At 44.7% G+C, this 72,089-nt stretch overlaps 1 protein-coding gene across 3 annotated transcripts; it reads left to right on the plus strand.

Moving 5' to 3' along the window:
• Positions 1-17,545: 17,545 nt before the first annotated feature.
• Positions 17,546-31,317, plus strand: LOC127306134 (uncharacterized). Of its 3 annotated transcripts, XM_051336741.2 has the most exons (24): positions 17,546-18,229; positions 18,329-18,453; positions 18,523-18,617; positions 18,689-18,922; positions 19,348-19,435; positions 20,141-20,192; positions 21,141-21,206; positions 21,582-21,733; positions 21,811-21,881; positions 22,056-22,253; positions 22,333-22,374; positions 23,338-23,445; positions 23,650-23,739; positions 23,828-23,903; positions 26,251-26,347; positions 26,437-26,506; positions 26,619-26,795; positions 27,555-27,677; positions 29,869-29,952; positions 30,044-30,228; positions 30,316-30,454; positions 30,548-30,607; positions 30,719-30,790; positions 30,868-31,317. In XM_051336741.2, the coding sequence occupies exons 1-24, from the start codon at positions 17,784-17,786 to the stop codon at positions 30,979-30,981; spliced, it is 2,964 nt and encodes a 987-aa protein (XP_051192701.1). In that variant the 5' UTR covers positions 17,546-17,783; the 3' UTR covers positions 30,982-31,317. The 3 variants fall into 3 exon arrangements, with proteins under 3 accessions (XP_051192701.1, XP_051192702.1, XP_051192703.1); XM_051336742.2 differs by lacking the exon at positions 22,333-22,374; XM_051336743.2 differs by lacking the exon at positions 21,141-21,206.
• Positions 31,318-72,089: the final 40,772 nt, after the last annotated feature.

Below are 72,089 nucleotides of genomic sequence, written 5' to 3' on the forward strand. Positions count from 1 at the left end.
AGTCGTGTCGCTCGCTTCTGTTGCAGGGAGGTCGCGGTGGTGCCCCTTCGATAGATTCTGAGCCAATTCAGAGCTCGGACCCTCCGAATTGGCAAGTGAGAAAAACGCCCGCCCCTGGGTGGGCACGTGCTGGAATTGGCCACCATTTCAGGACTCAAATTCTAAGTGTAACCAAACAATGGAATTGAAGGCTTGAATTCTAACTCTCCAATTTCATGCCCGATTTGCTGCCATCTAAACACATTATAAGTGGTCTCATCCCTAGTGGTGTGCTCGCGAGGCGGGGGCATTGCTCGGAGGTGCAGTCTTGGTGGCGGTAAAGGACTCGATCGCGGTTCCTTGTTTCTTTCAAGATTATTTTTAGATAATGTAAGAGCATCTCCAGTCGCGTCCCCCAAAGGGATTTGGGGCGCGCCGGACAAAAAAAGCGTTCCAGCCGCGTCCCCCAAAGCCCATTTTTGTCCGGCGCGGCCCGATACGGTGTCCGGCGCCCCGAGCCCGTCCCCGTCCCACAGGGGACGCTCCGGGGACGCCGGACACAACGAAAAGCGAGGCCAACCGACGCGGGGCCGACCCGTCAGCGGCACAGTTAATTTAAACCTAACCGTCGCCTACCTCGCGACGGAAGTTATTCGCGCGCAGCGGCATCTTTGCCTTAATGGCGACGGAGGGGCAGGCGAGACGTCTCGTCGGTGCTGCGCAGCCTCCACGTGTCGCCGGCGTTCGCACGCCACCGCCCGTTCCCGCGCGATCTTCCCGCCTCTTCTCGTCTGTTCCCGCGCTTTCTTCCCGACGCCGGCGTCTATAAAAGGTCTCCCGGCTCATCAATGGTAGCCACCACACCCCGCCGGCAACAAACACAGCCCTCGTCGCTCCACAGCCGTCTCCTCCATCACCAGTGGCAATGGCGAACCGCCCCGGCGATGGCCACTTCCCTCCACCGCCGTCTCCTCCATTGACGAGCCGGCAGCGGCGTGCGGCACTCGAGGAGGCACTCGAGGAGGAGGCCCGCCAGCGGCGTGAGGCGCGACGAGCGGCGGATGTAGCGGCGTTCTCCGCCCCGCCTCCGCAGCTCGAGGAGGCCGCGGCGGCAGCGTGGCGAGGGGCGACGGTGCGACACCGTTGCGGCGTTCGACGCCTCGACGGGACAAGAGGCGCGACGGCGCCGGTGCACGGAGGAGATGGAGCAGCGATGGGCTGACGAGCGCCGGCGCCGGCCGCGATGAGCGGCAGCGCCGTTCGTGAACGGCGTGACTCGATCGAGCGCCGGCGGCGTGAGTCGATCGAGCTCCAGCAGCGGCGACGGCGGAGGAGCGTCGACGGCGGGAGGCGGCGCTTACGGCGCTATGGGGGAGGCGGGCGGAAGCGATTGGCGGCGGCCGACGCGTTTGCGGCGGCGATGATGGAGGCGCCAACAGATGTGGAGGAGGAGGCGCCAATGGAGGAGGAGGAGGCCGAGGCGGAGGAGACCGAGGTGGAGGACGACGACGACGACGACGACGACGAGTTCGGCGGGTCCGACGACGACGCCCCGCACCCGGACGAGACGGCCGATCAGCAACGCGCCCTCGTCGAGTCCTTCGAGTCGGAGAAGAAGCTCCGGGACGACGCCCGTGCCCTCGAAGAGGCGCATATTCGTCGCGCCATCGAGCTCTCCCTCCGGGCGGCGCAGCGAGGGGACGGCGGAGGACGCGCGGCGGGAGCGGCACCGTCGGCCACCGCCGAACGCAAGGAGAGGAGGCGCGCGCAGGAGGAGCTGCGGCGTAGGGGAGGCGACGACGGGGCGGGGCCGTCGAACGCGCCGCCGGGCGGTCAGTAGTCTAGGTTTAGATGAAATCTAGCCGTTTTCATTCAAACTTTGTAATATATAATCAAAATTGAATGAAAACCTTTATTTTCGTGCACAAATATTCATTTGGGGGCGGCGTTTGGGGGACGCGGCTGGGGAGCGACGTCCCCCAAACGCGGCACGAACAAAACATGTCCCCCAAACGCTCGATCCGGCGCGGTTTGGGGGACGGTTTGGGGGACGCGACTGGAGATGCTCTAAGTACATACTTGTAACTTTTTTTTGAACATGACTTTTTCTTCTTTTTGGTTCTCCATATAACGTGTACCCACCTCTTGGAATGAAGCTTCTGGGTCCTATTGTACCAAGCGCATGTTAAAAGATACAAGAAAACAGTAGTGGTACTTGCAGCCGTCAGCAAGAATCAAGATCGTGGCGGTACTACCAGTCTAGTACGCCGTCAACCTCAGCAAGCTGCCGGGGCGCCTCGGCTGATGCGATTTTCATGGTCCGGCCATTGTATCAAGATGATGTTGACCTCCGAGGCAATGTGGATGAGTAGGTGGCGATGTTAAGATGGCGTGGTACAAAAGCTTGCTGAAAAGAAGCTACGTTCTGAACTTGAATTCGGCATGGCGGGCAAGTTTGTGAAAGAATTGATGACAACCGGCAGGCCACCCTTTTCTTTCTCTCTTTCCCGGCAAAGCGAACTCCGCGATCGTTCCTCACGCATCCCAAAACGAGATGGCGTCGGGGTCATCGGAAGGAAAACGTAGGCGCGTCGCAGTCCAAACCAACCGGCGTCCACCGCCACCGGCGACCGGAAAGCTCAGCCGGGGAACTGGCCAAAACTTTTACAGTCCAACAACCGGGACGTCCTTCTCAGCTACTGCTAGGCTACTTCCTCACTCCCACGAGGCGACAACAATTTTACCGATATAAAATTATAGTCTTTTTTTAAAACACAAATGGGGTTAGAAGACGTCGGTGGAGCTTTTATAGATCACCAAGTGGCAGGTACAAATTACAGAAAGACCCCTTGTCATTTCTTGCCCTAAGAAACCTAACATTTAAAGAAGATGCCCTCCACTTTACAAAAAGCACCCTGTAAGAAAAGGATAAAAAAGCAATCGAGGACAGTAGTGCCTCTGCCACACAATGCCGGCGAATTCCAGGTGTTTCCGCCGAGTTCTGAGCGCAGAGAGCTCGAACACTCAACTCCGGCGACCAGATCCAACCCTTGGCTACCGCTGAAAGGTCGAGGACGAACCACTTGATCTTCCAGCAGCGTCGAGCTCCAGCAGTCGATCAGCAGGGCCTCCGCCATGGAGGTAGAAGATGGGCCACCATCTTGGCCAAAGATCATGGTGACAAGCTTGGTCACCGCATGATTCGCTCGAAGAAGAACCGCTCCAGGTTGCTGCTCAGAAGACTGGACAAGAGTAGCTCCATCTAGAGTCCTGTCCGCACCACCGCCACCATGGCGGCATGGGAGAGGAGCAACCAGATCGAAACCGCCCAAATCTCGTGAGCAGCCGACGAGCTTTATTGAAGAGGTTCTCGGAGTACTGACGCCGCCCGCCTCCGGCTCCGACCACCGGAGCACCACGAGCAGCATCAGCGCCGCCGCCAGCTGCAGGGAGTAGCTCGACCTCCACCGCCGCCACCTCACTACGGGAATTACACCAAGATCCACTAGGGTAAACAGAAAACTAGACAAGGAGGAGACCTAGACTAACCCTAATCTACTCCGGCGCGTCACCTCAACCAACTCCGGCCGGCTATTCTGGCGGAGTGGCCTTGGATCGGCCCGGTCAAGGGAGGGGGCGACCAGGAACTGTAGCGGCTTGAGAGCCGGGGAGGGGGGAAATGAGAGCGTATAAAATTATAGTCTAGAGTAGATTGTACAATGCTCACTTCTATTGCAAAAATCTCCGGAATCTCACTCCCACAATGCTCACTTCTATTGCAAAAATTACTTTTCTATCATTTGAGGAAAACACAAACTATAAGTGCAATCCGTTGCATAGAGGTTAAATCTCGGATTAATCTACTCAATCTTCAATTTTATCTTGTACCTAATTTACTTGCCTAAAATATACCAAACTTTTCCAAATTACTTATACCATATTGTTTCGATTACTAGATTTTTTTCCTGATTTTATGAAAATTTACAAAATATCATCAAATTTTCCCGAATCTCGAAAAGATTAACAACTTTTAAACGGAAGGTCAATTCTTTCAAAGTTTCCCCAGATTTAGTTACTTCATGCTAATGGTTTCATTTTTTGAAAGGCTTGAAAATGTCAGAGATCTTCTGTTAAATCTCACAAAAAGTGATAAATATTTTGAACAGATGGTCTAGATTGTTTCAAACTTTCCCATATTTGTTAGTTTACACTATTTCAATTATTAGGTTATTATCATATTTTGAAATGTTTCAAAAAGGTCTAGTTGCCGGTATGTGGACGACACATCATCACTGATGTATGGGCCCTAATTGTGACATTTATTGTTAAGCAATTTATTCCCAGATTTTAACAAGTTACACATGTGTAGTTAGTGGTTTATGTAAACAAATTTGTGCAACAAAGCAACGGAAAGTGGCTTGCACAATTTTCTCTTGAAGTCTGAACACATTTCGAGAAATGAGTCTCGGCTACTTTGGACTCGGTGTTTGGACTTGGTTGGTGCTGAACCGCTGACTGCTAGTAGCCGGTAGAGTATTGTTTACCTGATCGGATTGATTGTGTTGGTTCCTTCCGGGAGAGGAGGGTTTTTGGCGCGTGGGTGGCATGTCACTCACCTGCTGCCACTCGTCTCGTCGCAAGGGTCGGTGGTTTGTCGCCATTTCTGCCTTTTGTTTCTCGCATAGTGCACGGCACTTCCTAATTCATTTTGCTTATTCCCGTGCTCGTGCTTGAGATGAGACGGGCGGCCATATTTTTACTCCCCAGGTCAGGAGCAGGTTTGCATTGGAATGACCTGCCGAATCTACCGGATTGGAGCTGAGATTGGGACGGGTGATGGGGACTGTTCTTCTCGTCGTACGTGCGAGTGGACGTCGAGACACGGCAAGGTGGATTTGAGACAGGATCGTCGTGGTAGCTCACCGAGTGCTGACGGAGTGCAGTCTGCATAGAAGCCGAAAGCTGTGGTGTGCTGATTGATTAACTAGCCGCACTTAATTTTCTTCTCAATCGGTTCTAAATATCTCTTCAAGCAACTCGATTGTGGATTAAAAACAAGTGAACATGGAAGCAGTGCCGCCAATTAAGGCTGACTTCTTTTGGGCTTATAGAGCAGCTTCTAGGTGGCAAACCGCTGAAGCCCAAAAGATCAGCCCAATTTCTACACAGCTTCCTCCCACCGTGAAGCCCATTTTATGTGTGTAACCAGAAACTGGTCCAGAGGAGTTTCCCGAGCTTCTCGAGCCCGAAACCCCGCATCGCTCCACCCCCTCGTCGCATCGTCCAACATCTCGCATCGCTGCAACCCCGCATCGCTCCACCCCCGAGTCCCCGACCTCCATGGCGATTCGTTTGACCCCGACCTAGGGTTCCGCCCCCGCCGCCGCTCCCCGACCGCTGACCCCGCCGTCGTCACCGCAGCTCCGGCAGGGCAGCAGCGCCGCCGCCCCCCACCGCATCCCCCCTTTTCTCGGCCTGCAGTGGCCGCTTCTCCATCTGAAGCAAGGACGGTGCCCGCCTGCATCCACGCCGGCGATCTCTCTGCTCCGCTCCCGCCGGCCGACGGTCGACGCGTTCCTCCTCCAACGGTGATCTTCCCCACCGACGCCGACCTCCAGCTCGAGCTCGCCCCAACGACCTCGATCTCTCTGCTCCGCCATCGATGTCGTCCTCACAGCCACCGGTAATAGCTCCTTCCAACCGTTTGTTCTTGTTAATTTGACATTGTGCTAGTCATTGATCTTCTGGTAGTATGATTCTACTAGTAATGTCTACTGAAACAACCAAGATTTTGGCCCCATTTTAAAGATGCCATTGGAGCGATAGATGGAACACATATTCCTGTCCAAGTTGCGGAGAAGGACAAAATCAAATACACTAACAGAAAAGGTTTTACAAGTCAGAATGTCCTTGCAATATGCGATTTTGACTTGAGGTTCACATTTGCTGTTCCCGGATGGCCCGGGTCTGTTCATGATACCCGTGTATGGACTGATGCTCGGCCTAGGTTCCACAATTATCCGCACCCTCCTCATGGTAATCCTTTTGCATATGTAGTAACTACTCACAAATATCATAGTTTAGTTCTTATATATTTTTTACTTGTAGGGAAATACTATCTTGTTGACTCTGGATACCCAAATAGAACTGGTTATCTTGCTCCTTTCAAAGAGCAGCGGTACCATGTTCCAGATTTTCAAGGTGCGCCTCCGCAGAACATGGAAGAGAAATTCAACCATCTTCATTCGTCTCTACGAAATGCCATTGAAAGAGCATTTGGTGTTCTAAAGTTGAAGTGGCGCATTCTACTTTCTATACCACATTACCACGACCCTCTGACACAAACAAAGATCATCACTGCATGCATGTGTTTGCATAACTTCATCCGAGATAACAAGTTGTACGATGACCATTTTGACAGGATGGAGAGAAGCTCATATATCTATGAGGATAGCGCGTCTTTTCCTGGTGGACATGCTTCTTCTTCATCTGATGGCGTAATGGGTGCTCTACGACAAATTATTGCTGAAAGTTTGGTTGCTTGAGTTGTTATTGTTGTTGTTTCGGATCCATTAAGACATTTGTTTTATTTTGGCATGTACCAAATTATACTATGATACCATATTTTTATTGGCGTCTGACTTCTCATAATTTTCTTGATTCAATTACACTTCATTATGCACTAAAAAGTAAGGTATATATGATATCATCACTTATTTAAAGCACACAACAAATCTTGGGGCTTTATATACATTTTACAACTCACTCATACAAATGAGCTATAATTTCAGAAGCCCAAAAGAATAGAAGAGCTTCTAGGAGCTTCTAGCCACCACAGCTTCTTCCCACCGAAACAGAGAAGCTGGCTTATGCATAAGCAGAAGCCCAAAAGAAGTCACCCTAAGCCGATCGAGCAGCACGGGCACATGTTCTCAATGCTGAAAACGGCCTTGCCAGCTTGCTTATCATTAGCTTAGGTGCGGCCCCGCCTCTTGTTTCTGCTAAAATCAAAACCGTCAAGCTCATCCTATGCTCATTGCGAAGACTACCATTATGGCACTACCTTTCCAGTTAGCTGCTTCCATCCAGAATCCCGAAAGGAAATGATGGTGCCGAAAAGGCGAACCACTGGAGTAGTACCGGGCCGTGTATAGGCGACCACTCGCCGCTGCAAACAACTCACTCGATCGATGCTTCGTTCCTTTCCAGCTCTGCCGGCTGAACTACGCCTCCCACGTACAGTTCCTGATGAATGCAACACTCATGGTATCGATTCCGGGGACATCTTTGCCGGTTCGTCGGTCGTCGCTGGATCGGCGCGTGGAGCCGACCATTTTTTCTTCTAAAAGCTGGGGCGCCCCCGCAACCCGATCCATAGGGGCAAGGGGCGTCCGCCATGGGTCACTGACGGACTATCTCATGTACTCCCTCTATTTTACTAATGTTGTTTTAGATTGGTTAAAATTTGGACGTAGCTAAGTTTTAATAAATGTAAGATAGTTTTGCTGGGACGGAAGGAGTACTGATTATACTTTGACAGGGCCATATTTCTCATATTTGGGTCTAATTAAAGTGTGTAAATCTAGAAAAATGATCAAAAGTCTAAAGTCTCAATCAAAATATTCTCATCATCATCAAACTAGTATTATTTTATTATCTTTAACAAACTATGAGATATCAATAAAAAGACTATGTTCGTCGGTAGAAGCAAATCCGCACCACAAACATAGTATCATATTGGACCAAAACAAATTGATCGGTGAAAGGGAATTTGGCAATATGTTAGTCTCTGTCTGATGAAAGTTCCCCTCGTTGTAGTAAAAGCAATGGTAACTAATTTTTTTAGTTTTAATATTAAGATTTTTTTTAAAAAAATAACATGACAATTTGTGTATAACAAAGGCATCTTGACGACTCTAGCAATTTTTTTAAAAGAATTTGTTGTATTTTTATGAAATTTGGTGATTATTAATTTTTGGTACCTAGTATACAGTGCATGCATTGTCAAATATTGTTGAACACGTGGTAACTAGTAAGACATATGTGGCCTTGAAAACACGATAGACAGGCAAACAATCCAATTTATACTCTAAAAGTTCTATAAATTTTCTTACATAATGGTACACTAGAAATATCCCTATTAAGATATTTTATTAGAGCATAACCAAGTGATACATCTAACAAACTATTAAAGATATTTGAACATAAATGTTGATGCAAATAACAATGATAGGTACAATTTTGTCAATGTGTATGGAGTGCAAAAAAACACGAGTTTTTGTACAAAATACATTTTTATCAATATATAGGTATAATAATTAATGTACAATGATGTTTCATATTTGATTAACTATGTGAACTGTGTAATGGAAAAGGTACTATTATTAAGACTATATTATAATAAAATAAGTTATATAGTTAGTGTAAATTATATTTATTGAACTCTCCCTAGACCCAAAATTTATTTGGACCGGCCCTGGGCGTCCATAAGCCATGAGCGGAGCAAATATTTGTTGTTGAATGAAGACGATGCTCTCTGGTTTCCGACGAACTGTTGAGAATTGATGGCGTGTATTTCACACGTTCGTTGGGCAACCCCAAGAGGAAGGTATGATGCGCACAGCAGCAAGTTTTCCCTCAGAAAGAAACCAAGGTTTATCGAACCAGGAGGAGCCAAGAAGCACGTTGAAGGTTGATGGCGGCGGGATGTAGTGCGGCGCAACACCAGGGATTCCGGCGCCAACGTGGAACCTGCACAACACAACCAAAGTACTTTGCCCCAACGAAACAGTGAGGTTGTCAATCTCACCGGCTTGCTGTAACAAAGAGTTAACCGTATTGTGTGGAAGATGATTGTTTGCAGAAAACGAGAGAAACAGTATTGCAGTAGATTGTATTTCAGTAAAGAGAATTGGACCGGGGTCCACAGTTCACTAGAGGTGTCTCTCCCATAAGACGAACAGCATGTTGGGTGAACAAATTACAGTTGGGCAATTGACAAATAAAGAGGGCATGACCATGCACATACATATTATGATGAGTATAGTGAGATTTAATTGGGCATTACGACAAAGTACATAGACCGTCATCCAACTGCATCTATGCCTAAAAAGTCCACCTTCAGGTTATCATCCGAACCCCCTCCAGTATTAAGTTGCAAACAACAGACAATTGCATTAAGTATGGTGCGTAATGTAACTAGTGACTACATCCTTGAACATAGCACTAATGTTTTATCCCTAGTGGCAACAGCACAACACAACCTTAGAACTTTCTGTCACTGTCCCAGGTGTCAATGCAGGCATGAACCCACTATCGAGCATAAGTACTCCCTCTTGGAGTTACAAGCATTTACTTGGCCAGAGCATCTACTAGTAACGGAGAGCATGCAAGATCATAAACAACACATAGCATAACTTTGATAATCAACATAACAAGTATTCTCTATTCATCGGATCCCAACAAACGCAACATATAGAATTACAGATAGATGATCTTGATCATGTTAGGCAGCTCACAAGATCCGACAATGATAGCACAATGGGGAGAAGACAACCATCTAGCTACTGCTATGGACCCATAGTCCAGGGGTAGACTACTCACACATCACACCGGAGGCGACCATGACGGCGTAGAGTCCTCCGGGAGATGATTCCCCTCTCCGGCAGGGTGCCGGAGGCGATCTCCTGGATCCCCCGAGATGGGATCGGCGGCGGCGGCGTCTCTGGAAGGTTTTCCGTATCGTGGCTCTCGGTACTGGGGGTTTCGTCACGGAGACTTTTTATAGGCGGAAGGGCAGGTCAAGAGGCGGCACGGGGGCCCCACACCACAGGGCCGCGCGGCCAAGGGGGGGGGGGGCGCGCCGCCCTAGGGTGTGGCCCCCTCGTCGCCCCTCTTCGTCTCTCCTTCGGACTTCTGGAAGCTTCGTGGAAAAATAGGCCCCTGGGCTTTGATTTCGTCCAATTCCGAGAATATTTCCTTACTAGGATTTCTGAAACCAAAAACAGCAGAAAACAGAACTTGGCACTTCGGCATCTTGTTAATAGGTTAGTTCCAGAAAATGCACGAATATGACATAAAGTGTGCATAAAACATGTAGATAACATCAATAATGTGGCATGGAACATAAGAAATTATCGATACGTCGGAGACGTATCAGCATCCCCAAGCTTAGTTCTGCTCGTCCGAGCAGGTAAAACGATAACACGTATAATTTCTCGAGTGACATGCCATCATAATCTTGATCATACTATTTGTAAAGCATATGTAGTGAATGCAGCGATCAAAACAATGTATATGACATGAGTAAACAAGTGAATCATATAGCAAAGACTTTTCATGAATGGCACTTCAAGACAAGCATCAATAAGTCTTGCATAAGAGTTAACTCATAAAGCAATAATTCAAAGTAAAGATATTGAAGCAACACAAAAGAAGATTAAGTTTCAGCGGTTGCTTTCAACTTGTAACATGTATATCTCATGGATATTGTCAACATAGAGTAATATAATAAGTGCAATAAGCAAGTATGTAGGAATCAATGCACAGTTCACACAAGTGTTTGCTTCTTGAGGTGGAGAGAGATAGGTGAACTGACTCAACATTGAAAGTAAAAGAATGGTCCTCCATAGAGGAAAAGCATCGATTGCTATATTTGTGCTAGAGCTTTGATTTTGAAAACATGAAACAATTTTGTCAACGGTAGTAATAAAGCATATGCATCATGTAAATTATATCTTATAAGTTGCAAGCCTCATGCATAGCGTACTAATAGTGCCCGCACCTTGTCCTAATTAGCTTGGACTACCGGGTCATCACAATGCACTGTTTTTACCAAGTGTCACAAAGGGGTACCTCTATGCCGCCTGTACAAAGGTCTAAGGAGAAAGCTCGCATTGGATTTCTCGCTATTGATTATTCTTCAACTTAGACATCCATACCGGGACAACATAGAAAACAGATAATGGACTCCTCTTTTATGCATAAGCATATACCAACAATTAATAATTTTCTCATTTGAGATTTGAGGATTGTTGTCCAAAACTGAAACTTCCACCATGGATCATGGCTTTAGTTAGCGGCCCAATGTTCTTCTCTAACATATGCATGCTTAACCATATGGTGGTAGATCTCTCTTACTTCAGACAAGACGGACATGCATAGCAACTCACATGAAATTCAACAACGAAAAGTTGATGGCGTCCCCAGTGAACATGGTTATTGCACAATAAGCAACTTAATAAGAGATAAAGTGCATAATTACATATTCAATACCACAATAGTTTTTAAGCTATTTGTCCCATGAGCTATATATTGCAAAGGTGAATGATGGAATTTTAAAGGTAGCACTCAAGCAATTTACTTTGGAATGGCGGAAAATACCATGTAGTAGGTAGGTATGGTGGACACAAATGGCATAGTGGTTGGCTCAAGTATTTTGGATGCATGAGAAGTATTCCCTCTCGATACAAGGTTTAGGCTAGCAAGGCTTATTTGAAACAAACACAAGGATGAACCGGTGCAGCAAAACTCACATAAAAGACATATTGAAAACATTATAAGACTCTACACCGTCTTCCTTGTTGTTCAAACTCAATACTAAAAATTATCTAGACCTTAGAGAGACCAAATATGCAAACCAAATTTTAGCATGCTCTATGTATTTTATTCATTAATGGGTGCAAAGCATATGATGCAAGAGCTTAAACATGAGCACAACAATTGCCAAGTATCACATTACCCAAGACATTTATAGCAATTACTACATGTATCATTTTCCAATTCCAACCATATAACAATTTAACGAAGGAGAAACTTCGCCATGAATACTGTGAGTAGAAACCAAGGACATACTTATCCATATGCTACAGCGGAGCGTGTCTCTCTCCCATAAAGTGAATGCTAGGATCCATTTTATTCAAACAAAAACAAAAACAAAAACAAACCGACGCTCCAAGAAAAAGCACATAAGATGTGATGGAATAAAAATATAGTTTCAGGGGAGGAACCTGATAATGTTGTCGATGAAGAAGGGGATGCCTTGGGCATCCCCAAGCTTAGACGCTTGAGTCTTCTTGATATATGCAGGGGTGAACCACCGGGTGCATCCCCAAGCTTAGAGCTTTCACTCTCCTTGATCATGTTGCATCATACTCCTCTCTTGATCCTTGAAAACTTCCTCCACACCAAACTCGAAACAACTCATTAGAGGGTTAGTGCACAATATAAATTGACATATTCAGAGGTGACACAATCATTCTTAACACTTCTGGACATTGCATAATGCTACTGGACATTAGTGGATCAAAGAAATTCATCCAACATAGCGAAAGAGGCAATGCGAAATAAAAGGCAGAATCTGTCAAAACAGAATAGTTCGTATTGACGAATTTTAAAATGGCACCAGACTTGCTCAAATGAAAATGCTCAAATTGAATGAAAGTTGCGTACATATCTGAGGATCATGCACGTAAATTGGCTTAATTTTCTGAGCTACCTACAGGGAGGTGGACTCAGATTCGTGACAGCAAAAAAATCTGGAACTGTGCAGTAATCCAAATCTAGTACTTACTTTTCTATCAACGGCTTAACTTGGCACAACAAAACACAAAACTAAGATAAGGAGAGGTTGCTACATTAGTAAACAACTTCCAAGACACAAAATAAAAACAAAGTACTGTAGGTAAAAACATGGGTTGTCTCCCATAAGCGCTTTTCTTTAACGCCTTTCAGCTAGGCGCAGAAAGTGTGTATCAAGTATTATCGAGAGACGAAGTGTCAACATCATAATTTGTTCTCATAATAGAGTCAAAAGGTACCTTCATTTTCTTTCTAGGGAAGTGTTCCATACCTTTCTTGAGAGGAAATTGATATTTTATATTACCTTCCTTCATATCAATAATAGCACCAACAGTTCGAAGAAAAGGTCTTCCCAATATAATGGGACAAGATGCATTGCATTCAATATCCAAGACAACAAAATCAACGGGAACAAGGTTATTGTTAACGGTAATGCGAACATTATCAACTTTCCCCAAAGGTTTCTTTGTAGAATGATCAGCAAGATTAACATCCAAATAACAATTTTTCAGCGGTGGCAAGTCAAGCATATTATAAATTTTCTTAGGCATAACAGAAATACTTGCACCAAGATCACATAAAGCATTACAATCAAAATCTTTAACCTTCATCTTAATGATGGGCTCCCAACCATCCTCTAGCTTTTTAGGAATAGAGGCTTCACGCTCTAGTTTCTCTTCTCTAGCTTTTATAAGAGCATTTGTAATATGATGTGTAAAAGCCAAATTTATAGCACTAGCATTAGGACTTTTAGCAAGTTTTTGCAAGAACTTTATAACTTCAGAGATGTGGCAATCATCAAAATTCAAACCATTATAATCTAAAGCAATGGGATCATCATCCCCAATGTTGGAAAAAATTTCAGCAGCTTTATCACGAGTTTCAGTGATTTAGCAGTTTAGTGCAGTTTTTCGCGCTTTGCATTAGAAGGGGAAACATTGCTAACACCAATTCTTTTATTAGTATGAGTAGGAGGTGCAGCAACATGTGTAGCATTAGCATTACTAGTGGTGGTAATAGTCCAAACTTTAGCTATATTCTTTTCTTTAGCTAGTTTTTCATTTTCTTCTCTATCCCACCTAGCACGCAGTTCAGCCATTAATCTTATATTCTCATTAATTCAAACTTGAATGGCATTTGCTATAGTAACAATTTTATTATGATGATTCTCATTAGGCAAAACTTTCGATTTCAAAAGATCAACATCGGCAGCAAGACTATCGACTTTAGAAGCAAGTATATCAATTTTCCCAAGCTTTTCTTCAACAGATTTGTTAAAAGCAGTTTGTGTACTAATAAATTCTTTAAGCATGGCTTCAAGTCCAGGGGTGAACTCCTATTATTGTTGTAAGAATTCCCATAAGAATTACCATAGCCGTTGCCATTATTATAAGGATATGGCCTATAGTTGTTACTAGAATTGTTCCGGTAAGCATTGTTGTTGAAATTATTATTTTTAATGAAGTTTACATCAACATGTTCTTCTTGTGCAACCAATGAAGCTAACGGAACATTATTAGGATCAATATTAGTCCTATCATTCACAAGCATAGACATAATAGCATCAATCTTATCACTCAAGGAAGAGGTTTCTTCGACAGAATTTACCTTCTTACCTTGTGGAGCTCTTTCCGTGTGCCATTCAGAGTAGTTGATCATCATATTATCAAGAAGCTTTGTTGCTTCACCAAGAGTGATGGACATAAAGGTACCTCCAGCAGCTGAATCCAATAAATTCCGTGAAGAAAAATTTAGTCCTGCATAGAAGGTTTGGATGATCATCCAAGTAGTCAGTCCATGGGTTGGGCAATTTTTAACCAGAGATTTTATTCTTTCCCAAGCTTGAGCAACATGTTCAGTATCTAATTGTTTAAAATTCATTATGCTACTCCTCAAAGATATAATTTTAGCAGGGGGATAATATCTACCAATAAAAGCATCCTTGCATTTAGTCCATGAATCAATACTATTCTTAGGCAGAGATAGCAACCAATCTTTAGCTCTTCCTCTTAATGAGAAAGGGAACAATTTTAGTTTAATAATATCACCATCTACATCTTTATATTTTTGCATTTCACATAATTCAACAAAATTATTAAGATGGGCAGCACATCATCGTAACTAACACGAGAAAATTGCTCTCGCATAACAAGATTCGATAAAGCAGGTTTAATTTCAAAGAATTCTGCGTAGTAGCAGGTGGAGCAATAGGTGTGCATAAGAAATCATTATTATTTGTGGTTGTGAAGTCACACAACTTAGTATTTTCAGCGTTGGCCATTTTAGCAACAGTAAATAAAGCAAACTAGATAAAGTAAATGCAAGTAAACTAATTTTTTTGTGTTTTTGATATAGCAAACAAGATAGCAAATAAAGTAAAACTAGCAACTAATTTTTTTGTATTTTGATTTAGTGCAGCAAACAAAGTAGTAAATAAAACTAAGCAAGACAAAAAACAAAGTAAAGAGATTGAGAAGTGGAGACTCCCCTTGCAGCGTGTCTTGATTTCCCCGGCAACGGCGCCAGAAATCTATGCTTGATGGCGTGTATTTCACACGTTCGTTGGGCAACCCCAAGAGGAAGGTATGATGCGCACAGCAGCAAGTTTTCCCTCAGAAAGAAACCAAGGTTTATCGAACCAGGAGGAGCCAAGAAGCACGTTGAAGGTTGATGGCGGCGGGATGTAGTGCGGCGCAACACCAGGGATTCCGGCGCCAACGTGGAACCTGCACAACACTACCAAAGTACTTTGCCCCAACGAAACAGTGAGGTTGTCAATCTCACCGGCTTGCTGTAACAAAGAGTTAACCGTATTGTGTGGAAGATGATTGTTTGCAGAAAACAGTAGAAACGATGTGCGATTGTATTTCAGTAAAGAGAATTGGACCGGGGTCCACAGTTCACTAGAGGTGTCTCTCCCATAAGACGAACAGCATGTTGGGTGAACAAATTACAGTTGGGCAATTGACAAATAAAGAGGGCATGACCATGCACATACATATTATGATGAGTATAGTGAGATTTAATTGGGCATTACGACAAAGTACATAGACCGTCATCCAACTGCATCTATGCCTAAAAAGTCCACCTTCAGGTTATCATCCGAACCCCCTCGGTATTAAGTTGCAAACAACGAGACAATTGCATTAAGTATGGTGCGTAATGTAACTAGTGACTACATCCTTGAACATAGCACTAATGTTTTATCCCTAGTGGCAACAGCACAACACAACCTTAGAACTTTCTCACATCGTCCTGTGTCAATGCAGGCATGAACCCACTATCGAGCATAAGTACTCCCTCTTGGAGTTACAAGCATTTACTTGGCCAGAGCATCTACTAGTAACGGAGAGCATGCAAGATCATAAACAACACATAGCATAACTTTGATAATCAACATAACAAGTATTCTCTATTCATCGGATCCCAACAAACGCAACATATAGAATTACAGATAGATGATCTTGATCATGTTAGGCAGCTCACAAGATCCGACAATGATAGCACAATGGGGAGAAGACAACCATCTAGCTACTGCTATGGACCCATAGTCCAGGGGTAGACTACTCACACATCACACCGGAGGCGACCATGGCGGCGTAGAGTCCTCCGGGAGATGATTCCCCTCTCCGGCAGGTGCGGAGGCGATCTCCTGGATCCCCCGAGATGGGATCGGCGGCGGCGGCGTCTCTGGAAGGTTTTCCGTATCGTGGCTCTCGGTACTGGGGGTTTCGTCACGGAGACTTTTTATAGGCGGAAGGGCAGGTCAAGAGGCGGCACGGGGGCCCCACACCACAGGGCCGCGCGGCCAAGGGGGGGGGGGCGCCGCCCTAGGGTGTGGCCCCCTCGTCGCCCCTCTTCGTCTCTCCTTCGGACTTCTGGAAGCTTCGTGGAAAAATAGGCCCCTGGGCTTTGATTTCGTCCAATTCCGAGAATATTTCCTTACTAGGATTTCTGAAACCAAAAACAGCAGAAACAAAGAATCGGCACTTCGGCATCTTGTTAATAGGTTAGTTCCAGAAAATGCACGAATATGACATAAAGTGTGCATAAAACATGTAGATAACATCAATAATGTGGCATGGAACATAAGAAATTATCGATACGTCGGAGACGTATCAGCATCCCCAAGCTTAGTTCTGCTCGTCCCGAGCAGGTAAAACGATAACACAGATAATTTCTGGAGTGACATGCCATCATAATCTTGATCATACTATTTGTAAAGCATATGTAGTGAATGCAGCGATCAAAACAATGTATATGACATGAGTAAACAAGTGAATCATATAGCAAAGACTTTTCATGAATGGCACTTCAAGACAAGCATCAATAAGTCTTGCATAAGAGTTAACTCATAAAGCAATAATTCAAAGTAAAGATATTGAGGATAATTAAGGGATGAATTTACCTTGTTGTCCTTAGAGCCCATTACCCCCCTCGGTTGTTGAGGATAATTCAGGCGGTACATGTTGTGGTCGAACATGTACCACTAGTACCGAGCCGTTGGATGCACTTGCAAGTTGCAATGAACATATGGCAAAGTTTTTAAGTAACACGAGAGTTACCCCTTCATAAAGTTCAGGTTATCCAACACAAATTTCAACTTTTCAAACAACTTTTTCCCTACTTGTTGAGCATAAATCACGACAATGGAACAAAAAAAAACAAAATGGCCTATACATCTAGGAGCATTTTACGGTGTATTTGATCTTTTCAGATCTTGAAGCACCTTTGATGGTGATATTAAAGTTAGAAATACCGGTCCCGAGCGCAACTGTTACTGGAGCATTTCCACGAAAACAACAGGAGGAGAGAAGTCAAGTCAAAAGCTACTCAAAAAAAAGAAGAAAAAAGAAATCAATCAATCAAGTAAAAAAAACAAGTGGAGGGAAATCAGGGTTCAGCTGTGTTATCCATAGGCCCATTACGAATGCAGCCCAGCCCAAAGGCCCACAACACCAGAAGTTCCCAACTTCACAGGCAAGAGCGGTAAGGCGTGAGAAGCGGATTGGCCGAGCCGCTTGCCGTGGCATCTCCGTCTCCCTCCCCTCCGTCGCGGCCGGCCGTGCGCCACCGTCTCCGCCACCACCCACAGGCCCGATTCCGGGTTGCCCGTCCTCCCATAACACCACCATCCCCTCCTCCTCGACACACGCCCAACGCCGCGGCCTATCGTCCCGGGGACCGCCAATTCCTCCCCCCATTTGCTCCGGAAGCTACCCGAGATGCACCATGCGATGCGGCTGCGTTGCCTCCTCCAGCATCCGCCGCTCTGGTGCAAGTGCAGCTCCCTAGGAATCTCCACGAGCGGAGGCGGCTGCTTCGTCCGGAGGTTCAGCGCGGTCGGCGCGCCGAGGCCGTGCGATGCGGGGCGGCGGCTGTGCCGGTTCTACGGCTCCAAGGGCGGCGTAGGCAGCGCCGAGGCCAGGGGCGGCGGGGCAGCGGAGGCTGCGGCGGGCAGCAGCGGCCGGTGCATCGAGCAGGAGCACGCGCGCCTCGGGGAGAGGGACCAGCAGGAGTGGCTGAGCGGCGAGAGATTCCTCAGCGACTGCAAGCGGCGGGAGTCGCCCTTCCTCACCCGGCGGGAGAGGTTCCGCATCGAGTTCCTGCGCCGCGTCGTGCCGTGGGAGAAGGGGAACCTCACGTGGCAGAATTTCCCCTACTATGTCAAGTGAGACGCCGCGCACACCATCTGTTCGATGTTTTGTTTGAACCAAGCTAATATGAGTGTGCTAAGATTAATGTGTTTTTTGGTGCTTTGGATTGCAAGTGAGAATGCTAGACAGCTGCTGAGGGAGTGCACCGCGTCCCACCTGCAGCACAAGGGCATCACATCTGAATATGGCTCTCGGCTACCATCCTCTGGAGGAAGGATACTGCTCCAGAGCTTGCCAGGTATTATTCGATGAAGTGAAAGATGCGCCGAGATGTAAACGCTCCGATTCTGATATTTGTTCAATGTAGGAACTGAGCTCTACAGAGAGAGATTGGTAAGAGCTCTTGCACATGAGTTGCGGGTGCCACTACTGGTCCTGGACAGCAGTGTTCTAGCCCCATATGTAAGATGCTGAACCCTTACATACAGAATGTAAATCGGTAGCTGCAAACCTAATAAATCCTAACTTGTTAGGATTTTGGGGAAGATTATTCAGAAAGCGAGGAAGAAGATGAGCATGGCGAGTCAGAGGACGAAGGGTCAGAGTCTGAGATGGAAGATGAAGGCGATGAAGATTGGACAAGCAGCAATGAAGCTAAATCGGGGGAAAGTGATGACGAGGATGCTCTGAAATCCGTGGAAGAACTCAAAAAATCTGTGGATGACCTCAAGAAGTTGGTCCCATGTACTCTTGAGGAGTTTGCCAAGGTGATATATTATATTGAGATGTTTGACTGTACCAAGCAATAAATGCTTGCTTCCATGTAGGTTTCATGATTAGTTGTTCAAAGAAAATTATCTTGTACACTTTGTATCTTGTTCCTTTTAATGTCTGCAAACAAGACAACATCTAACAATAGACAGTCTCGAGGAAAGTAAGAGTGTTATCCTAACTAAAATACCATTGGTTGTTAATAGAACTTCATGCATACGAATGTTTCAAAATCTGTTGTTAATTTGGATTGGTGCTTGAACTTTCATCAACCTGAATTTGCTATCTTACTTTGCCTTTCAGAAGCATCAAACTACGATAAGAAATTAGTTGTACTCTCTAGTATGTTCCCTCAATGTTGCTTTCTTATTTTTACATGTGTTTGTAGTTCATAATGATTTTCATTTGCTTGTGCTTCTAGAGAGTCGTTGGTGAAGAGGAAGGTACGTCATCAGAATCCTCTGAAACTGCCAAGTCATCAGAAGAAGAGAAAAGACCTTTCCAAAGGGGTAATGTGATCTTTTGTTTTATCTTGATATTTTCTCTGGTATGCTGACACTAAACCAAATTAAAATGTATTTCTGGACTATCATCTGGGCCCATAGAAATGTTTTCTAAATTTGGTCAGTTACATTAAATGTAAATATGGGTGGTATCTTTTTATCTCCGTTATGCTGATACTAAATAAGATTAAACATTTTCCCCGAATTACCTGTTAAGGACAAACCTAGTGGATTACTTAGGAATGTGCATACTGTCTGAGGTTCTGATGATCTATGACTAAACATCTTGTTCGCTCTCTTAATGCCCATGGTTCTTACGATTTCTTCAGTTCTATGGAGTTAGATTAGGACTTTTAGGTGGAATGCCTGTTAATTTTATCAAGCCTGAGTCCCAGGCCTCAGCTGCATTCTGCTGATATTTCTGTGTGCTAACATGAGCTCAAGATTGGCCATTTTATGCATCTATATAAAAACGAAGCTGCAGCCTCCTTTAGTCTATACCGCTGCATGATGGCCTGATAACAAATTTGAGACGGACCTCTTTATTGACTCCATTGTGCATGTAGCTGCACCAACTCTGGAATTCAATGTACTTCAGTAAAGAAACCACTCTGAAGTCAAATTAGAAATATATGCTGCATTGTAATAACTCTGATATTGCGACGCAGAAGTTTCAGCTGAATGTTGTTCCTTTTTCATACTTGTTTTCAGGAGATAAAGTCAAGTATGTTGGTTCCTCAGCAGTTGTTGAAGCAGATCAGAGGTGATTGTTGGATACTGATTCTCTTCCGCTCAATTTGCTTTTCATGATAATGTTCCATGCTCATTGGTTAGCGCCATGATTTCACCCTTTTATCTCCGTTCTCTTATTCTGAAGTCCTAACAAATAGCAGGATGTTCATCTTTAGAGATTTACATGGTTAAATCAAATGTAGGCAGTTAGGCACCATATGTGAGCATTCCATATGCCTATAAAATTACAATATTATACATTACGTGATTTGTTTATTCGAGAGAACGCATAACTTTTGTGTTTCATTTCATGAAGTGGTAGAATTTTGAGTTACAATCCTCCTAGGAGGCATGGGATAACATATTGGAGAAACACTAGTGAATGTCCCAGGTCCTTGACAGGACTACCAGTAGGCCAGTGGCGCTGGCTCTAGCCCATAGCGCTGCCTCGTATGTGATCCTCTCAACAAGGGTGCTAAACTGCTAACCAAAAGGCGGGCTGTGTTGAAGATGGAGTCATTGTGGTACTTCCGGATCATCCATGGTGTGAGGAGAGTCACGGAGGCGAATCCTTGTGTGGTATAAACATTACGTGATTTGTGTGCATGTGCATAATTATGTGTGTGTTTCTGTGCGGGTGCCGGGGGGAAGCACACATGTGCATCTACTCATGTTTTGTATGAGTCCATGTGTGGTGTACACAAGCACATGATGGGCTGGCTTGGGTTTATTTTTTTGGGAGTGGATGGATTTGTGTAAGCAATAGGCCATCTGCACGTATGTTAGCATAACAGTATTATTGTCCACTACTATATCCGTGAAATTGGAAAATATTGTTATCCAGGTTTCAGGAGTCCGTGTTGTCTGTTATTATAATGGATGCCAAAAATTACACCAGTTTTTATCTTCCTATGATGGTTCCCTTCTGAATTGAGCTTCATCACATTACCACTGATATGTACCATATATGCATACACAGGATCATTTTGGGGAAATTACCTACTCAAGATGGCTCGAGAAATGCCTATACTTTTATTAGTGGCAGGTGGGTGGGTATACCTTTCTCTCGTGGAACAGGATAAAATGATTTTGGTTTTTGGTAGTTATGAGACCCCAAGGCAACATATATTATGAATTTTATGTTTCGTTTTTCTTGTTATTATTGCTGTAATCCATTCATGTTAAGTGTGTTGTGATTTTTTTTGTCTTGTAGTTACTTAGTCATATTGGTACTCTTTCTGTCTTCACTGTCCTATTTTTCTATAATAGGCCAGTTAGGGTTCTTCACCTTTAGCATTTCTTACCATATATCCCTAAATATACATAAATGGAATCTGCATTTTCTATTACTGCTATGTCTGTACACATGTTTCTCTCAAATTATGAGTAAGAGTAACCCTTCTAACTGTACATATTACAGGACTTTATCAAATGGGCAGCGTGGAGAGGTATATGAGACCAACGGGGATCAAGTAGCTGTCATATTTGAACCTCCTGCACAAAAGCTCCATGATGGTGACGAAACTAGCAAGGAGGAAGATGCAAACAGCCCATCTATTTACTGGGTTGATGGTACAACCCCACTCCGTTTCACCAACAGTTAGATATGATTATTCCAGGCACCTTCATCTCACATTCTCTTACTTTAGCTCAAGATATTGCGCATGACCATGATATTGAGTCAGAAGATTGGCATATAGCAATTGAAGCACTTTGTGAGGTGATTCGTCAAAATATTTTTTGCCACATATATGTTTTCTTTCACTTTCAGAAACTTTCTGCATTTTGCGCGTATGAGACCTAGCCCTTAATTAGAATGTTGCACTCTAATATTGACATTTGTTTCCAGTCTCATTTGATAAATTTACCTGCCCACTTGTGATTTTTTAAACAGGTTCTTCCTTCGCTAGAACCAGTCATTGTCTACTTTCCAGACAGCTCCCAGTGGTTATCTAGAGCAGTTCCAAAATCAAATCGCAGGGAGTTTCTTCAAAGGGTAGATGAAATGTTTGACCAACTCACTGGACCAGTAGTAATGATATGTGGGCAGAACATACTGGCAGCAGTACCCAAGGACAAAGACAAGGAACCAGTAAGCTTTAGAATTCTTGTCGCTTAACTTTAACTGATAAAACATTTTCTGTACTCATTTCTGGTTTGGACACATACAGCCGACACTGATGTTTCAGAATCTCTCTCGACTGTCTTCACTGGTAATTTATCGATATTTTAGTATTCGTACATGCTTATTTTCGAATAGAAACATAACCTCTTCTCTCTCATGCCTTGTAGTTTGAGCTGGGAGTGGTGTTTTGGCTCTTGGGTGCATATGCTCCCTTTAGTTTGAACTGTAACTTCGTGCTAAATACGCACAGTGTCTTTCCATCAAAAATCAACTTGTAGTTTGAGCTGTGTAAAAAAGACAATTTAGTGCTAAAAATAAGGCATTTTGTGAGACTTGTTTTGTCTTTTTTACATTGACCACAAAAAATATCGGTTTTTCGCGAAATTGTACGAACGCACATAGATTGTCGAGATGTACATGCGGAATTTTTTGTTAATTTTTTTTGACAATTAGAAATATGTTTTTTGGGTGGAGAGAGCATATGCACCTAAGAGCCGAATTGAATTTCCGCTTCTCTCAGCTTTTTATGCTCTCGTTCAATATACACTCCCTATATTAAAAAGGCACAAGCTCGTAATATTGTTTCCTTCCTGCATCGCACTACACAATTTCCTATAAACATGTTTGTTTTTTACAGATAATTCTATACCAAATGTTAACTGTATTTTAATGTAGTGCAAGCAATCACAAAATAACTTATTTATTTGATGACTGATGAAATCATCTGGCATTCTGTAAAGCGTGAGTAGAGAACATGGGTAATTACATGACTGCACATAGTTTATGCTAGGCTGTAGACATGTTTGCTTTGCCAAAGATTACAACTGTGCTAGGTACTCAAATGGAGACTACTTGCTAGCTTGTTATGAAACATAATTTGCTGTACAAAGCATAACTACAGAGCACAGTAGAAAATAGGCATATGTTTATTAGACTTGTTTTGCTTTTGGTTTATACTGTCCAAAAATCACTCTTCATATTTAAAGTTATATATGTAATGTTGTGCTCTTCTATTTGAAGATTGGTACACTGATTAAAATTCTGTAACCAGCCATCATCGCTGAAGCGGTTAGTAGGGGGGCTGAAGGGACAAAAAGATTCAAGATCCAGTGACATATCAAAGCTCTTCACAAATAGTCTTATTGTTCCTCTTCCAGAGGTAAGATTTGTCTACTGATTCAAATCAATCTACAAAGTTATGTGCTGCAACAATTTGAGCGTGACTTCCTGCCCTACATAAACATTTGATAATGCCATTACTGTGTTTTTAGTTCAAATCTATGGCCTGCAGTGTCTAGACCATCAAGTGCCCTTTAGCTTGGGGGGAGCTCCTGAATTTTGTATCTTGTTTATTTATCTACAGGAAGGCGAACAACTACGAGTTTTCAATAACCAGATCGAAGAGGATAGGAAAATTATTATTTCAAGGCATAACCTTGTTGAATTACATAAGGTTTGAATGCATGGCTTGTGTTCCTATTTAATTTCCTGCATATGGCTTCCTGCATGTGCCATTTGTAAATCACGGTTCATTGATGCAGGTGCTTGAAGAGAATGAACTATCATGTGTGGAGCTTATGCATGTAAAGTCTGATGGAGTCGTTTTGACAAAGCAAAGTATGTCTGCTAACATGCTTTCCCTCATTCAAGCTGTATTTTTATGCAACTGTTTTGACCAAAAACCATAGTCCATGACAGTAAGATTGTATTGATAAGAAAAAAAAAATGTACATGGGTATTCACAAAAGCTATCCAAGTCACATAAAAAAATTAAGTACAATAAAATCATATCACGGAGCAAATTCAAGCATTTAATGGAGCCTTGGAGCCTGTAAAAGGAGGTCATTCTTAACTAGGATTTACTAGGAGGTAGTATTTTCGCGCAATGATACCAGATGATGTATTTTACCATCCTAGATGCTACCGTCTTATAATTTAAAAAAGAATATTCTTGTAAAAGTTCATTGGAGTGCTTGCCAACCAATTGATGCTTTTATGTTGGTTTAGTGTTATGGGGAATCTTTTTATGACTTGTTCATGTGATCTACTGTTGCCGTTTAAGTGCAACTGTCAGTGCCACAACCCTAGCTCTTGACGACTTGAAGAAACTGAAATCATGTTGTGTGCACTGATATAGGCTTCGATACCTGGTTTTTAAGGCGTCACCTTAATACCTTAGGGTGTGTTTGGTAGCCCGGGGCAACTCAGATTTACTCTCCCATTTGAGATATCTCACCTCATACAAGCTAACATGATATTTTGTGACATGTTTGGTAGCCCGTCTGTATTCAGAGAATCTGAACCAATACATTGTTTGGCAACATCTGCGGGTTGAGATTGGACCAAAATATTAGAAATTATAGACCAGTCCAAACTCTTACACAAAAGACCCTAAACAAAATTAAAAAAGTCAATCGGGTCCTTGTCTCTGGAATAACATGGCAGTGGGCGGTGGAGCGCCGGCGGCGGACGGTGGTGCGAGGTGGTGGGCGGTGGGCGGCGTGACGGTGAGCGGTGGTGCGCCGGCGGGAGGTGGTGCGCCCGTTGCTGCTGCTCGGCTAGAGGTCAACAGGGCGGCCGAGCGAGATGGGAAGGGCGGGGACGCGGCCGTTGCTGCTGCTCGGCGGCGGCGTAGCCATTGCTGCTGCTCGGCTGCGGCGGAGCCATTGCTGCTGCTCGGCGGGAGATCAAGAGGGCGGCCGGCGCGAAATGGGAAGGGCGGCGACGCGGCCGTTGCTGCTGCTCGACGGAGGAGCCTGGGCCTCGGGAGATCTAGAGGTCCTCCGTCGCGAGATGAGGAGGCCGCCGGCGCGGCCCTTGCTGCTCCTCGAAGGCGGCGGTCCTTCCTCCTGCCGGCGGCGACGCTTGCTCCTACTGCCGGCGGCGCAGGTGGTTGGGAACGGGGTAGGTGGATGGCGACGGGAGAGGCAGCGGGTGGTCCGACGGAGGAGCCTCGGGCTCAGGTGTTGCGGTTGTTGCAAATGAATGGAAAAGAGGTGGGGGCTTGGGGTCTGGGGGTGTCCGCGGTGCAATTTTGCGGGATGGACTCAGCTTGGCTGAGTTGTGAAGCTCGATTTGAGCTTCACAACTGGGCCTGGCTGAGGAGCCTTTTTCGTATGAGGTGAGATAGTTGAGATGGGTTGACACAGCCTAACAAACATGTGTTCCTCTAAAAATCTGTGTTGAGATGAGATTTTCTGAGTTGCCCCGGGCTACCAAACACACCCTTATGGATGCTTAGGCCGCAAGGCACCCTGGTAGCGCCTTAACATTTTTCCTGGCATGGGCGCTTAGGCGTCAAGGCAGGGAATGATCGCTTTACCGCCTTAAAAACCTTGCTTCTGTAATATCAGAATAAATAGTATACAATATTATTTAAATAGGAAGGACATAAGATTGACAGAGCTCGGATTAGTATCCTTTAAGTTACATGCTTAGGGGTCAAGTAAGTCCTTGGATGCAAGGGGCAACATATATATCAATTGTCAATCATACAATGATGAAAATTTAATCATCTATATCTCCCCCTCCCTTTCTACTCTCCCATCCCCTATTACATGCTGCCAGGTCACCTTGTTTCTTCCAAATTAATTATTGTTTACCTAGTGGTAGTATCTGGCTTGTGGTTGGTTTACCAGTATTTTCATCCTGATACCGCAGAAATCTTGTTGTAGGGAATTCTTTTCGCTGGAAATAAATGTTTCTGCAAAAATAATGTAAAGCTTGATTAAGTGGTGATTCCATGGAAGCTGTTGATAGGTCATTATGAGCCGTTTTCTATCCAATAAACTAGATAGTTTGCTTCCTTTGGTAGACCATGTTTGGATTTTTAGTAACTGGGCATGGCTGGCTGGTTACAGATGGAAACACTTTATCTTTTTGAATTAACCTATGCTGTAATTCAGTTGAATCCTCTTAATCCCCCTGCAAGCTGAGCACTGAACGGGTGTATTACGTGTTGCAGAAGCTGCAAAGGTTATTGGGTGGGCTAGAAGTCATTATCTGTCATCAACAGTTCTTCCCGCTATTGAGGGTGACAGATTAATCATTCCACGCGAGAGGTACTTAACTTTAAATTCAATGCCAGTTATGTATTTGATCGATTTATTTTTGCTGGCACTTTACTATTATTGTTTGCAAATTTGTGAAGCCTTGAAGTAGCCATCGAGAGGCTGAAGGAACAGGTCATTAAATCTAAGAATCTCTCTCAAAATCTGAAGGTATTCAGCTTATTTATATGATAAAGTTAACTCCCCACCTTTCTTATCTGCTAGGGCCACCTTAGTTGCTAGCTACTGTTGTTTTCCTAACTCACAAGTTCCATATCTTCAGAATTTGACGAAAGATGAGTATGAACGCAATTTCATATCTTCTGTTGTACCTCCTGATGAAATTGGAGTGAAATTCGATGATATTGGTGCGCTTGAGGATGTCAAGAGGACACTGGATGAGCTTGTTGCTCTTCCAATGAGGAGACCAGAGCTTTTCTCTCACGGCAATTTATTAAGGGTATAGCTTGCTTTACTAGACTTATCATGACCGTTTAACCTTTTCTGTTGACATTCCATGGGACCCTAGATATTGCATTTAGGTCATTGTTGTTTCTAGAGAGGAGTTACTTAATAGTATTGTGAAAAGGGAGGGCCAATAACTTATTGCAGAATACAAATATGTACCTCTGAGAAATTGTCTTAGTGCTGCCCTTCCAAAAAGTTGTCTCTTATTTGATTTAGCATTGAGTTCATCATGTGTAGTTAGTTCTCACATGATGTACCGCTGAACAAATCTTCCTCTGGATTACTGTAGTAGAGAATAATGAGATGACGAAACGATTCTAGTAAACCAGTATCACTATGGCTATGCTAGTTCCTATTCAGTGTTTAATTCATCATGAAAGCATGGTGAATTTCATGAACACCATCAGATTACTTTTTCTTCCGAAGTTAAATATTTAAACCAAATGTTCAAATTCTGCAATTGAAAAATCACTTGTAGTCTTATGGTTCTTAGACAAATTATTGGTTGGTTAATTTTAATGAACATTGAATAAAGTTTGCACGTCCTCGTTTGGTGTACTTCCTCAAATTCATATTAGTTGCAACTAATATAGATGTATCTAGACATATTTTAGTTCTAGATAGATACATCCATACTAGTGTCAAGTAATATGAATCGGAGGATGTAGCTTTTTTATATCCATCGTATCGGAAATTCCTGATACCTGAATTGTCTTAGCTGAATTTTCTCTTATGCCCGGACCTTTTTCAGCCCTGCAAAGGTGTTTTGCTTTTCGGGCCTCCTGGCACAGGAAAAACACTTTTGGCAAAGGCACTCGCAACAGAAGCTGGGGCAAATTTTATCAGCATAACTGGTTCTTCACTGACGTCAAAGGTAATGAGATCGACTTGTTTCCATTTCTTTCATATTATTGCAGGAAATATCTAATAGATAATCTGCATTTTATGCTAGTGGTTAATTACAAACACCTTATGTGAAGTTTGAACCAATTCCAGTCGGACTCTTTTCCTTCTATGCGGCCATATATTGGGTTAACTGTTGACATAGTTACTTCATGCAAGTGAACATAATGGACACTTAACTTCATTTAAGAAGCAGGCAGATTTGAGAATTGAAACCCGTACTGATAGCAAGTCAAAGGACAACTATAATAGTTTCTACTTGCCACAAGCAAGTCAATAATTTTAGATTTTTTTGAAAACCAGGTCAAAGGTCAGTAGTAGAAAGCAAACTTTTCTTGTTATTTTTTCTTACAAACTATGCTAGTTAACTTTGCCAAGGCATTTCTTTTATATTGCTTGTTAAGGATGTATCATTTTCTTGTACATGAAATGAGGGAAGCTACTGATTGGAGGGTTCAGCAGATGCATGAAATTTCTGTTTGTGAATCTGGACCATGCCGAAGGGATCCCACCGTTAGTTCATTTACTTTCTAGTGTGGTTGGAGCACAGGATGATGTAGGTTGAGAGCACATTATACACTATATCAAAGCTAACCACTTTTGCTGAAACCACAACGTTTTGGGTACTGTTGATGGTACCTTTTATCTAATCAAATTTTGACACGTCCTACATTTTTACTGTAGATGAACAATGGGAACTACCGATCCTCAGCGCTGAGTTTCTGTCGCACTTTTTGTTCTCGTGTGAAACCCGCAGTAACCAGCGTCTTCCCGTAATCTTCTGTTATCCTATTCGGTTGCCCCAGCCTCCATATCTAAGAGCATCTCCACCGACGGCCCCCAAATAGGCGCCGGCAGGGGCACTGGCACTGCCGTATGGGGGGCGCCGGCAGAGCATCCTCTATTTGGGGATGCTGTTCCCACACCGGCGCCCCCCATACGACATCCCCAATAGAAATTTAAATTTGGAATGACATAAAAAACCGAAATTCATACGAAATTTATACAAGTTACTCGAATTTAAACCTAAATAAAACTTTAACTTAACCCTAATCTATTGGCCGTCGGTTGGGGCGCGCGATGGGCCTGCCTCGTCGTCGTTCTTCCCCTTTGACTCCCGTGTCCATGCCCACCTCTCCGCCCTTGCTTCGTCCCACCTCTCCGCCCTTGCTTCGCGCATTGGCGGTGGAGCATGGCGGCCGGTGTCGCAGGAGCTTGCCGGCGTCGCTGTCCCCACGCTGCCAGCCTTTGCCGAGAAGCCTCGTTCTGGGCGAGCCTCGCTTGCTCCCGGGCGAACGCCTTGGCGTGGCGATGAGCGTTCAGCTCGATGAGCTTTTGTCGCCCCGCCGCCATGAGGCGCCTCCTCCGTGGCCGCTCGCTGGCGCGAGATCTCGAGGGCGTGCTCGAGGTTGGCGTCGTTGAAAGAACTCCCGCTCCTCCTCCTTCAACCTCCGGAAGCGCTATGCGTTCAACGACGCCAGGATCGCCGCCTGCTCTGGGTTGGCGGGGGCCTGCGGCTGCTCGCCCCACTGCGTCGCCTCCTCCGCCTCAGCTTTTACGACGTAGGCCTCGTCCCACACCGCAAACCGTGGGTCGACTGCGTCGTCGGAGCTGTAGTCGGCATCGGGTTGCGGCGGCTGCGGTGGTGGTTGAGGCGCCGCAGGCAGCGCGCGGCCGTTGAGGCCAAACATGGAGTACGTCGTGCGGAGACGGCGCGGCATTTTTGAGGTGGAGAGGAGAGAATGGCACAGCGGCGGTGGTGGAGACGAGAGAGGACAACGCGTCTACGGTGGTGGAGATGAGAGGATAGCGCCACGGCGGTGGACGGCGTACGTATTAAATTATTAATAGGGGTGCCAACTACCCGCATTTACGGCGGCGTAGGCAGGTGGACGCCGCGTGGCCAGTCTCCGCCCTCGTCTTGTGTTTGATGGAGGGCATGGTATGAATAAATTCATGATAGGTGGATGGACTCGTGATAATGTTATTTTGTTCCGTTCCCCTAAGGTGCTAATTTGTGAGATTTGACCTTCTATGCTGTTGTAATAGTTAACCAAATAAATATTTGCTCGATCCCTTGGAAGTCAGCATCATCCACTTGCACTATTGCAATACAAGCTTATTTTCCAACAAAATACCTTATTTCTCTATTTTTAAAACAGTGGTTTGGAGATGCTGAGAAGTTGACAAAGGCCCTGTTCTCCTTTGCTAGCCGACTAGCTCCTGTCATCATATTTGTGGACGAGGTATGCCTACTTACATAAATAGAAAGTTATTTACCATGGCCTTGGTTGCGAGCAATCTCCTGGTATGATACAATTTGATCTTCTATCACAGGTTGACAGCTTACTTGGCGCCAGAGGGGGCGCACTTGAACATGAAGCAACAAGGAAGATGCGGAATGAATTTATGGCAGCGTGGGATGGTCTAAGGTCCAAAGAGAACCAACGGATCCTTATTCTTGGTGCGACAAATCGCCCATTTGATTTAGATGATGCTGTTATACGGCGTTTACCTAGACGGTAATATGTGTGCCCATGCTTTTCGCTTTCAAATAAATTTAAGCTATGCTGATCTAGCAATGTGCTTATTTGTTTCATGATCTACAGGATATACGTTGGCCTTCCAGATGCGCAGAATCGTAGGAAAATACTCAAGATTTTACTTGCTAAAGAAAACCTAGAAGCTGATTTTAAATTCGATGAACTTGCTAATGCGACTGAAGGTTATTCAGGAAGTGACCTGAAGGTATGAAACAAGCCATTTATTACCTTCTTCCCTGTCATTGAAGAAAGTGAAACTGTTGTTCTTGTACAATCATTGAAATGTTGTTATGTGCAGAACTTATGCATAGCTTCAGCGTACAGGCCAGTTCAAGAACTTATAGAAGAAGAAAAGAAGGTAGTTGTGCTCTTTTAACTGTTGGCACGGGTGAACTGAGCATATAAACAATCATCCAAATTATGGGTCTTTTATTCTATTAATTGTTCATATGGTTACCATCTTTTGCAGGGACGTGGGAGTGGCAGCAGCTCTCACTTAAGACCCCTTGTATTAGATGATTTTATACAAGCAAAAGCGAAGGTACCGTGGGCTCATTTTTTCTCAAATACCCTGTTTTACGTTTCCGGCTCCTCTAACATTGGCTATTCCCTATGCAGGTAAGTCCTTCTGTTTCTTATAACGCGACAAGTATGAATGAATTAAGAAAATGGAATGAACAATACGGGGAAGATGGCAGCAGGACAAAATCACCATTTGGGTTTGGCAACTGACCTATTCTAGTAGTGACTTTACGTCACTGTTGTTTGTTTGTAACATCAATAGGCTGCCTATTTAGGGCGGGAAGTCGGTTCCCATTTTTCTCCCAGAGCCTCTTTATATAACCTTTCAATGATCCTGTACAAATAGCAAAATTTCAAATCAAATGCCAATTTTCCGAGTTCACACTAGCTGGTGTTAGCCGATTTTCTAAAAATGTAAAGCTGAGCTACAAATTGCCCCAGCTCAGCATAGGCCTGATCCAGGTGTAAGTAGCTCCAGAGAATTTCACCTGTTGTACACTACCAATTCCGAGGACTTGAATTAAATGAAATATTTTTTTCGTTATAGTCCTGAAATGTCCCACGGAACACAACGATGCTGGAGTACTACCTTGTGTGGCTGTGTAAAGATAATTTCGATCGTTGTTCTAGGCTCTTCACTGTATGAGTTGCTGGTTTTTTTTTTTTCCCTTTGAATCGTGATCTCCCGGTATAGTAGCAAGAAAAAACCCAGCATTGAAGCTGTTGTACTGGGTCATCAGAGGATGGTAACCACGGATTAGACGATACGCTACGGTACGTCCACAGGAGCCAACAGAGAAGTAGTTAGAACATATGAACGCCATAACGTGGGGGTGACTGGACTGTGCTAATCCGCATCTTCTCACGAGTGGCTCTGGACCCAAGAAGGACCACTTCCTGCTGTCATTTTCGCTCTGCAAATCGGGCAGCTAGGAATCTAAATGCTCTCTCTCCATGCTGATGCCCACTCGTGTGTTGGAGGCAGGGACCATGCATGTTTCTTCTACGTTTCGTCGCGTCCGGGGCAATGATGAACACCGGCCGATCCTCCACCTGGACAGTATTTCGTGTGTAAAATTTACAGTTTCAAGAGGAAATGCTAGTGCAAGTGTATGACCAGAACGAGTCCAATCCCATGAGTAGAAACACGCTGGCGTGGAAGCCAGCAACGTTCACATAGCACAGCGCTAAGTCGTACAGAACCTAAGAGCATCTCCAGTCGCGTCCCCTAAACCGTGCCGGATTGAGCGTTTGGGGGACGTGTTTTGTTCGTGCCGCCTTTGGAGGACGTCGCTCCCCAGCCGCCCCCAAACATTTAAATTACTTTTTTTTAACACATAAACCATTTATCAAATGTAGCATATGAATAAAAATGTTTGCGAGGATTGTTTTCAAATTAAATTACAACAAACAATAAAACAAGTAATCAAATATAATAAATAGGGCTAGATGCTACATCAAGGTGCCACAGTATTTCCTTTAATCCTCCACAAATGCTCAACGAGATCAGCTTGAAGTTGCTCATGCACATTGCTGTCACGGATCTCTGCGTGCATGGCGAGAAAATCAGCAAAATCTGCAGGCAACTCATGATCAACCTCCGCAAGAGGGCCTTGACACTCATAGGGACCAACATGTGACCTAACATGATTCTTGCGGTCATCCTCGATGATCATGTTGTGCATGATCACACAAGCCTGCATCATCTCCCACATTTGGTCGTGAGACCAGCTTAGAGCAGGGTACCGGACAATGGCAAATTGTGCTTGAAGCACACCAAATGCCCGCTCGACATCCTTCCTGCAAGCCTCCTGTCGTGTAGCAAAGTGGGAATTCTTCAGACCTGATGGATTCGAGATTGTTTTGACAAAAGTGGCCCATTTTGGATATATACCATCGGCTAGATAATAGCCTTTGGTATATTGGTGGCCATTGATCTCATAGTTGCATGGTGGAGCATGCCCTTCCACTAGTCTGCTGAACACCGGAGACCGCTGCAGCACGTTGATGTCATTGTGTGATCCCGCCATGCCAAAGAAAGAATGCCAAATCCACAGGTCATAATCTGCCACAGCTTCAAGCACCACACTGCAATATCCATGACGGACTTTGTATATACCTTGCCAAGAAAACGGGAAGTTCTTCCATGCCCAGTGCATGCAATCGATGCTTCCAAGCATTCCAGGAAATCCTCTGGCAGCATTTTGTGCCATGATCCTTGCAGTCTCTTCCTCAGTTGGCCCTCTCAAGTAGTATTTGCCAAACTTTCCCACCACATCTCGGCAAAACTTGTACATGCACTCCATGGCAGTAGACTCACTCATGCGAAGGTAGTCGTCCTGTATATCGGCAGGTGCTCCGTATGCAAGCATCCTCATGGCGGCGGTGCACTTCTGAATCGACGAGAACCCGAGGACGCCTACAGCGTCGAGCTTGAGCTTGAAGTAGGGGTCGAACTCTCGAACGCCGTGGAGGATATTCATGAACAGCCCCTTGCTCATCCTGTACCGGCGCCGAAAATTGTCGGCCTGTGTTGCGTCGTCGGCGAAGTAGTCGTTGTGCAGCATGGCATGCCCCTCCATCCTCTGCCGGGGCTTCGACTTCCTTCTTCCCGGCCTTGATCCTCCGCGGCGCGGCCTCTTCCTCTTCTCCACCTCAGCGTCAAGCATGTCTTGAAGGGACGCGATGATCAGCAAATGCTCCCGCACGTCGTCGTCGAAGGCTTGCTCGTCCTCCAGCAGCAGGGCAACCATCTCATCGTCGATGTCCATGGCTAAAGCAAAATCAATGGTTAAAATTGCGCCGAGGCAGACGACGGAACAAACATCGGCCAATCGCGCCTACCTGGCAAGTCGTCGAGCACCTTCTGTGCGCGGAGGTGGGGCGGATTTGACGGCGCGTTCTGGGACGCGCTGGCGACGCGGCGGCGGCGCCACGACCGGCGGGAGCCCCAACCGCGACAACGGTGCCGACTCTCAGCAGAGATCAGACACCCAAACGGCCGGGAAATCCAGCGGCGGCGGTGGGGTGGGAGGCGCGGGAAGGAAGGAGCGACGGGAAAAGAGGCGCGAACCAACGGTTTATGCAAATAGTCACCGACATGTGGGAGCCCGCCTCGCTTTTCGTTGTGTCCGGCGTCCCTGGTGCGTCCCCTGTGGGACGGGGACGGACTCGGGGCGCGCCGGATAAAAATGGGCTTTGGGGGACGCGGCTGGAACGCATTTTCTGTCCGACGCGCCCCAAATTCCTTTGGGGGACGCTTTAGGGACGCGACTGAAGATGCTCTAAGTCTTCTTTAGCCCAGCACTCGTCAGTCGTCAGCAAGAAGTTGGCGTTCACATTTCAATTCGATATCAACCAAGTGCAGACAGGGGAGCTGTTGTTACAAAGGGTGTACGCTGTAAATTGGTCTAGTGTTTCTAATTGCCGCAAAAAAAGGAGATAAAAAAAATAGAATCTTCATAAGTAAGGTAGTACTTTTGATACTTTGATGGTCAACTATGCCATCGTTTTTCGACAGCAAACGCGTCCTCATACATATATTACATTCGAAATTCATGCGATCCAGTCGACAAAAGGAAAGACCAGACCGGAGCAGACTATAGCACGCAGTTCGGTTGGTGGGCTCGAAGACTTTGGAGAGATCGAGTAGATGACCCCTGATCCGTCTCATCCAATTAGATTTGTGGAGGGTGCTTATGGTTGGTGGCGACCACGTTTCGTGCTCGCGACCACGTTGCGTTGGAGTAGTATATACGTAGTATTTCTAGCAATCTCCAGAACGCAAAAGAGGATCATGGAATATGTTTGTACCACGCCAAGTCCGACCTACCGCATAGACTGACCTTGCCATTGAGCGAGTAGCCCCCACGTCATTCGACTACGACGATCTAGCTAGATGACCCGTAAGATTCTCACACAATCCTGCGAAGGTTGTAGCATGTGCCAAGGTACCGATCCTCCTAAATAATCAGAAATTTCTCCCTCGAAAGGTCAAATATAATTATTCAGAGTCAGAGGGGATTCAATTGATGTAGTTTTAGAAAGTAAAATCCAAAAACCGGTAGATCGCGAATGAGAAAGTTACATAAAACCACCGAATCCATGATTTTTTTGCAACGCTTTTGCTAATTTTTCAACTACCACATCTAATGCATGCATCATTTTTTCGATAGAAAGAATATATTAATATTGAGAGATATCAATTATATTCAGTCTCTCCAACAATGCATTACACTAATGCTAGTACGAATACATACAACCAACAAAAAGAAAAAAAAACGAAGAAATAAGAAGTCCCGTTGCGGTATTCCAGCTCTAGCAGCAACAATACAATCACCACGAAGACAACACATGAACTCCAGGCTCTTCAAAAGGGACGCTCTAAGAAGGAAACAATGCACAAGCATCGTCATCGCACAATGAAAAGATCTTAGGTTTTCATCCCGAAGATAGTCTCCGCTCTCAAAACAATACCTTCAACAAGGTCATTGCCAGGCACAACCAATTAAGGCTAGACCTTAGATTTTCACCCTGAAAGGTAAGACTTTGAATTTCACTGGTGTCGCCGCTGCCACTTGCATATTGCTACTGCGATAACCAGAACACCAAGAAAGTCCATCAAACTCACAGAGACTCGAACCTCCATTGCTAGTCCTCCGGTCAAGCCATTATGATATTCTTCGCCTATGATTTCACCATGGACTAGAATGTCATTTGATGGAAACACGAAACAGAGCGCGAACAGAGCTTCGCGCTGCTCCCCCCAGAACCAAACAGCCGAAATAAAAACATGGATGCGGACGACCGAATACCACCCAATCCAGCAAACTCCAGGTATAAGTTGCATTGTTACATTCGCCGGTGGAGCCTTCTGAAACTCATCACTCCGGCAGATGAAGAAAGGACCGGCGTCAGGGAGGTCACCATCTGTACAAAAGAAGAACCCTAGGATAGCCACCTTTGTTAGGCCGATCGACCGGGACCCACACCGCCGCTCGCCACCACCAACCAGCCAACAACCTCCGGCGGAGGAGGAAGCCACCAACGTCATGCCCGATCTTCTCATGGTGAGGATGAAGCCCTGGCTCAACCAGGTGTCGACGTCAAACAACGAAGCGTGAGGACAGATCAAGACCCATCCGAACCCATCTAGGCCCATATCAGACCCGCCTGAACCATGCTGCATCGCGGGCCGCTGCTGCCCGCAAGCCATGCTCCTGGTTGCCGGCAACCGCGCCACCGCTGCAAGGTTGGCCGGCGAACGGGCGCCACCGATACCGAACCAGCAGCCGAGGAAGTCCGCCACCGCCGCCGCGCCACCAGGACTTTGCTGAAAAGACTAGATGTCCCCTAGAGGGGGGTGGATGAATAGGCGTTTTAAAAACTATTACAAATTTTTCTTATAAGAATGTGGAATTAAACTAACGTTTATTTTACAAGCACAAAACCTAAATATGCTAGGCTCAACTAAGTGCAACAATAGCAAATCAAGCTAAGCAAGATAGGCACAAGATATATGTAATACAAGTGATAGCAAGATATAAGTACATCAAGCATGATGGCTATCACAATGAAAGTAAACTCGGGTATATAGATAACTAAGGCACGCGGAGACGAAGATGTATCCCCGTGCCCCCCCGACACAAGGTGAGGTACGTCACGTTGGAGAGATGCGGGCTACCACGAAGGTTTCCTGAACTTCATGAAGGCTCACCTTCTTCTTTAAGCCAATACCACGAAGGACAATGGCCTTTCCCTTATGGCTAGTTTTTCCTCCATTCCGGAGATGGCAAGCTCCACAACCACGTCACAAGCTCCACAAAGGAGAACCCCGGGCCTCTTCACAATCTTCCACGAAGAGGTCACCGGAGCATCAACCGCCAAGCCAACTAGGAGGTAACCCCTCCAAGAGTAACAAGCTCATGGTCTCTCACTCGAATGAATCTTCATGGAAAAGCAACTAGGCCAAAAATTGAGCCACCCGGCACTGAGCCCGGCAGGACCGGGTTGGCTTCCGACCTACCCGGCAGCAACACCAGACATGCCGAGCCAGACGCGGAAAATGCGACAACTTATGCATCCACACTCCGATTTCGATTATCTTGGGCTCCTTGGAATCACGACAATGAGCTCTACATCATTATGCATAGAAACATCATAGTCCAACCATTGAGTAAGAAAAACAATACAAAAGGTTTGGCCTATCTATAAAAATCAAACCGGTAAAACCTCCAAACATGAAAACGCAATAGAAGATGCATACGAATTCTATTTTAGATGAACTTGGACTTGTTGTATCAAGAACCTCAAATAAAGAAACACCAAGAAGCAACAAGAATATAGGATGCAAATGATGCAAAGGCTTGAGCTCCCTAAGACGATGCGATCAAGTTACCCAACCAAAAGCCTCTCTTGATAGTGCGACTATCTATCCTATAACCCGGTCTCCCAACAACCACCTTGAGACCGGTAAAAGGAAAACCTAGCAAGGACATACCTTTGCCTTGCGCATCCCTCTTGATCTTGATGATGATGCTTCATCTTCATTCAATCCGGAATGCCTCACTTGATCGGTGTTGCTTCGTGAAGACTCACAATTTCTCTCCCATACACCACTATGGGATAGCTCCATTGAGGCACATCTTCACATGTCCATTATCACCAAATCGACGACAAGATTAAAGCATGATATATTCGATATGCTCATCTTGAACTTGCCCTTCACAACCTTGATGACATCCAAGCTTGATGCCATCCTCTCATGGGCTATATGAGATCATACTCTTGATGCATGCCCATGAAAAGATACATATCCAATAGAAAACACAAATGCACATATATAGCGGGTTATCTCATGAAGCATAATTGACACAGCTTACTGCCCACAAGCTACATCACATGATCCAAAGTGCTACAATCTTTATGCTTCATATGTTGACCAACTTGAATGCAATCTTCACTCTTAGTCTTGGTCAACCTTGTATCTCTTCATGCTCTAGCATAATATCTTGATCATTCATTGCTTAACACATAAGCTAGACCATGACTAACTTGAATTTCACACAAGAACCCCATCTTTATTTCTTCTTCTTGATCATATCATATTATTCTCTTCAAATCAATGATCTTGGTGCCAATAGCAAAGGTATAACATTATATTCATAACATCCACACTTGAATCCAACATATGGACTTCAAGAAATACCTACGAAAACATTAGTCTATAGAGGATTTTCATTAATTACCAAAAACACACTTAGGGGCAATGTACCCTTACATTTGCCCGGTGACGCCTTTTGCCGTGGCGGCGGGAGGGGGTGCAGGAGGTAAGGGGCGCGAGGGGGAGTCATCGGGGGCTGACCTGGCGCGTGATGACCCACAAGTATAGGGGATCGCAACAGTCTTCGAGGGAAGTAAAATCCAAATTTATTGATTCGACACAAGGGGATCCAAAGAATATTTATAAGCTTTAACAGATGATTTGTCAATTCACCTGCATCTGAAAATAGACTTGCTCGCAACAGTTTATCAGTAGTAATAGTTTTATAGCAGTGGTAGTAGTGAAGTAACAACAGTAATGAAATAAAAAACAACAGTAGCGATGATTGTAGTAGACAACAGGATTAAAATAATGCAGGCACAAAGATGGATGAATGGACGCTGCATGAATGAGATAGTCCAAGACATAGGCATTTCAAATAATAATGATATAATCATCCTAGTATAAAATAACCATAGGCGTGTGTTTCTATTTAGTCGTGCGTGCTCGCAATGAGAAACTTGCACGACATCTTTTGTCCTACCAGCCCCTTGCAGCGGGGCCTCAACGGAAACTACTGGTAGTTAAGGTACTGTTGCGGTCAGAAACCCACCGGCGAGCAGCGACGGGCAACACAGTAGAGCCGGGAGGCTCCCAGGACTGCGGCTGGCCCTGGTCCCTCCGAGCGACGGCCCGCAAAGACTCGGCACGCACGTCCGATGCTGGTGCAAGGGCGTGCCACCTGACCTATACCTGGTCAGGAAGGTGATGGATGTGCCTCGCTTAGTTTCCTGCATGGCATACACGTAAACATTAAATACGAGCCTCGATCGGCTCTCAGGTTGTCCTGTGAATCGGCTCAAAGAGCCGATCCACCCATGATCCGTACGAGGTGTACGAATATATGGTGGTCCTGCTTGATCAAAATAAAGCTAAAACGACCTACTACGATTTAGGGTTTTCACCGCATAATCAGAACATCCTACTCGTGATTGAGCCTGGCGGCCACGCACGGTGATCGTAAACCGACCCTAGACAAGGCCTAAAAACCAACACGAGGTTGATCCCCGGAACATCCTGTCTAGGGCTAGCAAACTACACCCTACGCGCCACTGGATCCTTCAACCCGTTTGTAAGGCCTAACTATGCAGATATTAAACTAATCCTTGAAGAACAAGGAGCAATCATAATGGATCGGATCTACTAAATAATGATCAAGCGGGGTGCCGCCCTCACACCTAGGATAGGTGTAAGGGCGGCTAGACGTCTCAGGGTTGCACGACGATAGCATGTGATACGATGAACAATGCTAACCCTAACACGTCTAAGATAACCACGTTGCTCGCCATCAAAAAGGCTTCAGTACGAGCAACGCATGAACAACGAATAAACGTGTACTGCCTAGATCGCAAGATGCGATCTAGGCAGCATGATGCTTACCCGGAAGAAACCCTCGAGACAAGGGAGTTGGCGATGCGCCTAGATTGGTTTGTGATGAACGTGATTGTTGTCTATTTCATAAACCCTAGATACATATTTATAGTCCGTAGACTTTCTAACGTGGGAATAATCCCAACCGTGCACGAGCCAAACTCTAACTAACCGACACGTATCCTATCATATTTACAGATACAAGGGCAAACTAGCCCAAACTTCGTGTACAAGGCCGATTCGCATATTCTTCCAAATATATATTCTTCAAGCCCAATCTTGATCGCGGCCCACCTCTGATCCGGTCAAATTCTGGTGATAACAGGTACTCCTTTTAATAGAGTACCTGAGCAAAGCATTAACACTTCATGAACACACGTGATTCTCACATCATAGCCATCCCCTTCGGTTATCCCAATTTCTATCACTTTGGGGCCTCGGGTTCCGGACAACAATATGTGTATACAACTTGCAGATATGGTAAAAAAATAGTTATCATCATGAATCAATAACATGTTCAGATGTAAGATCATGGCACTCGAGCCCAAAGTGGCAAATATTAAGCATAGAAAGTTGTAACAATGTCAAAAATACTAACAATGAATACTAGGCACTATGCCCATAACAATCTTATAGCTATTAGATGACCAATCTCATCCAATCCCTACCATCCCCTACAACCTATAGCGAAGAATTACCCACACATGGATGGGGGAATCATGAACGGTTGATGGAGAGGCGTCGGTGATGGGGATGGCGATGATCTCCTCCAAATCCCCGTCCCGGCAGGGTGCCAGAACGGAGTTTCTAGTCCCGGATTGGGATTTCTGGTAGCAGCGGAGCAACGGAACTCTTTCTGGAAAAACGTCAAATTCCCCGGTATTTTCAGGTAAGGGGCTTTATATAGTGCGAAGGAAAGGTCAAGGGGGTGGCCGAGGCGGCTAGACCACCCCTAGCCGCGACCAAGCCTGGCTCGCGCCTAGGGAAGGTGTGGGCCCCTCCGTCTCGTCTTCTGGCTCCATGAGTCTTCGGGTGAAATATGAGTTTTGCGATATTTTTCGGGAATTTTCCTGAAAGTTGGATTTCTGCACAAAAACGAGACAACAGAGCAATTCTGCTGAAAACAACGTTAGTCCATTTTAGTTGCATTCAAAATACACAAGATAGAGGGCCAACAACAGCAAAAGTGTTCGGGAAAGTAGATACGTTTTGGACGTATCAACTCCCCCAAGCTTAGCTTATTGTTTGTCCTTAAGCAATTCAGTGACAACTGAGTGCGATAAAAGAAATTTTCACGAACCTACTTGCTTCATATTATGTATATATTCTCATTACATGATCAAATGATTAGGCAATTCATAATAAGAAGCATGCAACTAAAGCTACTCAATAGTTATGCAAGCTATGGAAAGATACTAACACAATAATAAACAACATGAAACATAAGTATCTGCAAGATTGCAACGTGGAGCAAAACATAAATGCCAGGACACCTTATTTGTGGAGCAAAACATAAATGCCAGGACACCTCTAAAGTTCAAGAGAAGACTAAAAGTAAAAAATATCGAAAGATTCAAGAATCATAGTTATACCACAGTTAATCTTATTCCGGGACAATCAAATTAAACTAAGAATGACAACTATGCTTTCAAGAAGGTGCTCGAGAAAAGGATGGTGACTCAACATAAAAGTAAAAGATTGGCCTTACGCAGAGGGAAGCAAGATTACTCATGTGCTAGAGTTTTTCATTTTAAATGCAATAGGAGTATGAAAATATCTATTTTGAGAGGTATGCATTTCTATGTCAACGACTGGCATTAAATTATCTATCATCCCTTCATATAGTGACCTCAAGAGTGACTCCCATGTAGTTCTCCAATGCATACCATTATTTAGGATCTCTCCCGTACATAATGCACGGAGCTGTGTTTGTTTATTTGTTCATTTTATATTTAGTTTGGGATGGGCACCCAACGCCTTGCTCTTTCTGCAATATTATGGACCAGCACATTATGCATGCTAGTCGCGGTATGAAGTCATGAAAGGACAATAAAGCACTCAATACTTTCTCATGAGCTAAAACGAAACAAAAAATAAGTGGTAATTTTGAAGGTTTAAAGGTAGCACACACAAGCAATTCAGTTTGGAGTGTTAGTGAAATACCATATATAGGTATGTATGGTGGACTCAATTGGCACTTTGGTTTTTAGTGGCTGGATGCACGAGTAGTGCTCATACTGAGTACAAGTGACGGCTAGCAATAGACTGGGAAGCGACAATCAAGAAAGCTGTAACTATCATAATCATGCTTGACAAACATAAAATTAACTAAAGCATAAAAGTAATACAAGAACTCCGAGGCAAGTTAAATCATCGAGGCTTAAATGAAATTTTTTTAGTCTTATGCATGCTTGAGCATGTGCCAAGTCTATTCAAATAAAGCATTCAGAGGAGGATATCACAATGTCATATCGTTATATAAATAGAGCAATGCAAGCAAACATCTATATGGCATGTTACCTACTATTAGTAAATTGGAACTAACCATGAGAGAGCATAAACTACTGAGTATCATTAAGTAACATACACCTTACACAAAAAAACTAAGCATGTACGCATAAATGAGTATATGTATAAAAATAAAAACAAATAGAGTTCATACCAGCCTCTCACCACAACTCGAATTGTCGTGACCGTCATTATTGCTCTTTACTTGCGTGGATTGAATAATATGAAATGATAACCAAGCTCCAATGAAATCACGGAAGATCGTTGAACTCTGCAGCAACTTTACAAAACCAAAGAATAACAACAAATATTTTTGGATTTTCAAATTTTTAATCAACACACAAAGCAAAATCTTTTTTAGATTTTCAAATAGCAAACCATAAAGAGAAAATGAAGCAAACTAAAGAAGAAAATGAATAGAAACAACAGAAATATTTTTGCACTTTTTGTGTTTTAGAAAGTAGAAATAAAATCAAGAACAACAAAAATAAAGAAAACTAACATAAACACGCAAATGCAACTAGTGGCAGAAATCTGCCAACCTAGAACAGCAGGCAAATATCGATTTTTTTAGAAAATGTTCTGTAGCTCATCTCGAAAAGTGCTAAACTAACGAAAGTTATATAACAACCTGGGGCATATGCTCAAATATTGGAAGCTCAAAATTCCATACTGGCTGGACATACGAATTTTTACGGTGACATCACAGAATCTGTTTTTTGGGCAGTAATTTCCCTGATTCTTACCTCCTTCCTATTAGAGGCTATTCTTGGTATAAAAACGAAATAAATATGCTAAGGAGAGGTTATTACAGTAGTAAAAACTTCCAAGATTCAATAAAATATAAATTACAAAATTAAACTAAACAAGAACAAAAAGAAAGCGAAACATGGATATACAAAGTTCAAACGGAATATGATATATAGATGAGCGAGATGTCGTTATACCTCCTCCCAAGCTTAGGATTTTGGCCTAAGTGGAGTTCAACCCCAGCGTGAGTAGTGGCTCCGGGATGGTGGGTCATCCCTAGCATGATCGTACCCCGACCCTCGTGAGGAAGAAGAAGCTGAAGGCCCATAGTCATAGTCAGGTTGCTGATATGGGAACTCATCAGTGTTGGAGGGCTGGATGAAATTATCTTCGGCCTCCCCTCCATCGTCATGTACATGTCACCCCGTGCTCCTCTATGTATGTGTCAAGCTCAAGCTCTGTGAGTGACCATCCTTACCTGGCATCAAGGTTAGGCAAAAGAGGCGCATACAAATTGACTAGACGATCGGCCTTAGCTACCCTCCATGATGATTTCTTGAAAAAGGTAATTTCATAAGGTAGGTTGCCAATGTTGTCTTTGAGGGAAGTGAAACCCAAATTTATTGATTCGACACAACGGGAGCCAAAGAATATTTCTAAGTTTTAACAGATGAGTTGTCAATTCACACTAGTGGAAAAAGGGCTAACTGTGGCGTACCTTTTTTGGATTCTGTGGCGCATATACCATTCGCCACAGATGCCACGCGACTAGTATTTGAATTCTGTGGCGCACCAATGGGTGCGCAACAGAAGTTTAAAATTTTGTGGCGCATTTCGTCCCATGCACCACAGAAAGTGGGACAATTCTGTGGCGCATCTGCTGACATGCGCCACAGAATTTTGCACCAGATCCTGTGGCGCATATCCATGGATGCGCCAGAGAGTGTTCACCATATTTTATGGCACATTACCTGTATTGTGTCATAGAATTTTTTTTTTGGATTTTCGAAATTCTTCCATTTCTGCAGTATATACTACACATGAAATATACATGTATGTACATGAAATACATAGCACTATCCAGAAATAACATGAATACTCACAAATGACATGATACACATAAATCTTCATCATTACATCATTTAGATACAAATTATTACACAAGTACAAATGTGTTCATCGTCGCATACACATGTATGTCTTAGTCACCGGCCACCTAGACTAAAGTAAAATAGAGTACAACCGCGGTGACAGTGAGTAAGAGGGGGGCCAAGAACTTCAGTCGGTTCTTCTCATTCCCCACGTCTGCCCTCCACTGTGCTACCGCCTCCTCTCTAGTCGTGTATCCCTTATAGCTTTACCGCTGAACTTATGCACCTATTCGAGACAGTCCTACCACTCCTCGTAGACACCTGTAACCCGACCCTTGTACACAACGTACGTCGGTATTTATATTGACAAGGCATATTAGTATATCATATTAGTACATCATGCATATTTATGTGGCGCATATGCTGCAGGTGCGCCACAAAATTCGATTAAATTTTGTGGCGCATTATTTTGATTTTATGGCGCATGCACACTTTAGTGCGCCACAGATGCTATTTGTACCTATAATAGTTTTCCTACTAGTGTCACCTACACCTGAAACTAGACTTGCTCGCAACAGTTTATCAGTAGTAACAGTTTTGTAGAAGTGGTAGTAGTGAAGTAAGAACACTAATGAAATGAAAACAGCAGTAGCGATGATTGCAGTAGACAGAAGGATTAACAGGGCAAATCTAAAGGAAAATTCAAGAAGGGTGGCAAGAAAGCTGCCACGCCTCCTGTGAAACCTAAGAATGGCCCTAAGCCTGATGCTGAGTGCTATTACTGCAAGGAGAAGGGACACTGGAAGCGTAATTGCTCCAAGTATCTGGCTGATCTGAAGAGCGGCCTTGTCAAGAAGAAGAAACAAGGTATATCTGATATACATGTTATAGATGCTTATCTTACTGGTTCTCGTACTAGTACCTGGGTATTTGATACTGGTTCGGTTGCTCATATTTGTAACTCGAAACAGGAACTAAAGAATAAACGAAGACTATTGAAGGATGAAGTGACGATGCGCGTTGGAAATGGATCCAAGGTCAATGTGATCGCTGTCGGCACACTCCCTCTACATCTACCTTCGGGATTAGTTTTAAACCTCAATAATTGTTATTTTGTACCCGCGTTGAGCATGAACATTATATCTGGATCTTGTTTAATGCAAGACGGTTATTCATTCAAGTCTGAGAATAATGATTGTTCTATTTTTATGAATAATATCTTTTATGGTCGAGCACCTGAGAAGAATGGTTTATTTCTACTAGATCTCGTTAGTAGTGATACACATGTTCATAACGTTGATGCTAAACGAATTAAATTGAATGATAATTCTACTTATATGTGGCACTGTCGTCTTGGTCATATTGGAGTGAAACGCATGAAGAAACTCCATACCGATGGATTACTTGAATCACTCGACTTTGAGTCACTTGATAGATGCGAAGCATGTCTAATGGGAAAAATGACTAAGACTCCATTCTCTGGTATTATGGAGCGAGCTACAGACTTATTGGAAATCATACATACCGATGTGTGCGGACCAATGAGTGTAGCCTCACGTGGAGGTTATCGTTATGTTCTAACCTTCACAGATGATCTGAGTAGATATGGGTATATCTATTTCATGAAACATAAATCGAAACTTTCGAGAAGTTTAAGGAATTCCAAAGTGAAGTAGAAAGTCAACGTAACAAGAAGATTAAATTTCTACGATCTGATCGCGGAGGTGAATATCTAAGTTATGAGTTTAGCATGCATTTAAAGAAATGCGGAATACTTTCACAATTGACACCACCGGGAACACCACAACGAAACGGTGTGTCCGAACATCGTAATCGAACTCTCTTAGATATGGTTCATTCTATGATGTCTCTTACTGATTTGCCGTTATCATTTTGGAGTTATGCATTAGAGACAGCTGCATTCACTTTAAATAGGGCACCATCTAAATCCGTTGAGACGACACCGTATGAATTATGGTTTAATAAGAAATCTAAGCTGTCGTTCCTTAAAGTTTGGGGTTGCGAAGGCTATGTAAAAAAGTTACAACCGGACAAGCTAGAACCCAAAGCGGAGAAATGCGTCTTCATAGGATACCCTAAGGAAACTATAGGGTACACTTTCTATCACAGATCCGAAGGCAAAATCTTTTTTGCTAAGAACTGAACCTTTCTTGAGAAAGAATTTCTCACTAAAGAAGTGACTGGAAGAAAAGTAGAACTCGACAAGATTACTGAATCTTCTCTCGTTGATCAGAGTAGCGCAGTACCGGAAGTTGTTCCTGTGCCGCATGCACCGGTAACAGAGTAAGCTAATGATAATGGTCATGAAACTTCGAACGAGATAGCTACTGAACCTCGCAGATCGACAAGGGAATGTGCCACTCCTGATTGGTATGATCCTTGTCTAAATGTCATGATTGTGGACAACAATGATGAAGACCCTGCGACGTATGAAGAAGCGATGATGAGCCCAGATTCCAACAAATGGCAAGAAGCCATGAAATCCGAAATGGGATCCATGTATGATAACAAATTGTGGACTTTGGTAGACTTACCTGATAGCCGTAAGGCTGTCGAGAATAAATGGATCTTCAAAAGAAAAACAGATGCTGATGGTAATATTACTGTCTATAAAGCTCGACTTGTCGCAAAGGGTTTCCGACAAATTCAAGGTGTTGACTACGATGAGACTTTCTCACCTGTAGCAAAGCTAAAATCTGTGAGGATTTTGTTAGCAATAGCTGCATTTTTCGATTATGAGATTTGGCAGATGGGTGTCAAAACGGCGTTCCTTAATGGAGACATTGAGGAAGAGTTGTATATGGTACAACCCAAAGGTTTTGTCGATCCTAAAAATGCTGACAAGGTGTGCAAACTTCAGCGTTCAATTTATGGACTGGAGCAAGCATCCAGAAGTTGGAACCGACGCTTTGATAAGGTGATCAAAGACTTCGGGTTTATACAGTGTCATGGAGAGGCCTGTATTTACAAGAAAGTGAGTGGGAGCAATGTAGCGTTCCTAATATTATATGTAGATGACATATTTATGATTGGGAATGATATAGAACTATTACGCAGTGTAAAAGGTTATTTGAATAATAGTTTTTCAATGAAAGACCTTGGTGAAGCATCGTACATATTAGGCATCAAGATTTATAGAGATAGATCAAGACGCCTAATAGGGCTTTCACAGAGTACATACCTGGACAAGATTCTAAACAAGTTTAGAATGGACGAAAGTAAGAAAGGGTTTTTACCTATGTTACCAGGCAAGGTCTTGAGTAAGACCCAAGGTCTGGCTACGGCACAAGAAAGAGAAAGGATGAATCAGATCCCCTATGCCTCGGCAGTAGGCTCTATCATGTATGCCATGCTATGTACTAGACCGGATATCAAAGTGATCCAGGAATGGAACACTGGAAAGCGGTCAAGAATATCCTGAAGTACTTGAAAAGAACTAAGGATATGTTTCTTTGTTATGGAGGTGACCAAGAGATCGTTGTAACCAGTTACACCGATGCAAGTTGGAACACTGATCCTGATGACTCTAAGTCTCAGTCTGGGTATGTGTTTATATTGAATGGTGCTGCAGTAAGCTGGTCAAGCTCAAAGCAGTGCACAGTGGCGAAGTCTTGAACAGAATCAGAGTACATAGCGGCTTCAGAGGCTTCATCAGAAGCGGTATGGATGAAAAGGTTCATTGTAGAGCTCGGTGTTGTTCCTAGTGCATTGGACCCACTAGTCATCTACTGTGACAACATGGGTGCCATCGCCAATGCACAAGAACCAAGGTCACACAAGAGGCTGAAGCATATCAAGTTGCGTTATCATTCGATTCGCGAGTACATCGAAGATGGAGAAGTAAAGATTTGCAAAGTACACACTGATCTGAATGTAGCAGATCCGTTGACTAAAGCTCTCCCTAGGGCAAAGCATGACCAACACCAGAATGCCATGGGTGTTAGGTACCTTACAATGTAATCTAGATTGTTGACTCTAGTGCAAGTGGGAGACTGTTGGAGATATGCCCAAGAGGCAATAATAAAAGTGGTTATTATATATCTTTGTGTTTATGATAAATGTTTATATACCATGCTATAATTGTATTAACCGATACATTGATACATGTGTGTTATGTAAACAACAATGAGTCCCTAGTAAGCCTCTTAACTAGCTTGTTGATTAATAGATGATCATAGTTTCATGATCATGAACATTGGATGTTATTAATAACAAGGTTATGTCATTATATGAATGATGTAATGGACACACCCAATTAAGCGTAGCATAAGATCACGTCATTAAGTTATTTGCTATAAGCTTTCGATACATAGTTACCTAGTCCTTTCGACCATGAGATCATGTAAATCACTTATACCGGAAAGGTACTTTGATTACATCAAACGCCACTGCGTAAATGGGTGGTTATAAAGGTGAGATTAAGTATCCAGAAAGTATGAGTTGAGGCATATGGATCAACAGTGGGATTTGTCCATCCCGATGACGGATAGATATACTCTGGGCCCTCTCGGTGGAATGCCGTCTAATAGCTTGCAAGCATATGAATGGTTCATGAGAGACCACATACCACAGTACGAGTAAAGAGTACTTGTTAGGAAACGAGGTTGAACAAGGTATAGAGATACCGATGATCAAACCTCGGACAAGTAAAATATCGCGTGACAAAGGGAATTGGTATCGTATGGGAATGGTTCATTCGATCACTAAGTCATCGTTGAATATGTGGGAGCCATTATGGATCTCCAGATCCCGCTATTGGTTATTGGTCGGAGAGAGTTCTCTACCATGTCTACATAGTTCGCGAACCGTAGGGTGACACACTTAAGGTTTGATGTCGTATTAGTAGATATTGAATATGGAATGGAGTTCGAAGTTTTGTTCGGAGTCTCGGATGGGATCCAGGACATCACGAGGAGTTCCGGAATGGTCCGGAGAATAAGATTCATATATAGGAAGTCATTTTATAAGTTTGAAAATGATCCGGTGCATTTATGGAAGGTTCTAGAAAAGTCCGGAAGAAATCACTTTGGAAGGCGGAGTCCCGGAGGGACTCCACCAAGCTTGGCCGGCCAACACTAGAAGGGTGGAGTCCCAGGTGGACTCCAGCAAGGTGGCCGGCCACCCCCTCCCAAGGAAAGGTGGGAATCCCACCTCAAGTGGGAATCCCACCTTGGGTAGGTTTCATGTCATATGGAAGGTTTTGGTTTGGGGTCTTATTCGAAGACTTGTAGACCAACTCTTGGGTGTTCCACCTATATAATGAGGGACAAGGGGAGGGGGTCGGCGACCTCAAGCCAAAGCCTTGGCCGCACCCCATAGTGGCCGACCACCCCCTCTCCCAAACCCTAGCCGCCCCACCTCCTCCACCTCTCCCGCAAACGCTTAGCGAAGCTCCGCTGGAGATCTCCATCAACACCGCCACCACGCCGTCGTGATGCCGGGATTCAAGGAGGAGCTACTACTTCCGCTGCCCGCTGGAACGGGGAGAAGGACGTCGTCTTCATCAACACCGAACGTGTGACCGAGTACGGGGGTGCTGCCCGATTGTGGCACCATCAAGATCTTCTACGCGCTTTTGAAAGCGGCAAGTTATCATCTTCTGCAACAATGAGAGCCTCCTCTCGTAGGCTTTGGAAATCTTCAAGGGTTAGTCTCGTTCATCCCCTCGTTGCTACCGTCTTCTAGATTGCATCTTGGCTTGGATTGCGTTCTTGCGGTAGGAAATTTTTTGTTTTTTATGCTACGAATCCCTACAGTCCCAGCTCCGGTTTGGACCGGAAGGCCCGGTCCCTAGCCCGGTCTGACTGGCACCTAGACCGGACAGCCCAGCCCCAGGCCCGGTTGACCGGCCTCCTCGACTGTGCTGAGCTGAAACTCACCCAACGGTTATATTTCTCCCTAAACTATAAATAGTCCTTCTTCCACCTTGGGCTGGATAAGTTCTTCCACTCTCTCTCCTCCATTGTTGACTTTGAAGAACTTTCCCTATCTCTTGTTTTCCCCCATGATTCTTGCTCATTCTTGAGGGATCTAAGAGAGGAGATCTAGATCTACAATCCCCACCAATCCATTTCTCCTCTAAGTGAGGGGAACCCTTTGGATCTAGATCTTGGAGTCATTTGTTGATTTCCTCTTTTTTCTTCCTCTCTAATCTCATCCTAGCATTTGTTGCTTTGGTGGGATTTGAGTGTGAAGGATTTGAACACCTCTAGTGTTCTTGCTTTGCATCATTGCATAGTGTTGAGCTCTCCACCACGATTAGTTCGAGTGAGAGACCGTGAGCTTGTTACTCTTGGAGGGAGACCTCCTAGTTGGCTTGGCGGTTGGTGCTTCGTTGATCTCTTCAAGGAAGATTGTGAAGAGGCCCGGGCTTCTCCTTCCTGGAGCTTGTGAAGTGGTTTTGGAGCTTGTCATCTCCGGAGTGGAGGAAAAGCTAACCATAAGGAAAGGGACATTATCTTTCGTGGGTTTGGCTCGGAGAATAGGGTGAGCCTTTCTGGCGTTGGGGAATCCTTCATGGGACCTCCACCCCTCCAAACGTGACGTACCTTCTTGCAAAGGAAGGGAACACGGGAATGGATCCTCGTCTCCACGTGCCTCGGTTATTTCTATACCCGAGCTTACTTTCCTTGTGATAGCCATCGTGCTTGAAGTACATATATCTTGCTATCACTTGTGCTACATATATCTTGTGCCTATCTTACTTAGCTCTAGTTGTTATTGTTTCACTTAGGTGAGCCTAGCATATTTAGGATTTGTGCTTGTAAAATAAACGTTAGTTTAATTCCGCATTCTTACAAGCCAAATTCGTAAGAGTTTTTAAAAACGCCTATTCACCCCCCTCTAGGCGACATCTCGTCCTTTCAAAGTTGCCATGTTTTTTCATGTTGTGGGTCATAACTAGAGGTTTAGATTGATCCGTAACACACTGATACGTCCAAATTGCATCACTATTTTGTATCATAATTTGCTGTTATTCATTGATATATTTCATATTTGGACACAATACTTATGTTATTTCATCTATTTTGCATGTTTCATCATTATTGGAGGATCGAGCACCGGAGCCAGGATTCTGCTGGAAAAAGCACCGTCAGAACGCAATATTTCGGAAGATCAACTGTGGAAGGAAATTATAACAAAAATCCTATTTTTCCAGATGACGAAGAAAGCCAGAAGGGGGAGCCGAGAGGAGCCAAGGTGGGCCCAGACCACAGGCCGGCGCGGCCCATGGCCTGGCCGCGCCACCTGGTGGTGAGGGGGCCCCACAGCCCCTTTCGCCTCCTTTTCTTCGTGAAATCCTTCGTCCCGAAGACCTAAGCCACAGAGGGTACCTCACGAAGAGTTACAACCGCCTCTGCGGGGCGGAGAACACCAGAGAGAAAAGAGCTCTCCGGCGGGCTGAGATCCGCCAGGGAAATTCCCTCCGGGAGGGGGAAATCGACGCCATCGTCACCGTCATCGAGCTGGACATCATCTCCTTCACCATCATCATCATCTCCATCATCATCACCACCGTCTCCACCGCTGGACATCGTCACCGCCGTAGCAATTTGGGTTTGATCTTGATTGTTTGATAGGGGAAACTCTCCCGGTATTGATTTCTACTTGTTATTGATGCTATTGAGTGAAACCATTGGACCAAGGTTTATGTTCAGATTGTTATTCATCATCATATCACCTCTGATCATGTTCCATATGATGTCTCGTGAGTAGTTCGTTTAGTTCTTGAGGACATGGGTGAAGTCTAAATGTTAGTAGTGAACTATGGTTGAGTAATATTCAATGTTATGATATTTAAGTTGTGGTGTTATTCTTCTAGTGGTGTCATGTGAACGTCGACTACATGACACTTCACCTTTATGGGCCTAGGGGAATGCATCTTGTACTCGTTTGCCAATTGCGGGGTTGCCGGAGTGACAGAAACCTAAGCCCCCGTTGGTATATCGATGCAGGAGGGATAGCAGGATCTCAGAGTTTAAGGCTGTGGTTAGATTAATCTTAATTACTTTCTTGTAGTTGTGGATGCTTGCAAGGAGTATAATCACAAGTATGTATTAGTCCTAGGAAGGGCGGTACATTAGCACAGGTTCACCCACACAACACTTATCAAAACAATGAAGATTATTTAGCCGTATGTAGCGAAAGCACTAGACTAAAATCCCGTGTGTCCTCAGGAACGTTTGGTCATTATAAGTAAACAAACCGGCTTGTCCTTTGTGCTAAAAAGGATTGGGCCACTCGCTGCAATTGTTACTCTCGCACTTTACTTACTCGTAATTTATTCATCTGTTACATCAAAACCTCCTGAATACTTGTCTGTGAGCATTTACAGTGAATCCTTCATCGAAACTGCTTGTCAACACCTTCTGCTCCTCGTTGGGATCGACATTCTTACTTATCGAAGATACTGCGATACACCCCCTATACTTGTGGGTCATCAAGACTATTTTCTGGCGCCGTTGCCGGGGAGTGAAGCGCTATTGGTAAGTGGAATTGGTAAGGGAAACTTCTACTATTTGTGCTGATTTTATTTCTGCCTGCTGCCATAATTCATTATGGAGAGATCTCCTCTTGAATGCTTATTTGGAAAATCTGCTACTACTGCAAAGGTAGTGGATGAGGCGCCAGGTAAAGAAGAGATACCATACAAAATACCTATAAAAATTATTGAACGCGTAGTGAATAACCGTTATACAGGGGATGGAACTGTCCACCCTGGAGATCATTTGCTGTTCTTGCATGAATTATGCGGTTTATTCAAGTGTGAAGGTATTGCTATGGATGAAGTGAGGAAGAAACTATTCTCCATATCGTTGTCTGGTAAAGCGGCGCATTGGTATAAATTACTGGATAATGGGGATTCTCTTGAATGGAATGATATTGTGCCCCGGTTTTATTCTAAGTTCTATCCTCCAAGTGAAATTCACAAGGATCTGAATCGCATATATAATTTTTGGCCTCATGATGGAGAGAGTATTGCCCAAGCTTGGGGGAGATCGAAGTCTTTAATGCTCAAATGCCCCATTCATGAGCTTCCTGGTAATGTTATTATTGATAATTTCTATGCAAGACTTTCTTTTGAAGACATGACCTTGCTGGATACTTCTTGTTCTGGATCATTCACGCGTAATAAGGAAGAGTTTAAAAGGGACCTTCTTAATCGGATCCAGGAAAATACTGAAGGATGGGAAATCGACAAAGATAGAGAATCAGGTATAAATTATGATTACAAATGCATTGAAGCTTTTATGGATACTGATAAATTTCGTAATATGAGTGCTACTTATGGTCTTGATTCTCAAGTTGCTGCAAATCTTTATAAAGCTTTTGCCTCTCATTATGAATTGCCTAAGAAGAATTTTGATAAGTATCATGAACCGTATAAAGATAAAATTGATTCATCTATTAATAAATGCGTTGTAGTTGAAACTGTTGATCATGTTATTCCTGAAGCTTATATTGAAAAAACTCCCTTCCCTGCTAAAATGAAGGAGTACTCTGTTATAAATAGTGCGGTTCATAAAAGTGAAAAGAAACCTATAGAACCTGAAGAACAAATAAAAGTTGAACCTGCTGTTGCAATAGTTAAAGATCTTGTGACTAAAAATTTGGAGGAAGGTCATATTATTTTCTGTGAAGATGCTTCTAATATTGTTTCACATCCTAATAAACCCAAGCAAGCTAGTGTTCCTATGCTATCTGTTAGAATTGGTGATCATTGCTATTATGGTTTATGTGATATTGTTGCGGTCAGAAACCCATCGGCGAGCAGCGACGGGCAACACAGGAGAGCCGGGAGGCTCCCAGGACTGCGGCTGGCCCTGGTCCCTCCGAGCGACGGCCCGCAAAGACTTCGGCACGCACGTCCGATGCTGGTGCAAGGGTGTGCCACCTGACCTATACCTGGTCAGGAAGGTGATGGATGTGCCTCGCTTAGTTTCCTGCATGGCATACACGTAAACATTAAATACGAGCCTCGATCGGCTCTCAGGTTGTCCTGTGAATCGGCTCAAAGAGCCGATCCACCCATGATTCGCACGAGGTGTACGAATATATGGTGGTCCTGCTTGATCAAAATAAAGCTAAAACGACCTACTACGATTTAGGGTTTTCACCGCATAATCGGAACATCCTACTCGTGATTGAGCCTGGCGGCCACGCACGGTGATCGTAAACCGACCCTAGACAAGGCCTAAAAACCAACACGAGGTTGATCCCCGGAACATCCTGTCTAGGGCTAGCAAACTACACCCTACGCGCCACTGGATCCTTCAACCCGTTTGTAAGGCCTAGCTATGCAGATATTAAACTAATCGTTGAAGAACAAGGAGCAACCATAACGGATCGGATCTACTAAATAATGATCAAGCGGGGTGCCGCCCCTACACCTAAGATAGGTGTAAGGGCGGCTAGACGTCTCAGGGTTGCACTACGACAGCATATGATACGATGAACAATGCTAACCCTAACATGTCTAAGATAACTACGTTGCTCGCCATCAAAAAGGCTTCAGTACGAGCAACGCATGGATAGCGAATAAACTTGTACTGCCTAGATCGCAAGATGCGATCTAGGCAGCATGATGCTTACCCGGAAGAAACCCTCGAGACAAGGGAGTTGGCGATGCGCCTAGATTGGTTTGTGATGAACGTGATTGTTGTTTATTTCATAAACCCTAGATACATATTTATAGTCTGTAGACTTTCTAATCGTGGGAATAATCCCAACCGTGCACGAGCCAAACTCTAACTAACCGACACGTATCCTACTATATTACAGATACACGGGCAAACTAGCCCAAACTTTACATATAAAGGCCGATTCATGAATTTCTTCCATGTATATCCTTCAAGCCCATCTTGATCGCGGCCCACCTCTGACTCGGTCAAATTCTGGTGATAACACATGCCCCCCTGGTTTTGGAATTGATAATTCCAAAATCACTCTGCTTTTTCTTCGTCGGGTCATGTCGTGGCAGAACCGTCGCAGTATCCTTCATCATGATGCCTTGCCTTCTCAACTTCTCCGCGTGACTTAGCAGTCTCTTTTTTTTTTGTTGGGCACCATCTCCTCGAAAACTGCTGCGGCATTGAATCTCCACTATATCCCCTTTTATTTAACCGCTCCAAACAGTTCGCTTTTTCATCCCCTTCGCATTAGCACTCCAAAAGCCCTCCTGCGCCATCATGTCTTCTTCCTCCTCTGCCTCATCGGATCTTTCCACCCAATCCTCCTCTTCCCGCGAGCCGACGCTGGAGTGGAACCCGGAGGAGGCCCACGCGGCCAACATCCGCCGCGCCATCGAAGCCGGAGAGGAGTGTAGTCACGACTTCTCCGTCTGGTCTGAGGATGACAAGTCCTCGACCGACGGGGAAAGTGACCTCCGCTTCCTTGCCGACGGGGAAACGGAGGAGAAGAGCGATGAAGATCGCTTCTCCTGCGATGACTTCACCTCCCCCGAGGAGGAGGAGGAGGAGGAAGAGAAGGAGGAGGAGGATGACACCTCCTCCGACGAACCGCCGGCCAAGCGCTTCTGTCCCTGGCCGGGGAACCTCAGCGACTTCGACAGCGACGACGACAACGCTGACAAGGAGGATGAGGACAACGAGGGTCCTGTCGACGGCCGCTACAGCAGCGACGACGAGCCCGCCGGGAGTAGCGCCGACAGCGGCGACGACGGCGACGACGAGGGCAGCGACGGCCCGTAGATAGGACCATTAGCATAGGATCAGTAGTAGTAGATGGGGCAATGTATCCCCTAGTACTTCCCTTTGAGAGCAATCAGCTCTTCATGTAAGAAATCCTGTTTATCAATGAAGAGTTTCCCCTAATTTGATTTTGCCAATTTCCTTTAAGCTAATTTAGCCGATTCCCCCTCATACTGATTTTGCCGATTGTTCACTTAGCCAATGCTCAATGAGCCGATAGCAACGCATCGGTTCTTCACAATCCATCCTTCAATTCTTCAACTGATGACTTTGAGATCTGGTGGATAATGTGGAGTCTTCAAGAGAGCCTTTAAATTCCTCCCACCAGGTCCAATGATCCTCTTCTGCAAGAACTCACCATTTTTTAAGAAGGTCGCAACGAAGGATCAGCCGATGACACCCCAATCGGCTTCTAAAACAGAGCATCTACCAGGCCAGCTGCCCCCCGAGCCTCAGTCAAGGCGAGAATATTGGTGAGGATGCACAGATCAGACAAAAGGCTTTGAACTCAGGTAATTCTGAGACAGCCACCCTGCCGAACCAGCCGCACTTGCCCCCATCGATCGCCTCTTCTTCCGTTGCAAGCCGATATTGTAGACGAAACACCAACGGCTTAAAGAACAGAAGGCTGCCTTGTATGCGAAAACTGACGCTTCTGACAGTACTGCTGAACTGGCGCAAAGGGTTGGAAGTCCTCGACGAGAAGGTTCAGGCACCAAAATCGGCTCATTGCAGCTGAGGAAGCTCTCATTGTTCACTCCCTCGAGGAAGCAGAAGGCCTCACAGCTGAACTGGACTTGGTGAGAATCCGCGTCTTGAACACGCAGCAGGTAGATCTTGTGTAATTGTACTAGAGTCGATGGCTGTGCATCGGCTTTGTTTCTTTAGCTCTAAAGTCGATGTCCTTGCATCGGCTGTATACCATGAGAATTTTTTTTACTGGCCGATTTTCTATCGGCCCCCAATATTTCACTGCACATGTGTCGCACATGTTCATCTGATTAGGTGCCCCCCGAGCCGAATCTGTCAGGTAACTGCAGATATCGGCTCTGTAGTTAGCCAAGGCACTGTATTTGAGCGTCGGCTCCATTAGGACTAGTGTTGACTCTCATCAGCCAACGTACCCGCTGCCCATTAGATCGATGTTGAATACAGGCAGAACGTATGGTGAGGATAATTTTGGCCGATTGCTGGAATCGGCCTCCATGTTTATCGAATCGCTCAATGAAGGTTTCGCAATGGTCCTCCATAGATCTTTGGGGCCGATCCAAGGATCGGCCTCGCCACGTTTGTCCACAGGTTTGTTCTTGCTACACGGTCAGGCCGGTGGATAAGACCAGCCTAACCCCATCCTTCGTCACGTCGATGCGCTCGCAGTCGTCCAGATTGATGCCTGAGAGCGGCTCTTGGCCTGCTGTTTCCCAAGCGTTCATGCCAGCCGTTGAAATCTCGGCTGAGTCATCTGCATGGACGACCTCTACCTCATCTCCATCCCACTGTATTACGCATTGGTGCATCGTGGATGGAATGCAACAGTTGGCGTGGATCCAATCTCTTCCTAGCAACAAAGATAGGTGCTCTTGCTATCGACAATGAAGAACGTCGTAGGGATGGTTTTCCTTCCTACGGTCGGATCCACGTTCGTAACACCTTGTGCGTCAGACGCTTGGCCGTTGAAATCGCTCAATGTCACGTTGGTCTTGATCAGATCCGAGCTAGAGCGTCCCAACCGACGTAGCATGGAGTATGGCATAATGTTGATTGCCGCTCCGGTGTCCACCAGCATCTTGTTGACAGGCTGCCCATTGATATAACCTCGCAAGTACAGGGCCTTCAGATGTCTGTAGCTTCTTTCTCGTGGCTTCTCAAAGATAACTGGCCGTGGGCCGCAGTCGAGTTGTGCCACGGGTGCCTCGTCTAATCCTAGAGCACTAAACTCCATCGGAAGGATGAACACCATGTTTGTGCCAGCCGATGTTTCATCATCGGCTTTCCTTTGCTTGGGGCGCCACTCCATTTTTTGTGGTCGACCCTCTTCATCCAGGGTTCGTTGAATTTTCGCGGCCAGGTCGGGCCGCGCCTTCCTTAGCGTCTGCAGGTATAACCTTTCGGCTTCCTCCAAGCCACGCAGTCGCTGAACCCTACGCTTTTGGGAACGGCTGAGTCCATCAGGGCACCACCTTGGCCGGTGGTACCTGTCTTCTTCTTCTTCATCATCGTCTTCCAAATCCTCGAGATCTTCCACCCGAGGGGACTCAGCGTGCTTGTTCCGAGGCGGGAGAGGCCCTAGACGTTTGAACACGGACACGTTAGCTGCATCCTTCCTCTTCTGTCTACATTCTCGGCGCTGCCGATTGTAGGCAATCGGCTCATTCCTGAATCCCAGCAGTGCCTGAAGAAGGGACAGTCCCAGTGCCTATCCTCGTCGTCTTGCTCCCTCGACTTTTCCTTGGCACGGCGCTCGTACTCCTCCTCATCGCGATCATGCCGACGACGCCTCCTGGCGTCCCTAGCCAGACGATCTCTTTCACCATCGTCGTTGGGTCGTCGGCGTTGGTCATATTGACTCACATACTTGTTGAGGAGGTGATCAGAGAGAGGTCGCTGATATCTCACATTCCTCACTTCTCCCTCTGTGATGTAGCGCTTGCCATCGTGACGGAGCCGATCGCGTGGAGCGGCTTCCTCTGTGTCCTTGCTACGAGAGCAGCTGCCCTCATCTCCGTCCTTGCCAGAGTGGTGTCCAGATCCTACCATGTTGATGTTGAACGAGAATCCTGGCTGGCACCCTCCAGGGTAAGTGCACTCCACCATGTTAACGGCGGGGAAGGGGTGAGTGTCGACTTTCATGGCGTACTGGTTGAAAATTAGACGTCCTTGTTCTATCGCCATTTGGATCTGCTGACGCCACACCCTGCAGTCGTTGGTGGTATGGGAGAACGAGTTATGCCATTTGCAGTATGGCTTTCCGTTCAGCTCCTGTACCGTGGGGATTTTGAGGCCTTCGGGTAACTTCAACTGCTTCTCCTTAAGTAAGAGGTCAAAAATTTGGTCAGTTTTAGTTACGTCGAAATCAAACCCTCTGGGCGGACCTGGTGGCTTAACCCAATTGCAGGATATGGGGGTTGCCCCCCTAGTCCATTCAGCCACTGCTACCTCTTGATCTCCCGCAGACCCTTCATCTTCATTTGCTTCAACCAAGACTACCGCACGCTTGAATTTGTCCTGGTACAAGTCTGGGTGGCGCTGTTCATATAACGTCAGTTTCTGAACCATGTGCGCTAGTGAAGGGTAGTCTGCTTGGGAGGCCATATCCTTGATTGGTGATGCAAGGCCCACCACTGCCAACTCGACTGCTTCTTTTTCAGTCACACGAGCTGAATAACATCGGTTCCTAACAGTTCTGAAGCGCTGGACGTATTCTGCCACAGTTTCTCCACGCTTCTGACGTACTTGAGCTAGATCGGCAATGCCGGCCTCGGAAGCCTCTGAGTGATACTGCATGTGGAACTGCTCTTCCAACTGCTTCCACGTCCGGATTGAGTCTGGTGGCAGCGATGTGTACCACCCGAAAGCCGATCCTGTGAGGGACTGTGCGAAGAACCTCACACGTAGCTCATCTGCTGCTAAGATCGTGCCCAGCTGTGCCAAATATCGGCTCACATGCTCGATGGAGCTGGAACCGTCTGATCCATTAAACTTGGAGAAATCAGGGAGCCGATATTTGGGTGGTAGCGGGATCAACTCGTACTCGTTGGGATACGGCTTGGAATAGCCGATTGTCCTCCTTTTCGGCACCATGCCGAACTGGTCTCTCAGGATTGTACTGATCTGATCCGCGGTGCTGGCTGCAGGAGTCGAACTCTGAAGATTCGCTGGAGTGGCATACTTAGCCAGCCATGCTTGCTTTTCCAGCTCTGAGCCAACTGCAGGAGCTGAGCTCTGGAGGTTTGTCGGAGTGGCATACTTAGCCAGCCACGTCTGCTTCTCAAGATCTGTTGCTGAAGTTCCTCCTGTTTTTCCAGAAGTCCCTGCTGTTGCAGTCTGGTTTGTGAGTGCCCAGTTGCTGCAGTCTGGCACGTATGTGCACGTGTATCCGTGAGGGATCTCCTTAGGCGCCTCATGCAAGAACTGGTAGTCACTAGGGTCACCACCGATCTTGTAGACGACGTATGCCGGTGAATTCGGCACTTCTGGTGCTGCCAACGCGAATGGCAGCGGTGGACGGGATTGGAGTGGCATCTCTCCTTGGTAAGTCCCGAGAGCTGGTCCTGACGGAGAGTACTGATGCCTCATGATTTCCTGGATCACCCGAAGAGCGACACGCTCCAAAGTGTTCACCAGGCTCTCAGAATGGCGGTGCAGCGAGTGAGCCACCATGTAGTTAATCTCCTGACGCAGGGACCTGGTGCGTTCTTCTGACGGGGCGGACAGGTCCACTCCATCGAGCGCGCCTTCAGGTGAGAACCCTTTCCACCTGACACCATGTGAACGGGTTCTGTGAAAAGAGCCGATGAGGTCGGCTTCGAGGATTGCTTTGACCTCGTCATACTTCTTCTTGAGCTCCTCGGTCAAATCCTCGTACGTGACTGGAGTGCCGTCCGCCATCTCAGATGTAGATGGCGATGTGGTTGATGTCGAAGATTGTCCCACCGGGCGTGCCAGAATGTGTTGCGGTCAGAAACCCACCGGCGAGCAGCGACGGGCAACACAGGAGAGCCGGGAGGCTCCCAGGACTGCGGCTGGCCCTGGTCCCTCCGAGCGACGGCCCACAAAGACTTCGGCATGCACGTCCGATGCTGGTGCAAGGGCGTGCCACCTGACCTATACCTGGTCAGGAAGGTGATGGATGTGCCTCGCTTAGTTTCCTGCATGGCATACACGTAAACATTAAATACGAGCCTCGATCGGCTCTCAGGTTGTGCTGTGAATCGGCTCAAAGAGCCGATCCACCCATGATTCGCACGAGGTGTACGAATATATGGTGGTCCTGCTTGATCAAAATAAAGCTAAAACGACCTACTACGATTTAGGGTTTTCACCACATAATCGGAACATCCTACTCGTGATTGAGCCTGGCGGCCACGCACGGTGATCGTAAACCGACCCTAGACAAGGCCTAAAAACCAACACGAGGTTGATCCCCGGAACATCCTGTCTAGGGCTAGCAAACTACACCCTACGCGCCACTGGATCCTTCAACCCGTTTGTAAGGCCTAACTATGCAGATATTAAACTAATCCTTGAAGAACAAGGAGCAACCATAACGGATCGGATCTACTAAATAATGATCAAGCGGGGTGCCGCCCCTACGCCTAAGATAGGTGTAAGGGCGGCTAGACGTCTCAGGGTTGCACTACGACAGCATATGATACGATGAACAATGCTAACCCTAACACGTCTAAGATAACTACGTTGCTCGCCATCAAAAAGGCTTCAGTACGAGCAACGCATGGATAGCGAATAAACTTGTACTGCCTAGATCGCAAGATGCGATCTAGGCAGCATGATGCTTACCCGGAAGAAACCCTCGAGACAAGGGAGTTGGCGATGCGCCTAGATTGGTTTGTGATGAACGTGATTGTTGTTTATTTCATAAACCCTAGATACATATTTATAGTCCGTAGACTTTCTAATCGTGGGAATAATCCCAACCGTGCACGAGCCAAACTCTAACTAACCGACACGTATCCTACTATATTACAGATACACGGGCAAACTAGCCCAAACTTTACATATAAAGGCCGATTCATGAATTTCTTCCATGTATATCCTTCAAGCCCATCTTGATCGCGGCCCACCTCTGACTCGGTCAAATTCTGGTGATAACAGATATTGGTGCAAGTATTAGTGCTATTCCTTATGAGCTTTATACAGAGATTATGTACGAAATTGGTTCTTGTGAACTTGAAGATATTGATGTGGTTATTCAGCTGGCTAATAGAGAAACTATTTCTCCAATTGGTATTGTTCGAGATGTGGAAGTTCTATGTGGTAAGATTAAATATCCTGCTGACTTTTTGGTACTTGGTTCTGCTGCTAGTGATTATTGTCCTATCATTTTTGGTAGACCTTTTCTAAATACTTATGGAGCTATTATAGATTGCAAGAAAGAGAAAAATTTGACTAAATTTGCTGGTGAATCTTATGAGTTTAACTTCTCTAAATTTACCAAAACTCCTTATAAAGCTGATTTGCCTAATAATGATTTTAAAATGGAACAGTGTGCATCTATTGTTCTTGTTCCTAATAATCCTTTGCAGCAACATTTGGAGAATAGCGAGAGTGAAGTTTTTAGGAAAGAAAGAGATGAGCTTGAGGAAATTTTTCTTCGCCAACCTATTCTTAAGCATGATTTACCGGTGGAAGATCTGGGTACAACACCGCCACCAAAGGAAGATCCTGTCTTTGATTTAAAACCTTTGCCTGATAATCTTAAATATGCTCATATTGATGATAAGAAAATATATCATGTTATTATTAGTTCTAAGCTTACAGAGTTTGAAGAAGAAAGACTATTGGAAATATTGAAGAAACACTGAGGTGCTATTGGCTACACTTTTGATGACTTGAAGGGGATTTCTCCCTCTATTTGCCAACACGCCATTAATATGGAAGATGATGCGAAGCCTGTTGTTGAACCTCAGCGTCGTCTAATTCCCAAGATGAAGGATGTGGTAAGAAATGAGGTATTACGACTTCTTGAAGCTGGTGTTATATATCCTATTGCTGATAGTAGATGGGTTAGTCCTGTGCATTGTGTTCCTAAGAAAGGAGAAATGACTGTTGTGCCTAATGATAATGATGAGCTCATACCTCAAAGAGTAGTTGTAGGATATAGAATGTGCATAGATTATCGAAAAGTTAATAAGGTTACTAAAAAAGATCATTACCCTTTGCCTTTTATTGATCAAATGTTAGAAAGGTTATCTAAAAATACTCATTTTTGTTTTCTTGATGGTTATTCTGGATTTTCACAAATTGCTGTTAAAACTAAGGATCAAGAGAAAACCACTTTCACTTGTCCCTATGGAACTTATGCTTATAGACGTATGCCTTTTGGTTTATGTAATGCTCCTGCTACTTTTCAAAGATGCATGTCTGCTATTTTTCATGGTTTTTGCGAGAGTATTGTAGAGGTATTCATGGATGATTTTTCTGTCTATGGGAATTCTTTTGATAATTGCTTGCGGAACCTTGATAAAGTTTTGCAGAGATGTGAAGAAACTAACCTTGTTCTTAATTGGGAGAAATGCCACTTTATGGTTAATGAAGGAATTGTATTGGGACATAAAATTTCCGAGAGAGGTATTGAAGTTGATAGAGCTAAAGTTGAAGCAATTGAGAAGATGCCCTATCCTAGGGATGTTAAAGGTATTCGTAGTGTTCTTGGTCATGCTGGGTTTTATAGGAGGTTTATTAAAGATTTCTCCAAGATTTCAAAGCCTCTTACTAATCTTCTTCAAAAAGATGTACCTTTTGTTTTTGATGATGATTGTAAGGAAGCTTTTGAAACTCTAAAGAAAGCCTTAACAACTACTCCTATAGTTGAACCCCCTGATTGGAATTTACCATTTGAAATTACGTGTGATGCTAGTGATTTTGCTGTAGGCGCTGTTCTTGGACAGCGAGTAAACAAAAAATTGAATGTTATTCATTATGCTAGTAAAACTCTTGATGCTGCTCAAAGAAATTATGGTACTACTGAAAAGGAATTGTTAGCTGTAGTTTTTGCTTGTGATAAGTTTAGATCCTATATTGTTGATTCAAAAGTTACTATTCATACTGATCATGCTGCAATCAGATACCTTATGCAAAAGAAAGATGCTAAGCCAAGGCTTATTAGATGGGTACTTCTGTTGCAAGAATTTGATTTACATATTGTAGATAGGAAAGGTGCTGATAATCCTGTTGCTGATAATTTGTCTAGATTGGAAAATATTGCTTATGATCTTGTTCCTGTTAATGATAGTTTTCCAAATGAACAATTGGCTGCAATAAAGGTGAGTTCGCGAGACAGTCCTTGGTATGCTGATTATGCTAACTTTATTGTTTCCAAGTATTTGCCTCCAACCTTTTCAGCTCAGCAAAGGAGGAAATTCTTTTATGACTTGAGGCATTATTTTTGGGATGACCCACACTTATATAAAGAAGGAGTGGATGGTATTATGCGAAGATGTGTTCCCGAATATGAACAACAAGAGATATTGAGTAAATGTCATGGTAGTGCTTATGGAGGACATCACGCCGGAGAAAGAACCGCGCAAAAGGTTCTGCAATCAGGTTTTTATTGGCCAACTCTCTTCAAAGATGCAAGGAAGTTTATTTTATCTTGTGATGAATGCCAAAGGGTTGGTAATATCTCTAGATGCAATGAAATGCCGATGAATTATACTCTTGTTATTGAACCGTTCGATTGTTGGGGATTTGACTTCATGGGACCTTTTCCCTCTTCAGAAGGTAACACTCATATACTTGTTGCTGTTGATTATGTTACTAAATGGGTGGAAGCAATACCTACGAAAAGTGCTGATGGTGAGACCTCTTTAAGAATGCTTTTAGATATTATTTTCCCTAGATTTGGAGTTCCTAGATATATTATAACTGATGGAGGTTCTCATTTTATTCATGGTGGTTTTAGAAAAACTCTTGCTAGATATGGTATTAATCATAGAATTGCTTCCGCTTATCATCCTCAAACTAGTGGGCAAGTAGAATTATCAAATAGAGAGATTAAATCTAACTTGCAAAAGACTGTTAATAAAACTAGAAAGAATTGGGCTAGTAAATTGAAGGATGCACTATGGGCTTATAGAACTGCTTATAAAAATCCCATGGGAATGTCACCTTATAAAATGGTTTATGGAAAAGCTTGTCATTTACCTTTAGAACTAGAGCACAAAGCTTATTAGGCTGTTAGAGAATTAAATAAAGATCCTAAACTTGCCGGTAATAAGAGGTTGTTGCAATTGAGTTCTCTAGATGAATGGAGAAGTGAAGCTTATGAAAATGCTAAACTCTTTAAAGAAAGTTAAAAAATGGCATGATAGAAGGATTATCAAAAGAGAATTTAATATTGGGGATAAAGTCCTATTGTATCGGTCTCGTCTCAGATTCTTTGCAGGGAAATTACTCTCGAAATGGGAAGGACCATATGTTGTCGAGGAGGTGTATCGTTCAGGAGCAATTAAAATTAGCTCTCTCCAAGGCAATGCTACGCAAGTGGTGAATGGACAAAGACTCAAGCATTATATCTCAGGTGATTCCTATAATGTTGATGTTGATATTATTCAAGTGGAAACACCGGAGGCTTTCATCAAAGGACAAGTTGACAGTCCGCCAGAACTCGACTTTGAATAGGTAACAGTACTGGTAATGAAAAGTTCGCAATTTACTTTCCGAACAATATTTTTGCCGTTTTTGGAAAATATGAAAAATTACGAGATCGAAACGGAGTGGAAAAGACGCACGAGGGCGTGCCACCATAGGCCGGCGCGGGCCCCAGCTAGGCCGCGCCGCCCTATGAGCTGGCCGCCTCGTCGCCCCTTTCCGACTCTGGTTCGACCTGGTATTTTCCTTTTGTCGTGAAAATCTTTGCTATATAATCCCCCGGACCCCTGGAGGTCCGTATATCGTTTTCTCGACGTGTTTTGTTTCGAGCTGTTTCTGCCAGGATCAGTTTTCAGTTTAGAAGCACTATGGCCTCCAACAACAAGGGCAAGGGGCTTTCGGAGGAGGAAGTGAGAAGGGTGTCGCCAAAACAAGAGCAGCAAGCCGTTGGGAGTAAGCAAATCTTGGTGGGATCTGTTGACACTCGACGTTCTTTCTCTCATAACTTGCAGGGATCCTTACCACCTGCCCTTAGCCTCGACTCTTCCCCCATGTTGGAAGAAGCTCTGCGGACTACCGATGAGTTTTGTGATCGATACCGGGCTCTAAAAAGAGAAGTGGAGATACTCCAGGAAGAAAATTACCGTCTCCGTAGGATGCTGGAATACTACCCGATTCCCATCACAAGGTCACTATCGTCAACTTCAGATAACAATGAACATCTTCGAGTCTTAGTGCAGAATTGCCAAGCTGAGAAACTGAAGCTGAAGGAGATCTGTAAGAAGCGCGGGAGGAGTTCATCACCATCATCGCCAAAGGAGTAATTCATCATCGGTATTGGCATCCCCTTGGTTTGTTCCAAGCTTGGGGGAGTGCCGCGGTATCACATCATCACTACCTTTTACTTTTTACTGTCAAGTAGTGTCATATCATGAGTAGGGAAGTTATCATATAAGATGGGTTGCAGTTTGGAAGTATCTCTCCTTTAGTTAGTTATCTATGTATCCCTTGGTGTGAGTTATCGTTATGGAATATTAATGAGAAGTCTTATCATTTACATATTGCACATCTTATTTTAGTTTGCAATCTCTATTATATGATTTACCTTGTTGTTAGTATTGGTATCACTTTGGGAGCATTGAATAAATCTATTTGGTTTTGGCAAACTTAGCATTGGTCAATAGCAACAACACTTTGAGGTTTAAGTAGAAAAGAAAAATACATGTAGTTGTTCCATTGTCTTTCTTTCATGTTAGCTCATAGCTTATTATTCTGAAGTTAAAATTGTTTGTGCTTACAAGGAAGATGCATGATTGTTCTATCACATGTATATTTGTTTGTTTCCCTCGACTCTTATGCTTGCTAATTAACCTTACTAGCCAAAGACCTGTACTGAGAGGGAATACTTCTCGTGCATCCAAACCTAAACCCAAACCTATGCCATTTGTGTCCACCATACCTACCTACTACATGGTATTTTCTGCCATTCCAAGTAAATACTTCGTGTGCTACCTTTAAACAATTCAAAACTTATTATCTCTTATTTGTGTCAATGTTTTATAGCTCATGAGGAAGTATGTGGTGTTTTATCTTTCAATCTTGTTGGGCAACTTTCACCAATGGACTAGTGGCTTCATCCGCTTATCCAATAATTTTGCAAAAAGAGCTGGCAATGGGATTCCCAGTCCCAAATTAATTAAACTAAATAGACACTCCTTCATGGTATGTGATTGATGGACGGCACCCGAAGGATTCGGTTAGCCATGGCTTGTGTAAGCAAAGGTTGGGGGAGTGTCATCATAATAAAACTAAAATAAAAAGGTACTCCTTCATGGTATGAGATTGTTGGCAGGAACCCGAGGATTCGGTTAGCCATGGTTTGTGAAAGAAAGGTTGGAAGGAGTGCCACACAAAATAAAAATAAAATGGGAGCTGCTCTTTGAAGGTTGTCTGGCAAGGGGGTTAGAGTACCCGCTACCAGTCGTTGACAACAACAAACACCTCTCAAAATGTTACTTTTATTCTCTTTATATGATTTCAAAACTGAAAAAGCTCTAGCACATGATTTAATCCCTGCTTCCCTCTGCGAAGGGCCTGTCTTCTACTTTATGTTGAGTCAGTAAACCTATTTCCCTCCATCTCAAGCAAGCATTTGAGTAGTTGTGATCAAACCATTATATTGTGATTTGCTTCATCATGTCTTTTATTCTTCTTTGTTTAGTACAAGTTTTATCTGAATGAATATAGCTTTGCAAGTTATCAATGATTATGAGGAGACTATTATGATTAAGTATGCAAGTTGTGCCATATAAACTTTAACATGAGAGCGCTGCTCGATAGATAAGAATAACCTGTTAATTGTTCTCTGACCAAGAACGAAGTTTGCCATCACCAACTATGATTTCTTATGCACCTTTATCTGTGATTACTATATACTTGTTTCAAGTTGAGTTATATGAGGAAGTTGTTTACTAGAATGTCTTGTGTGAATGAATATGATGCTTCTTGTCCGTATTTTATTTATCGACTCTTCACTCCATAAACATGTGGTCATGTTTACCGAGTTCAGTTTCGCTTGGGGACAAGCGAAGTCTAAGCTTGGGGGGAGTTGATACGTCCAAATTGCATCACTATTTTGTATCATAATTTGCTGTTATTCATTGATATATTTCATATTTGGACACAATACTTATGTTATTTCATCTATTTTGCATGTTTCATCTTTATTGGAGGATCGAGCACCGGAGCCAGGATTCTGCTGGAAAAAGCACCGTCAGAACGCAATATTTCGGAAGATCAACTGTGGAAGGAAATTATACCAAAAATCCTATTTTTCCAGATGACGAAGAAAGCCAGAAGGGGGAGCCGAGAGGAGCCAAGGTGGGCCCAGACCACAGGCCGGCGCGGCCCATGGCCTGGCCGCGCCACCTGGTGGTGAGGGTGCCCCACAGCCCCTTTCGCCTCCTTTTCTTCGCGAAATCCTTCGTCCCGGAGACCTAAGCCACAGAGGGTACCTCACGAAGAGTTACAGCCGCCTCTGCGGTGCGGAGAACACCAGAGAGAAAAGAGCTCTCCGGCGGGCTGAGATCCGCCGGGGAAATTCCCTCCGGGAGGGGGAAATCGACGCCATCGTCACCGTCATCGAGCTGGACATCATCTCCTTCACCATCATCATCATCATCTCCATCATCATCACCGCCGTCTCCACCGCTGGACATCGTCACCGCCGTAGCAATTTGGGTTTGATCTTGATTGTTTGATAGGGGAAACTCTCCCGGTATTGATTTCTACTTGTTATTGATGCTATTGAGTGAAACCATTGGACCAAGGTTTATGTTCAGATTGTTATTCATCATCATATCACCTCTGATCATGTTCCATATGATGTCTCGTGAGTAGTTCGTTTAGTTCTTGAGGACATGGGTGAAGTCTAAATGTTAGTAGTGAACTATGGTTGAGTAATATTCAATGTTATGATATTTAAGTTGTGGTGTTATTCTTCTAGTGGTGTCATGTGAACGTCGACTACATGACACTTCACCTTTATGGGCCTAGGGGAATGCATCTTGTACTCGTTTGCCAATTGCGGGGTTGCCGGAGTGACAGAAACCTAAGCCCCCATTGGTATATCGATGCAGGAGGGATAGCAGGATCTCAGAGTTTAAGGCTGTGGTTAGATTTATCTTAATTACTTTCTTGTAGTTGCGGATGCTTGCAAGGAGTATAATCACAAGTATGTATTAGTCCTAGGAAGGGCGGTACATTAGCATAGGTTCACCCACACAACACTTATCAAAACAATGAAGATTATTTAGCCGGATGTAGCAAAAGCACTAGACTAAAATCCCGTGTGTCCTCAGGAACGTTTGGTCATTATAAGTAAACAAACCGGCTTGTCCTTTGTGCTAAAAAGGATTGGGCCACTCGCTGCAATTATTACTCTCGCACTTTACTTACTCGTACTTTATTCATCTGTTACATCAAAACCCCCTGAATACTTGTCTGTGAGCATTTACAGTGAATCCTTCATCGAAACTGCTTGTCAACACCTTCTGCTCCTCGTTGGGATCGATATTCTTACTTATCGAAGATACTGCGATACACCCCCTATACTTATGGGTCATCACACACTTAGGAGATCAATGAAGATTGTCTATTGCTAATTCAAACATGTGTTGTTTGCTGTTGTAGAGCTTAGAGGAGAAATTATCAAGCCACTTAGTAGCACACTTCCGAAGATCAAGAACAACTATAGAGGAGAGTGGATTTGGTGATCAGGGGGATACGTGAGCACCCCCTAGACACCGTTGGATTTGCTTTTAGATTCGCTCTCCGCTATTAGATGCTCACGGCGAGCAAACAGCCGTGAAATCCCAATCCCCATTTCGATTCTCCTCTCCTCTGTTCCCATCCTGCTCCTCCCTGGTCCTCCCTCACCGACGAGAGGCCCGTTGTAAGAGCAAAATACATATCCCATGTTTTGTGTGTTTGATGACAACACTTGAGCAATCTCACCGTGTGCCTTGAGTATCATTGTTAGATTTGCAAGTACACGGTGACCTCGCCGGACGCGTCAAGATCGGAAGACTGAAGCGTAGTTGATAGGTTTTCTGGTTTTGTGTGTGTTTAGCGAGGTAACAAAGTTGGAGAGAAAAAGGGAAGAAAACCAGATTTAGCCAGGCCGGTACTACCGGTACCTGTAGCGGTAGTACCGCTACCCCTATAGGTACCGCCCTCGGTACCGCTCTGAGTCTGCGATGAATTCTTCCCCCAGAACAAGTTGCGGTACCCCTGCAGTACCTGGGGCAGTAGTACCGCTCATGAGCGGTAGTACCGCTCACGGTACCGCTTGAGGTACCGTAACGCGTTACGGTCGTACCGCTCCGGTACCGCCCTGGTACCGCTCTGGATCCAGTAAGGTCTGGACCCTATTGCGGTACCACGAGCGGTACCTCGGGCGGTAGTACCGCTCTGTGTCCTTTGACCAGATCTGGGGTGCTTTCGAACTTAGGGCGGTAGTACCGCTTACCCCAAAGTGGTAGTACCGCTTAGGCCAAATCTGGACATAACGGTTGGATTTGGAGGAGCCTATTTAAGGGCCCCTTCTTCCCCACCCGATTTTATCTCTTCCCCTTCTCTCTCCTCCATTGTTGCTGAGCTTAATCCTTGTGGATCTCCTTCCCCCTCCAACCAATCTTGCCCTAATTTTGAGGATAGGTGGAGGAGATCCCGATCTATAGTTCTACCAAGAGAGATTTCACAAATACTAGCTATTCCTTAGTGGATCTTGGTGGTAGGGTTCCTTTGGTGGATCTTGGAGAAGAGTTCCTTTGGTGGAGCATTGGGGAGTTCCTTTGGTGGAGCCTTGGAGAGTTCTTTTGGTGGAGCCTTGGAGAGTTTCTTGGTGGAGCCTTGGAGAGTTTCTTGGTGGAGCATTGGAAGAGTTCCTATGGTGGAGGATTGGTGATGAGTTCCTATGGTGGAGCATTGGAGATGTGCAGCTATGGAGTCTAGCTTGGTGATGTACTAGCTCCGTAGGGTGTTGGGAGCATCCTTGTGTGTGTGGAGCTCGCCCCAACCTTGTGAAGGAATCACCGCCTCAACCGGTGCCTTAGTGGAAGAGGGAGAGCACCTCCGTGGAGCTCTCTCGAGGAAGAGGGTGAGGCCTTCCTTCGTGGTGTGGCCGCCTAGTATCTTGTGTGAGACTAGCACCTCCTCAATGCAGACGTACCTCCTTTAGTGGAGGGAACTGCGGGAAACAAACCTCGACTTGCCTCGCGCCCCCCGGTTGTCTCGCTCCTTACTTTGTTTATCTTGTTGATTCCTTTACTTGTTGCACATGCTCTAGCTTCATTGTAGGATCACCCCCATTGCTAAAAGTCACACCTTTACCTTCCGTTGCATAAAACTTGAAAAAGCTTAAAACTTGCCGTAGCGCCATTCACCCCCTCTTGTTCGCTACGATCCGTTCAAGTGGTATCAGAGCAAGGTTTTCTTGCTCGGGCTTTACCGCCTAAGAAATGGCCGAACAAGAGACGGTTGTGAATGGGTCACCTTCCCTTGAGCCACCCGCTCCATCATCGCCCATCGATTCCACGACGGCCACGTTGGATGACCTCAAGAAATTGGAGTCATCCATCGTTGCCCAAATGAAGGCGATGATGACGGAGTTGGTGGTTCAAAAACCAAACCCTCCACCAATAGCAAGTGCCAAGGATCCGCCACCAAAAGCTAACACCCTTCCTCTTGTTGATTTTGTCGCGGAAGCGACAAAAGATTCACAAAAGGAAGGGGTTGGGGATACCGGCACTTCAACAAAAGGGAAGGATGATGACACACCGGTTGCGGAACGTCAAGGGGGTTATCATGCGGTGCCACCACCAAATGATTACACCATTAACGTTCCGATACCGTTGCCGCATATCTTGTCGCATGGTTCACCACCGTTACTCGAGTCAAACAACTTTGAGAATTGGCAATTCTTAATGCGTTCACATGTGCGTAGCGCTTCTACCGAGCTTTGGCGTATCATTGAGGAGGGCTATTCACCACGAGATCCCAAGAAGATGACAAGAAGAGATGTGGTGGATGACCAACTCAACGCCACCGCCATCAACATGATTCATATGGCCATCTCCCCCAAGGATCGCGCTCATATCCGCTCGCTCAAGACCGCCAAGGAAGCATGAGACAAACTTGAGAAGCTCTTCCTCGGCAATGCAAGCATCCAAAGCTCTCGCTTTGATGAAGTGAACAACATGGCCGACAACTTCGTCATGATTGAAGGAGAGACCCCCGAAGAAATGTACCGACGCCTCATCACTCTTGCCGTGCAAATGCAAGATCTTGGAGCAACGTTCGTGGATGACTATTGGATCAAGCGCAAGTTCTACAATGCTCTCCTCCCTTATGAGGAAGTGAAGTTGACGTCCATCCGCCAAAACGCCTCCTTCCGTACTATGACATCCGATGAAGTCCTTAGCGAAGTCATCGCTATGGACATCTCCAAGAAGAATGCGGATGATCTTGTTGCTCGCGCCCACAACTCCCGCAAGCCCAATCTTGCATTGAAGATGAAGGTGCATGAAGCTAGTGAAAGTGATGAGGATCCCGTTGAGTGGGGTTCGGATGATCTCAAGCTCAACTACCATGAGCACATGGCTCTCGCCGCCAAGAAGTTTTGGGATGGAAACATGTCCCAAAACACAAGACCAA

Source organism: Lolium perenne, chromosome 6 (genome assembly GCF_019359855.2).
Source record: "Lolium perenne isolate Kyuss_39 chromosome 6, Kyuss_2.0, whole genome shotgun sequence".
In the NCBI taxonomy this organism is placed as follows: Eukaryota; Viridiplantae; Streptophyta; class Magnoliopsida; order Poales; family Poaceae; genus Lolium; species Lolium perenne.

Bases quoted from the DNA above. Each gene is read 5' to 3' on its own strand.
- LOC127306134 (XM_051336741.2), top strand. From the start codon at position 17,784: ATGCACCATGCGATGCGGCTGCGTTGCCTCCTCCAGCATCCGCCGCTC. The intron at 18,230-18,328 runs GTGAGACGCCGC...TTGGATTGCAAG, and splicing joins AATTTCCCCTACTATGTCAA to TGAGAATGCTAGACAGCTGC. The intron at 22,375-23,337 runs GTAATTTATCGA...TTCTGTAACCAG, and splicing joins TCTCTCGACTGTCTTCACTG to CCATCATCGCTGAAGCGGTT.